Consider the following 71878-nt stretch of genomic DNA (forward strand, 5'->3'; position numbering starts at 1 on the left):
ACTATATTTTTTGACAGCCAAAAATTTCAAATTGGTACACTTGTTATAAATTTAGCTTAAACTATTTTTTCGATCACAAAAAATCTCAAACCGATATATCTGTGACAAGTTTACCTTAAATTATTTATTTTGACCACTAAAAATCCTAAACCGATACATATGTGATAAATTTACCATCTGTTAATTTTCGTTAAATTGAATCAATAACAAGAAAAACCTCAAATTGATACACCTGTGACAAATAGATGGTAAGAACCCTAAACATGTACATCCGGCAATTGTCACGTGTCATCTAACTCGGCAATTTGAAAATAAAATTTAACGAAAACCAATGAAGAATAAATTTATCACGGGTATACTAGTTTGGGGTACAGTTATCACAGGTGTACCAACTTGGGATTTTTTATGATAAAAAAATAATTTGGGATAAATTTGTCATATATGTAGCAGTTTGAAATTTTTCGTGATATTAACTCTTGTTTTAAAGAAGGGCAAAATCGAAGGGCATTTTCGTCTTTTACCATTTTATTTTATTTTTCTGATTTCCTTTTCTTTTTTTCTTTTTCTTTTTTCTTTTTCCCAACTTCCTGTCTATCTCCATCTGCCTGCGCGTGCATTGTACTTGTAGCCTTCAATCCTACCTGAGCTTCCCAAGACTCTCTCTCTTTCTCTCTCTCAGACTCGCCAGTTGCCACCTCCAATTTTTTTTTGGGCGGATCGTCACTTCCAATTACTCAGTCATGTCTTCGAGCAAGATCAATTCAGCTGTAATCTTCTCTCTCTCTCTCTCTCTCTCTCTAGTAAGCTGACATGTGTGCATGTTTGTTTCTCTCTGAGTTGAGATCTCCTCGATTTTAAATCTATCTGCAATAGGTTAGTGCTGGCTCGTAGGCCCGTTAAATTGGTGGATTGAATCAAAAATTCTCGAGCCTAAATTAACCTGTTTAATTCATTTTTATCAACATGATTTTGCATTTGAAAAATGAGCAACTCCGTAAATCAGCTTGCCCAGGTGGTGACCAAGGGTCGAGAGTAGGGAAATGAGCTAAGACCTCGCGCGGCGCATGAGCGACGTGGGATACTAGGGCAAGCACTGCGATAACGAGGACAACAACACCTGTGTTGAGGGGCTCGGAGGGTCGAGTTATGAACGGAGGCGCGAAGATTGTCGTGAGGCGAAGGGCGGTGGATCTTGTCTAGATGACAAGTAATGCCTTTGCTTTTGTGAATCGGTTTACTTCCGGCCCCATTCACGATGGCTGGAGTATGATTGTTAGCTTTTCATTTGCACTCCCCCCTTCTCTCTCTCTTTGAGACGAATGATTTTTTTGTTTGGTCAAATCTGAGACAAATGAATTGATCGAGTCGAGTTTGTCAAGCTAAAAATAAATAGATCTGTTTAGATTCATATAAACTTATTTATATTTATATTAGCCGATATTCAATCCGACTCATTAAAACCTACGCCCATTTCATCTCAACCCTTCACTAGAACCAATTAACATGTTTTTTTTTTTTTGTAAGACTAAATTTAATTAGGTTTTCTTAATTCATGAAATTGGCATTAGCCTTATTTTTTGGAAATAAAAAATGATTTTTCCGGGCATCGTAACGTTGGAAGAAAGAAATTTTCTACTTTTCACCACTATGTTGTCTTCTTCGTAATTTCAGAAAAATGGGTTTACCACTTCAAATATATTTAAGCAAGAAACTTAAAAATTTTCTTTTCTTTGACAAAAAAAAATCTCTCAAAATTATTTCCCCAGCAAAAAAAAAAAAGTGCTCTCAAAAATTAATTTTCCGACCAAGAAAAAGAAAAAAGACAAAAACTCCTCAAAACCAAGTTCACCCCGATGTTGTCTTCTTCCTTTGTTTTCTGTAGCCACCTTCACTTGTTGATGATCTAGAACAGTCGTGACTCGAGGAGTAAGGACGGGGAGTTCAGGTTCTGTTGTTTGTTCCAGCTCATTGTTGCTATTTCTTCCGTTCCTTTGGGATCGAGAAGAGTGCGACGAGGGATTGTTGATGATTGGATGGACCTGGCTGAGTGATTTGCATTGATGCATTCGAACTGCAGAGTGCTGATGGCCCTAGATTTCGTAGGATCACTGATAGCTATTCTAAAAATTGAAGCTAATACTCTCCCTCATGCTTAATTTAGTCTTTTAACTGGTACTAAGCGCGAAAATATTTTATTGGGGAGGCAAATAAGGGTCAGATCCAGAGTTTCAATGGATGGATAGTTGGGTGGTGGGCTGCTTTCTGCTTTCGGGGAGTGGAAATTGTCAAAGCACATTGAATTTTTTCAATGAGTAGTAATAGTGTAGAGAATACATCATATGAAAGTATGATGATTGTTTCTGTACTGAACCCATGGTTTAGTGTTCTGGACTGCTACTGTACTATAATGTGGAGCTTTCCAAATCAAGGATTGTCAGGAGGGCTTCTAGACATGCTTTGAGAGGAGGTGTGCATAAGTCATTTTAAGCCTATTTATGGAACAAATTGTGAAATGCAACCAGTTTAGGGTTCCCGTGGTCAATTTGTGTCTGAGGAGCTGTTGGTGTGCATTCTTATGCGGAAGCAATTTTGCCGATCCTCCATTTGAATAACTCCACTAGCAGGTGCTATTGCCAATGTAGTGTCTAATTACTGGTCTGTGACAACAGTTATTCTTGATATATGAGGTGACTACACCATCTGGTATAATTCCTGTTAACCAATTATTATGTAATAGCTCATGTGAAATGGATTTGGACAATAAGAAATGCCATGAATTAAATTGTCATTCCCGTGCTTAATGTTTAGTTAGCGCTTTGTTATGCATCGTCTGGCATTGCATGCCTTTTATTTTTGCAAGGACTGGGACCAAGCGTTATGCTTTTCACCTTTATTTATATGATGCTCATATGTAAATGAGCCATTTATGAACAAGATGATGCAAATCATTCTAGCTCACGCACAAATGATTCGGATTCTCTTGTAAATTCTGAGAAAGCAATCCAGGAGCCTCTGCAACAAAATCCTGCTCAGGATAACGATGACCGTCTCAGAGAATCGACAGATGCTTTGAGAAGTATGTTTGGACAGTTGCATTTATTTCTGTACCCTAGATGCAGTTCATGGATTAATGCTTATCTTTGACTCTTAGCTATTGCAGAGGCATCAAAGCAAGCTGCTGAAGAGAAAGATCCTCCTCAAGCTGATGCTGCAGAATGGAAGGGGAAGTTTGAACAACCAGGTTTTGTGAGATTACATAGCAAACGTGCCTAACCTATCTAACTCAAGTTTAATCTTTCTTCCTTTCCATAATTGTTGCCGTCCTTCAGCTTTTCATGAACGTGTTACCGGGCCATAATGGTGTCTTGTTTTGTACCTACTGTTCACGAATAGTTTGGTCCTCCTTTTGCTCATACGTTCTGATTGGCATGCTTAAGTTCATGTGTGTACCTAAATTAGAAATTTGTTTATGCATGTTGAAGATATAAGTGAGGAAATATATTTTTCCTTATCTTTCCAAAAGGTTACAGACTCCTTTTTATATGAGTTATATACAAGGTCATAAAAGGAAATATACAACGAAAAAGGAAATAGACGACTATTCTTCCTAATTAGGCTAATCTAGTATTCTCACAATCGCTGCGAATATAACATCTAACTAATAGGACTAATTGGACAACTATCAAATACAAGAAATCGATTAATAATACAAGAAATCAATTAAGGACTGATTAGACAGCTAGCTGATTTTGGGAATAAAATCTTAGCCGTTTGAACACTCCCCCTCAAGCGGGCTTGAAACTATCCTTCATTGCCAACCTGCTCATTAATCTTTCAAACTGCTTCTTATGTAGCCATTTCGTAAGAATATCAGCAACTTGCTCATTTATTGGAATATATGGCATGCGAACTTGTCCACTGTCAAGCTTCTCTTTAATAAAATGCTTATCCACCTCCACATGTTTTGTACGATCATGGAGGACTAGATTAAGTGCAATTGAAATTGCTGCTTTGTTGTCACGGTAGACCTTCATTGGTGTGGAATCCGAAAGCTTCAGTTCTTCTAGAATCTTTTTAATCCACATCACCTCACACATACCAAGAGCTACATGTCGATATTCGGCTTTAGCACTACTTCTTGCTACCACATTCTGCTTCTTGCTCCTCCAAGTAACAAGATTACCGCCAACGAAAGTGCAATAACTAGAAGTAGACCTCCTATCTAAAATACTCCCGGCCCAATCTGCATTAGTATATACTTCTACCCGTAGATGTCCCCGCTTTCTGAACATCAAACCTTTTCTGTGACATCCCTTCAAGTATCATAAGATCCTGTAAACAACTTCAAAATGCTTTGGACCTGGTGAATGCATGAACCGGCTTACCATGTTCACTGCAAAGGTTATATTCGGCCGTGTGTGGGACAAGTAAATCAGCCTCCCAACCAGTCTTTGATACCGGTCTTGATCCACTACTTCTTCGTTCTTTGCGGGTTCTAGCTTCAGGTTGGGTTCCACATGTGCATCTGTAGTTTTACACCCAAATAAACCCGTCTCCTTTAGCAAATTGAGCACATATGTGTGTCGATTAACAAATACACCCTCCTTAGACCTTGCAATTTCTATACCAAGAAAATACTTCATAGTACCCAAGTCCATAATTTCAAACTCAACGGCCAAACTCCTTTTTAGATTTTCTGGTTCATTGATATCACCTCCTGTTAATATTATGTCATCGACATAAACAATTAAGATAGCAATTTTACCATCCTTTGAGTGTTTATAGAACAGGGCATGATCTCCTTGACTTTGTCAAGAGCCGAGTCTCTTTATAACATGCCCAAATCGTGCAAATCATGCTCTGGGTGATTGCTTCAATCCATACAACGCTTTCTTTAGTCTATAGACCCTTTTTTTGCCGTCCTCTTCCTCAAAACCAGGTGGCACATCCATCAAGACTTCTTCTTCCAACTCACCATTCAAAAAAGCATTCTTGACGTCCAACCGATGTAAAAGCCAATCAAAATTAGCAGCCAAGGATAATAAAATTCGAATAGAGTTTACCTTGGCAACCGGAGCACATGTCTCATGGTAATCAACTCCATAAGTATGTGTGAATCCCTTTACCACAAGTCTGGCCTTGTACCTCTCAACACTTCCATTTGCTTTACACTTTACTGTAAACACCCACTTGCAACCAACTATCTTCTTCCCTTTTGGTAAATCAACTAACTCCCAAGTGCCATTTTTCTCAAGTAGTCTTATCTCTTACTCTACTACCACTTTCCACTTTGGATCATTCAAGGCTTCTTGAATGTTTCTAGGAATAGATATGTGAGATAGATTTGCAATAAATGCTCTATAATTGTGTGACAACTTTTGGTAGGACATATGATTTGCAATAGAGTGTTGAGTACAAGACTTTACCCATTTTCGAAGCGCTATAGGAATATCAAGGATAGAAGGATTCAAATCGGAAGAAGATACTGAAGGTAAAATGAGATCGGAATTATCGAAAGGATGAGAGGAGTCACCTTTTGGGGCTTCAAAGCGATGCAGATCGAATTACTTGGAAGGATGAGAGGAGTCATCTTTCGGGGCTTCGGATCGATGAGATTCCGGAATGGGATCGTCTCTTGCCGTTTGAAGTATCTTTCTTCTAGAATAAACCTAAAACTCGGAATCTAATACTTTTTCTCTTTATCTTTGAAACATCAACACTTTTTGGCAGAGAAGGTGTTTGGGCTGACACGGGAGATAGAATAGATTCGGTTGGAGTCAAAATTGGGACCGGATTAGGCAAAGATATAGGCAAAAAATTATCTTCACTATCCCGCTCCCCCTGAAGAAATTTTTTCGGAAAAAAAGGTTGTAGTTCAAGAAACGAGACATCAAGGCTAACGTGGGTTTTTTTTTTTTTTTTTTTGAGAATCAAAGCACTTATAGCCCTTTTGACTTGGAGAGTATCCAATGAAAACACATTTTACAGCTCTAGGATCGGGCTTAGATCGGAAGGGAGCAAGTAAATGAACAAAAATAGTACATCTAAAGATCTTTAAAGGCAAATCTGAATGAATACGGGGTTGTTGGAAATTCCTTTTTGAAACACTCTAAAGTTGTGATATATCGAAGAACCCGAGTAGGCATCCGATTAATTAAACATGATGCGATCAACACAGCTTCGCCCCATAAGTACTTAGGAACATTCGTAGAAACCATTAGAGTATGAGCTACTTCAAGAAGATGCTTGTTTTTTCTTTCAGCAATACTTTTTTGTTGGGATGTGTCACGACAAGAGGATTGGTGTTGTACACCTTTTTTCCCTCAAAAAACTCCCTAAACACCGATTGAAAAACTCTGTGCCATTGTTAGTACGCAAAATGCTGATTTGAGTTTGAAAGAGATTTGCGACCATGTGATAAAAATCCTTGGACAATTTTTCGACCTCGGACTTAGCACTCATCATATAGACCCAACTCAAGCGTGTGTGATCATCAATGAAAGCCACAAACCATCTTTTTCCGGTCATTGTAGTAATAGGCGAGGGATCCCAAACATCACTATGAATTAAGTAAAAAGATTTGGATGCACAATAGGGTTTCGTAGTATGAGAGATTTGAGTACTTTTAGAAAGAAGACAACTTTCACAATGAAGTGATGGCAAAACTACACCCTTAAACAAAGACAGAAACAAATGTCTTAAATATTCAAAACTAGGATGTCCTAGTCTATGATGTCATAGTAAAATCTGTTCTTAGACAGGAGATGAACTGGAAGTACTGCACGCCCGAGATTTTTTTTTATTGAAGATAGACTCACAAATTAATAGAGACCATTGACCATTCTAGCACTATCAATATTCTTCCCCAAAATATGCACCTGAAATTCACAATGGGAGTCAAAGAAAATGACACGATAGTTAGAATTTTTAGACAATTTGCTAACAGACAAAAGGTTACAAGCAAGTTTAGGAACATGTAGGACATTCATAAGGTCTACAGAATCCGAAATTTTTATAAAGCCTTTCCCTACAAGAGGTGAGAAACTACCATCGGCTATTCGGATTTTTTTATTACCTAATAAGGAGAATATGATTTGAATAAATACTGAAGACTTGTCATATGATCAGAGGCACCCGAATCAATAATCCAAGTGGTAGTAGTAGAGAAACCAGAAAGAGCACTTGCGTTACTACCTTTATGGGCAATAGATACTGTTGGTTTACCCTGGACTGAGTTAGACTTCAGTAGTTGCAAGAGATGATCAATCTGCTCCTTGCTTAATGGATTAGTTTCAGCTTCATTGGTCGAAGGATAGGTTCTGCTTTCCATCTTGCTGCCTCTCATAGACGATGCTGGCTTCCCATGGATTTTCTAGCATGTTTCCTGAGTATGTCGGGGCCTATTACAGTGATCACACCACACACGATGCTTCTCATCTATCCTGCGTGTAGTGGAACTCAACTTGCCAACATTTGCTTCGGAACCAACCAAAGCCGAGGCATCGGAATGCCCTCCAACAGAGGATTTTGCTTCGATATTGGGTTTACCAAGCATGACACTCCTCCGACTTTCTTCTCTTATAACTTCGGAAAAGACTTCACCAATAGGTAGGAAGGGCTATCTACCAAGTATCATTCCTCTAACTTCATCAAATTCATTACGAAGGCCTGCAAGAAACTTAAAAATACGATCAGCCTTAGTTACCTCCTTACAAGCTTGGAAATCTTCAACGGACCTCCACTCATAATTGTTGAAGAGATGAAGATCCTGCCACAGCCTTCTTAAGACATTGAAATAGTTAGTGACAGTATCTGTTTCCTTGCCGAATCCCACCGAGCTGCAACTTCAGCTCATAGGTTTGGGATTGGTTCCCCAAATCAGAATACATTTGATTTACGCTATCTCACAATTCCTTGGCAGTAGGAAAGCACATATAATTGGCTCCAATTTCTTCCTCCATACAATTCACTAGCCACGTCATCACCATTGAATTCTCAGCATCCTAAACAACCCAAGTCGGGTCTTTTTTTGCTGGTTTGGTTTTATCCCCAGTCAAATATCCCATCTTCCCTCTCCCTCGGATATACATCCGAACAAACCGTGACCATCAAAGAAAATTATCATCATTCAGCTTGATCGTAGTGATCTGAATTGGGTGAGATTCAGCATGTGTCGGAATTTTTTCTGAAGGTTGCATTTTGCTGGGAGTAGGAATACTCTCGGGGGTTTTATCGGACATGATAAATACAAGATAGAAACAAAGAGTGCAAGACTAACGAAGGTTTGCCAGAGTTTCAAGCTCTGATACCATGAAGATGTAAGTGAGAAAATATGTTTTTCCTTATCTTTCCAAAAGGTTACAGACTCCTTCTTATTGGAGTTATGTACAAGGTCATAAAAGGAAGTATACAACGAAAAAGGAAATAGACAACTATTAATACTAATTAGGCTAGTCTAATATTCTCACAATCGTTGCGAATATAACAACTAACTAGTAGGGCTAATTGGACAACTATCGAATACAAGAAATCAATTAGTGATACAAGAAATCAATTAAGGACTAATTAGACAGCTAGCTGATTTTGGGAATAAAGTCTCAGCCGTTTCAACACGTCTTTACTTGGATAGATTATAGGTATATATGGACATCTATTTACACAGCGTACAGAGACAGTACAAACAAGTAAACCACTTCATTTCATAGGATAGAATGTTCTGGAGTAATAACTGGTTAGGAGGCACAAAGCTTCTTTTTGGTGCATTCGTTCTGGTGTAAACATCATTTATGATTGAGCATCCACAATCTAGAATTGTTTATCGACACCTGCTGCTATGGTATTCTTTGACAGCATATCACCAATAAGGTGATTAGTAGTCACATATATTTTTTGGTATTCTCTGGTCATATTCTCAGTGATTGAATGATCATCTTCTCTCCTTTCTTGTTCTCCTTGAAGGCTCGATTCACTTTAATGAACTCCTATCAGCTAAATTGTTTCATCCGTTATGGATCATCAATGCATGTTGAATCTCCTTGGATATGCCTCGTCAGTCCTTCAGTTAATGCAAATGGTGATGTTAGTTGCAACTCACAAGTCTAGCGCAAAATGTCATTTAGTTGGTGTCAAGGCACTGAAATCATACCTGCTCTAGGTTTTGTTGGAGATGCCGGGCATGTTCAATGTGTTACATTGAATTTCTGGAAAGAATTTGAAACAAAGGGCAGATGAGAAATTTTACACTTAGAATAACATTTGGCAATAATTTTTTTTCCTGTGTTGCCCTTGTCTTTTAAGTGCTTTGAATAGCTCTTGTTGATATCCTCACAGACAAAATATCGGGAGGTAAACATGATGTTGTTCATTGCGAGAGTGCACAAAACTTGGATGACCAGAATGATTCGAATAACCAAACCAACGAGCATGGAATGGGCTCCAATGAGGTTCTCTCCAGAGGGGAAAGTGATTCTGCACACGGGGCAATTCAAAACCAGATGACGGAAAAGGTTGGATATCATACATTGTCCTCCCTATCCCATGGAGACATTTATCTCTTTCTCTCTCTCTCTCTCTCTCTCTCTCTCTCTCTCTCTCTCACACACACACACACACACACACACACACACACATTGTGCATCATGTCATTTTGAAGAATATAGGCAATTTTCTGGTTATGTTATTTGTACATACTATCATTTAGTGAAGACTTTTTGCTGTATAACTGCTTTGTAATTATACAAGCAACACCTGACTTGTTCAGAGTTTTAGGCATGTGAATATTTTGTTTCACGCATATCTTGTGTCTTGAGACAGGTATTGTTTGAACTTACGTGGAGTTCCAAAGGCAATGACATTGTGTCTTGTGAAATGGGAAATATAAAAACAGTTGGGCGCACTAGTGAACAGGTACGTCTTCTCCTGATGGTCGGTCAGTGTTTAAGAGTGGACTACAATTTATATTTCAACTTGAATGGATTGGTTTGAGTGACGGCGAGTGCATTTCCCACTAGAGGATACTCGCCGAAGAACACTCGGGAGACCAATTCCATCTCTCCTCCAAACGGGGAGTGGCTGCGGGGAATGATGGTAGCACATGTAGTGGGGATTGGGATTGCGGTTTTAATTTTGCTAGTTGTACCTTTCTGAAAACATTTTGCTGACTGATATAGGACAGTTTTTGTGGCAAACTTCTTAATATAGTACATGAGCGCACTTCACTGCAGTTATGATCAAAAGCTCATTATCTTACAGATTACTTTGACGTGGAAATCTGAGCCACAGACCGTGCTTATCATCACAAAACCAAATTCGACTCATGTTCGAGATCTATGTGAGGATATAGTCAGGTTTGAACTATGAAATCCTTAGCTTCATCATTTCAATTTCTTTGAAGCTGTTGTAGGCAGTTATTTTGGAGCAACGTCTGTGTGGATGATGTTCTGCAACTTCTGTTCTGCCAGAACTGCTGGCTAGGTCTCTCACACCGGTGGTGTTTCACTTTCCAGTCACTAAACTATGGCAGGACAAGTATGAATAAATGTGGTTTATGTGATGGGCATGCTGTTAGCACATTCAGAAGTACAGGGTTGATAGAAATTTCTCTCGCCAAACCAATGAAAACGGGACAAATTCACTTATGATGAGCTGATGATCTGACTTATGGTGTTTCAGAGTTTCCTTTGTAATTTTTTATATCAAGTTACAAATTCGGAGTTTTTCTATCAACTCATATCTTGAAGTATTGCTGGACTCGTGTTTAAATGAGGCTGTTGCTGCTTAGTGCTTATATTAGGGACGGCGTCTTTTTTATTTCCTCAATGATTGCAATTGATTATGGCCAACTCGGTGGCTTTTGTGGCCTATTGTCATATAATGTTGATTGTGGTGTCTGGATGTCCACATGGGGCTCCTAGTTTTGTCCAGCTTGATGGTACTTGGATACCTTCATTCCTCACAAATTTAGGTGTCTACGATGTGGTTCACAACAGGTTAAAAGTTACAAAAGTGATGTGGGCTTTTGGAGCATCACTAAATAAATTGACGACTTCAAATTTCCTGCAAAAAACAGTGGGACGTTCGGATGATTTTAGTATTTGTTTATACTCCTACATCTTGAAATACTGGTAAGGGAAAGAAATCGTGAACTCACTTGCATTCTTGTGAATATCACTATTGCTAGTTGGTTATACATGCACAAGAAGAAGATTTACGTGGAACCCCGCGTGCAAGAGGAGCTTCTCAATATATCGTCTTACTTTGAGTTTGTGAAAATATGGCAAGATGGTGAGTTTGGGAACATATCACTAGTAGTTGATGCAATTAACTCATGATCGCTTTTATTTTGGTCTTTATTTTCTACTTTTTGTGGGGATAAAAATCTCCAATTCTATCTTCTCTTGTGGAGAACTTTTCAGCTAGAACATCAGTCTCTTTCACAGCACCATGCCTTAATTATTGGATATGACAAAGTTTTTCTCTTTTTGGTATATGTTCCCAATTTGATCTCTCTCAAAATAAGCTGCTTCGCACGCGTAGCGGAATGGTGTTATATCATTTGAGACAATTATTCTAATGACTCTAGTGATGCTAAATAAAGATATTACGAGTATTCAACTTTTTTCAAATTGGGTTCTCATGTCAATTACAATCTTAATCATGCTGCCACTGTTGCTGACTTGTTCTGTTTGATTTTGTTTCAAAATGTGAGATTCCAGACTTGCAGGAGAAAGTTGACCTTCTGATCACTCTCGGTGGGGATGGAACTGTCCTTTGGGTAATGTATTCAAACATCATTTACAGTAGTATCAGTGATGAGTCCTTGTTTCTGCTATTTTTCCATGGTAGGTTACTGAGTGTAGCATCATAGCCAGGCCTGAGTTTGACAGCCCTTTTTTTTTCTAATATCAAGTAATTGCGAAGTCATTATTCTTGGATCATTCAAGTTCATTCCACGAACTATATGGACATGAATCGACTCTTTTTTTGCCGCCTTTTTTTTATCATGAAAGCAAAAGGGGAAAAGCATTCACTAACATGGAGTCTTTTTCTGCCCTTTGGAATGCAAAAGAAGAAAATGTTGGTGAACGGTATTCCTATACTACTAGAAAGTTTCTGAGGATTGTATAGAATCCAAAAAATGAAAATGCTGTTCATTTACATTGTAAAACGGTAATCATTCTGAATTTTCAAAAGCAATCTACTGCCAATTCCCCCTAAATTGGCACTTCGAGTGGTGCTGAACGTTTAACCCTGAGGAGAATTGAATGGAAACAAGAATGGGAAACCCTGAGGAGCCACGGATGTCATCCATTCAATTGTATGTTGTTGCTATTCGACGGAGGGATCTCAGGGTGTGATCACTTAGTTACTGAAACTCGAGACCATGAATATTCATCTATTAGTTCCTTTTTTCAATGGTCGATTGAATGAACGCATTCTTCTGTGGCGGAATCGTACTCGGTTGTACTTCTGATGTTCCTATTTGAATCTTCATTGGAATCTTGAGTAACAAATAGAGTATATATTTTGCAGGCAGCATCAATGTTCCAAGGACCAGTGCCTCCTCTTGTCTCCTTTTCTCTAGGGTCCTTGGGCTTTATGACCCCTTTCAGTATCCTTTGCTTTTTGAAAGTTGTATGATATCCTTTTGGCATGAGACGTACCAAGCATGGGGAATGCACAGATGCCATCAATTTAATCGAACACTCTCTGACTGGTTAATAACTTGGAAAAGTGATCCTCAACATACTTCAGGAAGGGATGGCTATAAAAAACAACTTGAATCGATTATTAAACGTCCCATCAGGATAACATTGCGGCATCGGTTGCAGTGCCAAATTGTCGGGGATTCGGCTGAAGAGGAAAATGCAACAGCAAAAGCGATATTCGTTTTAAATGAAGTTACAATTGATCGGGGGCAGTCACCCTACCTCACAAATTTGAAGTGTTATTGTGACGGCGAATATGTCACTTCGGTACAAGGGGATGGACTAATCTTGTCAACTACGTCTGGAAGCACTGCCTATTCAGTAGCGGCCGGAGGATCAATGGTCCATCCACAGGTATCATAATCCTCTCTTGGTATTTATTTATTTTTATATGTTTCAATAGCATTAGTCAAATTAATACTTTTTTCAGTGGAGGAATTTTACAAGTTCATGAAAACTATGAGAAGACAGATCAGTGTTTTCCATTGATGTTGCAATAGCAGGGTAATCCATTCACATACGAGTCTACTAAACGTTTCAGATTAAAAATAAATCTATGTCCGTGCTTTGCACATGCTTAAAACAGATATACAAGCTATTTATAGTATATCTTCATTTCATCTACTATAGAAATTAATCAGAAGATTGCCCTTTACTTTCTCATTTTCTTGGGATGTTGTCTCCCAAGCCTCGAGAGCTGTAGACTGTAGAAGCCGAATGCTCTCAGAAAAATGGAAAGCAATGTGATTCTAGATGCTCATGAGTTAATTGCATATTAGTTACGATCCATCCTCATATTAAGTACATGCATCATCAATCAAATAAACATTTTTTTTATTATTATCTGGGAAGTCCGGACTATTGACTTTGCTGTGTCAATTTGCAGGTTCCCGGCATACTATTGACGCCAATATGTCCTCATTCCTTATCCTTTAGGCCATTGATGTTACCCGAACACGTCACTATTGGGGTAGAAGTGCCTGCCAGCAGCCGAAGTTCCGCCTGGGTATCATTCGATGGCAAGGGCAGGAAAGAGTTGAAAACCGGGGACAAGCTCATCTGTAGCATGGCTCCATGGCCCGTCCCAACTGTTTGCCTGAACGGTTCCACCAGGGACTTCTTGTGCAGCATCCTGGAAGGCCTCAATTGGAATCAGAGAAAGACTCAGTCATCTGATGGTCCCCCACAACCACAACCGTGAGCATTGCTTCCCCCACCACTGTATTGTGTTTAGGTGTTGGCCAACCAGATCAAGCCATGTTAGTTGAATAAGAAAATGATTCCTGTGAAAAGGAACATCCACTGGTTCCCAGTTGTAGATTGTCTAAAGCTGTTGCAACACTCTTACTCGGAGTTGTCGCCTGAAGTGAGGGGGAGCGCCTTAACAGCGGCAAGATGTTTAAAATACTGAAGTAGTAAGCGTGCGTGCCTGATGTATTTCCTCACAACGTTTGAAAGCTGCTGGATCTGATAAAGTTTCAAGAATTTAAGCGTGCAATATGAGGCACGCCCTATTCGATAGAGACGGAAACTTAAGAGCGCCCCTTTTCCCAATTGTCTTGCTGGTTCATTACCTGCTTCTTCGGGGGATTATGGAAGAGAGAAAATTGCACCGTGCTATACTATGAGTTACAGATATAGTGGGCACTCTATAGTGTTACTGCCGAACAAAGTCTTAGTGAATGAAGTGTTTGAGAATCGCCAGATTGATTAAATAAAGGGATAAGTGCGCTGGAAGTTCTAAAACTTATTACGAAAGTGCAACGCAGTCTTAAGACTTTCAAAAAGTGCAATGAAGTCTTAAAACTTGTCATAAAAGTGCAATCGATTTCCAGAGCTTTCAAAATGTGCAACGAAGTCCAAAAATTTGTCACAAAAGTACAATCGAGCCCTAGAACTTTGAAAATGTGCAATCAAATCCTAAAACTTATCAATTTGGTTAAATCAAGCGCTTCCATTGATGGCATTTTTTAAAAATTTTAGGACTTAATGGCACTATCTGACAAATTTTAAAATTTGATTGCACTTTTTGAAAGTTTTAAAACTTGATTGCACTTTCACGACAAGTTTTAGGATTTCCAACGTACTTCTTCTTTGGATAATTGAGCACTCTTGACCTAGAAAATAGTAGAATTAGCTCATTAGGAATCGTCGTTCCTGTCGAGCGAGTTCACAACAAAAGCCTCGATTAATGAGAGCTAGTAGCCTTTTTATGAGCTGGTAACTTGAACATGCCGATAACATGTGCGCATAAATGTCAGCAAATTCGTAAAACAAAATGGCGAATGCTAAACGATTAACTAAATGTTGGGACTCGATTGAATGAGAGTTAGTAAAGCCAAAATTAGATGTTGGCTTAATCCCTTCAAGAGGTTGTAGATCATTGACATAAATGTTGGAAACTGTCGCGACCTAAAAATCGAGAGTTCACTTTTAATGAAATGTCAAATTAACTAATTAGATTAATTAACTTAGCTTGAACTCTTTCAAGTTCTACAAAATCGTGACTTATGGTTCATTGTGACTAACATGTTGCCACTAATCGTTTTTTGGTTGGCCGATTAGAAACTAAGTAAATTAGTGGGACAACTAAATTACTCCTACGAACCAGAAATTAAGGGCACGTATGGTAACCATTCTGGTTATCTGATTCTGTTCTCGGGAACAAAAAAAGGTGAGAATGCTGTTTGGTAACGTAAATGATTCTGGTTCCGATTTTGTTCCCGATAACAGTTTTGGATAAAAAACAAGAACAAAAAAAAATGGTTTTGGAGAAAAGAATCACTTTTGAAAATCAAAAAAGAGAATGAAGTCTCACATCCCTCACTTTTCCCTCGACCAAAAACAAAATGATATCTCATTTTCAAAGAAAAATATACAAGATAATAAAATTAAAATAAAAAATTCTAAAAATTTGGAAAAATTCTGAAAATTTAAAAATTTAAAAAATCTCTAAAAATATAAAAAGCTTAGATTAGGCTAGATTGTCCTTATTTTCATAAATTTGGGCCTATATTTCCTAGGTTTTGTTCTTTTTTAGGAAAATTATAAACACCTTTGAAATTAAACCCGAACCACATTTCTCTAAGTCCTTAGGGCTTCATTAGGGTTTTATGATTCAATTTATCAATGCCATGATTCCTTGATTGTGCACTCGATTTTATTGGTTGTAATTTGCCTAGATTTATTTACTTTAGACGTAGTCCAGTTTTAGAAAATTTTGGAAAAAGGACAAAAATAACTAGCGTGAACACTTAGCAAGCTCTCGTTCTTAAGTTTTGGATGAATTAAGACTGAGATTTGATTTCATAGAACCAAAAACGCACACCAATGCAGCGTAGTGCAGTGCATTTTCCTTGTAGAAATGAGGGTGTTGCTTGTATCGGTTGTCCGTTCGCTCAAAAGAGTTGAATGAAATCCCACAATAAATGGCGAAAATGACTTGTGAAGATTCTTGATATTTATTTTTATATTTCAATATGCAATATGTTGCATAAGAACAATTATTCTCGAGAAAAAAATTATATGCGAGTTACCAAACGCGTTCCTACTCCAGGAACAAAAATTTTATGCGATTACCAAACGCGTTCTAATTCTCTAAAACTCATCTAGGGAACAAAATCAGAAAAAGTCATTTTAATCATAATCATTTTTTGGAATCAGAATGGTTACCATACATGCCCTAAGAGTCCGATGACTTGATTATATTAATTTTTTCAATTAATGCCCTTCGGTACCATTTTTTTTCATGAAAATTTGTCAAGCAACTTTGATCAAATTTTAACCTAAGTCACGAATAAAAGTGATCACACGGGTGCACAATCAATTAACATAAATGGTTTGCAAAAAGCATGCACCAGGAAATTATTTTTGGGATTTTTATTTATGAAAAGGTAAAGAACTAAATTGTATGCAATACATGATATGAATGATTTTTATTTTATTTTCGGATTTAACTATAACCCTAAGTAAAACTTTGCCAAAATACTTTATTTCTCAAATATTTTAGGATTTAAATTGCCCTAAACCTAACTTAAAGATTAAGTATTTTTAACATGAATGACCATTTTAGAGATGTAATTTTAAAGAAAGATGCAATTTAACCTAAATATTTACATGATAGATTAAATGTGCAATTATTTACATGATTTAAATTTTAAAGATGCAATCTTTATCCCGACATGGCAATTGATAAATGCAAATCTTTTAGATTTTCGAAAATATTACACCATGTGACGAATATATTTCAAGATTAGATATGCAAAATCAATTCAAATCAAAACAAGAAGTGGATATATGCAAATCAATTTTTTGAAGATTTCGCAATAGCTGAACCCAACCTTTAATCCGTAATCTCATGGGCTAACTATTGAATTCAAATCTTTACCTAAATCGAATATTAGGTCAATAATCTTAAAAATGGACACATTGTGGGTTAGGAAAGATTCTTAATCAACTTGTATTTTTTTTTTTAAATTGACTTTTATGCAATATATGCCCAGTTATGCAAAATATTCCCATCCTCTCGGGAAAAACCCAGACTTTTTTTGTGAGGATATGCAAATATTTCGAATTAGGCAATCAAATATTCAATTTCAAGACCTAATCTTGCAAAAATTGCACTTTCCTAATTTGAACTTCGCCAAAACTTGACGATTAAGCTTGGACCCAAAGTGTTAAAATATGTCTCGAGTTTGAGCCCGAAGCGAAAATCCGAATTTCGAATATAAATATATTTTGATCATGAAAGATAACAGATTATTTCTACGTTGAAGAAGCAATCAAGATTTGAACAAAATCTGTTTTGTTATCCACAGATGTTTATCCCTTTGAGCTATGAGAGTCGTCCAAAAAAAAAAAAAAAAGAGATTCTGAATGATATCCAGTGAACCAAAAGGTGTGAATATCCGTGTATGGGTTTGAGTTGACTTCAACGTTTCCTAGTTCAAGTCAGGTTGGTTTCCTTCATGCATATATATAAAGTATATATTAGTGGATGTTTCTTACAGAGACTTGGACTAGTGTTGCCGTGAAGTCTTGAAGCGCTGTTTTTCGGACAAGTGCTTGGCATTGAGACTTTGTTCTGTTTGCGAAATTACATCAATAATTCAAGTGTCAAAGCCGATTAAATCTTGAGGTGAAATTTGGGTAATTCTTTTGCGAGATTGAGAGATTATTTCATTAGGAATTAGAGGCTAAACACTGTGTGCGTTATTAGATGTAATTGGGGTTTGGGAAACACTAAGAGTGTTTGAGTTACTCGAGTTTGGTCTATAATCTCCGTGTATCGCTTGATCTATAGTGTAATTCGTTGCTGCTCTCCCCGCGGACGTAGGTCTTTACGATCGAACCTCGTACATCCGGTGTCCGATTTGTTTTCTTGTTCTATCTATTTATCATTTGATCACCTGTTTCACGCAACAATTGGTATCAGAGATAGGCTTATCGAGTTGAAGCGAATCAATGGCGACAAAAGAAGTAAAAGTGAAAATTGACAAATTTGAGGGGAAAGACTTTGGTTTTCGAAGATGCAGATTGAAGACTATTTATATCGGATGAAGCTGCACTTATCCTTGTATGGGGAAATACCAAAGACGATGAAGCAAGCTGATTGGGAATTGCTGGATAGACGAGCGCTGGGTGTTATTCGACTGAACATAACATCATTTAATCGTTAACCGTAAGATTACGGATTAAAGATTGGATTCAGATATTTGCGAATGTTTTCAAAAATTGGTTGAGATATCCACTTTCTTGATTGATTTGATTGGCATAATATCTTTAGAATGAATATGCTCTTGCGTGATATTTAAAATTCTAAAAGATATTGCATTGCATTTTAGATAAAAATTGCATTAAAATCATGTAGATATTTGCACGTTAATTTAATTTTAGAATAGGTTAATGTAGATTCACATTCTAGGATAGAACATGCATATTTGCATTGACTTTCATGTCTAAAATAATTTATCTTTAATATGTTAGGGGTTAGGCAAACCTGAACCTTAAAATATGAAAGATAATTATCTTTAGGCATATTTTTATTTAGGGTCATTCATTAATCCGAAAATATAAAAAAATAAAACAAGCTTGCTATGTCATTTGCATGCTAGGTTTGGAATACATAGAATCTGCATGTTGCATGTTTCGGTCTTTACGTCATGTGATCCATTTAATTAGATCATAACATCATTTGTACATTAGTTTCATTTAATTGCACGTCATCTAGGTTAATCATGTAGTTAGATTAATTTCATATGCATGCTTAGGATTTCCTTGCATTAAATTTAATTCATTTGCATCTTAGATTAAATTCATGCATTGCATATAGGTTAGTCTTTATCCCATTAAAAAGCAAAAATTCAAAAGTGAGAACAATTTGTCTTGGCGTATGCTTCCTGCAATTACCTTGACTTCTGGATGTTCAATTAATTGATTGTGCAATCGCATGATAACCTTTGTTAGTGACTTAGGTTAAAATCAATTAATGTTGCCCGACAAAAATTTTTCATGAAATAAAATGGTACCGAAAGGGCGTTAGAGTAATCTAGCGTAATCAAGTCCCCGGACTTAGAATCTCTGGTTCGTAGAAGTAATTTAGTTCTCCCGCTAATTTACTTAGGTTTCTAATCGACCTACCAAAAAACGATTAGTGGCGACTCCAATTCAAATATTTGCATGTTAAGTTGCGATTTGGTATGGACTTGGGAGAGTCCGAGTTAGGTTAATTGAATAATTGACCTAATAATCCATTAGCCTAGAAACCTGATTTTTTAGGTCGCGACAGCTTGGCGATTCCGCTGGGGACTTTACCTTGATTTTTTCGAAAAAATTTGATTAATTAATCACTTTAATTTTTGGAAGAATTAAAAGGAACCGTAGTGGACTTAGGCCAATAATTTCATGGGAAAAATTGCATTTTTGTCCGGCAATTGGATTCCAGGTAAGTCTTTAACTTAAGTGTTAAATGGTTTTGCAGATGGGAGATATAAGGGGTGGAGTATATGGCTAACCCCTTGTTTTGCAGGATTGGAGTTTGGAATTTCTGTGATTTATTTTCTGCAATTTTGAAGCGGTGTTTGCATATTATTTGTTGTGCATGATTAATTGCTTTAGCACTACACCACACAATAACCCGTGGCTGGACCTGGGCCACTAGTTTTAGGATGGTATCGAGATTGGTTCTAGCGTTCACCGTGGGATCATGGTCGAAAGTTAGTCCAAATTCAATCCCGAATCTTTTTCCAAAAATGAGTTTCAAAAATTAGAACTCATGCCCGGTAGGATTACCGAAGCAAGAGTTATAATTTTTAACTCGAGAAGCCGAAGTGAAATGACCCGGCTAATCCTGGTTATATCGTAGGATTACGATTAATCTTGATTATGTGCGCGAGATTGTCGCCTTGCCGCAAGTCTTTTGCTTCAATTTGTCAGCCTCTAGGATAGATAGAATAAGGTTAACTCACGAATCATGTGCATGTCCATGTGATTGTTTATCTTCCTATCCTACGGTAACGTATGCTCCTGAACTTTATCTTGTCTTATGTTATTTTTTTGGGTCGGTCCATGATACTTAGGTTTGTGGCACGTGATCTATAGACAATGGGGCATTCGGATCTCCGTGTCGTGTACGTTCCGAAGGCCGAGTTGAAGCAGATGTGGGGCCATTTGAACGCCGATGCACGGAATTACGTCCTTAGTCGTATGGGTAACATGTTACCACTTTTGGACATTGGATTACAGACCGGGGTTATGCAGGCACTTGCATATTTTTGGTGCCCGGATACTACTACCTTTATTTTAGGTAAGCACGAGCTCACTCCGACTTTGGAAGAATATAGCATTGCCATTGGAAAACCTTTAGACAGTGATTTAATTCATCCTTGTGTGGGAATTGATCCAATTCTCTTTTTAGCTGAATTTTTGAAAGTTAGCGAGAATAAAATGAGAAAAATTTTGAAAGAAAAATGTCAAATGTGTCCTTTCTCATTTCTCATGGAGCGTTTTTATGAAAGCAATTCATACTTGCGAGGTAGGATTTTCATTCTAGCTTTCTTTGGGCTTGTGATTTTTTCCACTTCAAAAGAATTTCATCAATCCATCCATGGCTTGGATAGTTAGGCAAATTTGTAGTGGAATGAATTTCATTAATGCTATCCTAGCTGAAACTTTCATATCCCTAACACGTTTCATAAAAAAGGAAGATAAGACATTCCATGCTTCACCTGAACTTTTGCAAATGTGGTTTTTCTCTCATTATGCTGAGTTTGGTTCTAAGATGATTATACCTCGAATAAGTGAAAATGAAAATCCAATTGCAAAATTTCAAGAACCGCAAAGAGATTTTAAAGGATTGTCTTATTCTCAATAGATTGATTTACTTAAAGATCCGAGTCCTAAGGTTTTCTTATGGCAAGCTATATGGTTCCGAGTCTACGAGGCCCGTTTGTATCACGGTGAGCGGAAGCCCATACCCTTGTTGGGTGTTACGGGTGTGACGCGATATCATCCTCTTCGCGTGGTACGACAATTTGGGGTTTTGCGGGACATTCCACCACCACTGGGGCCCGATGCTTTTCAAGTTCAATTCGTTGCAGCCGAAAAATATGCAACCGAGCTTAGACATATCGATCAAGTTTGGCTTGAGTCCGAAACACGCCAACTATTGCTACCCGAAGCGGAGCCCGAGGGAAAGGAAAGGCTTTATCATGCTAGAGCCCAGTATTATATCCAGCATCATTTCATACCGGCCCATATGCTCCCGAAGTTCCCATTGATGCCCGTGAAGCCGAGATCGAGGCCTATGAGAAGAATGCACAAAAGGCTAAGAAGCAAATGGAGACCTTGGCTAAGGAAAATGCACGACTTCGGAAGGAATTGGAGGCCCGTTCGTCTATAGATCGAGTCCTCACAAAGAAGAGAAAAGCGACTTGATTGCCATGTTTAGGAGTCATTGTTTCGTTCTTGGTTAGTTTCACCTTAGTTGTAATTATGTTTCATGATTTTATGGGTTTTTCTTGTAATAAAGGTTACCATTCGGACTAACCTTCTGATCCTCCGTAAATGTTTTTGATTTATTTCATCATTAATTTGACTTTAAGTTCGTAAATGTGATCTTTTTCAATCATTTTTCGAGTTGACATGAATTTTCTCATGAGGATTGACGAAGTTGGAAATTTCCCGATTTCGTTTTGGGGTCTAGAGGATGTCATGGACCGACTCGCTATTTTTACTTGTTATATTCATTTCGATCAATTTTTTTTTTTCCAGGTAATTTACTACGCATCCTCCACATTCTTATAACACTCGGTCGGTGACAAAGAGAAGGATGGCCAATCAGGCTGAGATTGCGGCCATGATCGATGAAAAGCTGAAGAAACACATGAATGCAATGAATGAACATGTTGCGGCTACCATGTCCAAGATGATGAATGATTTCATGGCCAAGCAGCAGCAAGTCAATGTTGGCTCTCGATCGGAGATTCCACCTCCGGCTCGCCAAGGTCGTCGCGCCGACAAGGCTCATGCAGTGGATACTGACCCAACTTTTCACTTGGATGATGTCATTTTGATCGATACTAGTATATCTCCGGCAGCCCATGTTCATCATCCACACTTAAATGATGAGAATGTCAAGTTCTTTGGCAAAGCTCGACCAGAGGTTGCGAGAAGTAGAGGGAACTCAAAGTGTTCCGCCTGTTGATATGTCCATTTTTGCCCGGGTTCAAGTGCCCGAAAAATTCAAGATGCCGACCTTTGATAAGTATGATGGCACCTCAAACCCAATTCAACACATCGAGATGTACCAGGGGCACATGAGCAGATATATGTCTAATGAACCTCTAATGATCCAAACTTTCCAAGCAAGTTTGAAGGATGCTGCGATGAGGTGGTACACTAACCATCAAATTAACCGAAAGGACTCATGGGAAGAGGTGGCGAACCTTTTCATCAAGCATTTTAAGTTCAATCTTGATGTCACCATTACACGGGAAGATCCCCGGAGAGAGCTGAGCGAGAAAAAGGCGAAACTCTAAAGGAGTATGCTACTCGTTGGAGGAACATGGCGGGACAAATTATGCCCGAACCTTCATAGCGAGATTTGATGAAGATATTTGTATCGACTCTTCCGCACGCAGTCCGTTCACGCATGCCGATTACGGTGGTCCGAACGTTTAGTGAGCTCATTTCCATGGGAGAGGAAATTGAGTCCGGGCTCAAGAAGGGGTGGTACGGTGAGTCGGGTGCATCTAACAAGAGATTTTCCGGTAAGAAGGAGAAGGAATCCGTCCCCGAAGTCAACATGACTTATGCACAGAAGGCACCAGCTCAAGGCTCGAAGTTACAATTCACCGCCCAACAGTCGACCGCTTATGGGTAGCAAAGCCAGCAGAACCTACGCCGGCAGCGCAAACCTCGCCGGTTTACTCCACTCCCCGGGTCACTTTCCCAAGTCCTAGTTGCTTTACGAAAGAAGGGTCTATTGTCCTCTGAGCCGCAACGTCCCAATCCCCCGGAGTATCCTAGGTATGATCCCACGAAAAAGTGTGATTATCATTCCGGCGAAATGGGTCATTCGGTCGATGATTGTCTTGTACTCAAGCATCGCATCCAGGATCTACTTGAAACCGGGGCATTTGCATTTCAACCGGCTGGTAAACCCAATGTGCAGAGCAACCCACTACCGGATCATTCGATCGACATTTGAAGAGTCATTGATGGAGACGGCGGCGGCCCTCAATAGCAATCATTTTTTAGTCTTTTCATTTCCCCTACGTGGAAACCTTTACTGCTTTCTAGGATTTCCCTTTTTATTTCATATTGCACTTTAGGATTTCCATTTCAATAAGATGTAATTCGTTGATTTGATATCAATAAAATTACAGAAGTTTTTCATTAAATTTTGAAATCTTGACGAAGTATCCCAAACTAACCCGATGACGATAACCAACGATTGAAAATTTTGTCATTTATGGTAAGCACCGAGGGTTGGGCTTCTCAAGAATTTTCGTCCCAAGGTGTTCGGAAAAAAAAAATGTGTTTTTTGAAAAAAATTTTCTGGCATGCGGTCTAACCTTGTTTGTTTTCTTGATCCATCTACTATATGTTCAGGGGAAAAGGGAATATTTTAACTCTAACTACGCACAAGCCTGATCATCCCGGGACAGCCCACGAGATGAATGTCGAGCATTAAAGCAAGCTAGAAATCCCGGGCTAGTCCCAGTCCATTGGCCGATTGTGGCAATCCATGATTTGTCCTCAACCAATCTTTCGATCATGCTATATTAGGCGACGGAAGGCGGGGCAAAACCAAGGCCACCCGACCTCAAAGGGAGTATCTCTACGTAGTTCGACAAATTCTGAAAATGACATTTTGTTTTCTTCTTGCGGGATCGAGAACAGAAGTGAAGTCTTCGCTAAAAGCTAGAAGTCAAACTTTCAATGTGGGGCATAACTGGGGGGCAATTCCAGATTATGGGTACTTGACAGAGCCCGCCCCAACGAAAAAGGGGCAAATTGACGGTGAACCCCGGTCTTAAAAAGGGAGTATATTTCTCCTCTACCTACTTGGCTCTGAAAGTGACACTTTACTTTTTTCTTACAAGGGCATATGACTAACCATGATGGTCGTTGCTATTAAACAAGCCGGGGCATCTCAAAGTCTTCACTTGACTTGTTTCGTGCATGTTTCTCTTTATCTTGGGGCGGATTCGGGAACAAGCCACTTCTCGACTCAAGGAACAAACTCACCGACTTGTTTGATTCTTTTAGAAATTCAAGGGCAATCCATGATCTCCCAGTCCAAGAGGATTTTCTTACAAATTTGAATATATTTGCATAATTTGTTCAAATTAAGAAAATGCACAAGTTTTTCATGAAACATGACAAGTCGATTCAAATTGCTACATTTTGCATACTTAAAAGATGCTCATATATTGCAAAAATCCATGCATGGTTTATTAAGGAAGCCTTTTGATCGGGCAGTTTTTTTCTGTCCTAATGAAACGATCATATTAAGTGAGAGACATCGGGATGACGAAAGGCAAGCCATTTCCATACACATCCGGATTATTAATCCCCGGTGCGAGTTGAGTGAAAATTTCCGTGCTTACAAGGTAAAGGGTTATCTTGAGAAAAGTATGACGACCAAAGTGATGAGGGGCATTCATTTTCGCTATCTAAACACTACGGGTTATCCTTTGCTTAACCTCTTTGAGCGGAGATTCATTTCTTATCCCTGTCGAGAACAACCCCACATTGGGGCAATATGTCAGAAATTCAAAAATGGTTAGAATTTTTCTTGCTTTCACTTGCATCAATCTTCAAGCATATTTACTGCATACAAATTCTGTGTTAGCTTGAGTGCCTTAGATATGACGAAGAGCATTTCTTTCTATCTCCCTACACACTATACCCTTTGCATACCCAATTTGATCGATGGATTCATTTCAACCAGATTGGTGATCATTCCCATGGTGAACAAATGAAAGTAGCTCAAAGTAAGCTCAAAATGATTTGGGGCAAGTGGAAGAAGCTTAGAAGAAGTCGAAGAAAGGATGCAAAAGGACTCCATCAAGCAAAGTTCTCTCTCAAAGAAGATCTCTCTCTAAAAAATGAATGAGAGAAGAGAAACTGAATTCTCTTGAAAAAGAAAAGAGAGAAAGTAAAAAAAAAAAATCTCTCTCTCAAAAAAAAAAAAAAAAGAGGGGGGAAGGGGGAAGGAAAAGAGAGAAAATCCCTCTCCAAAAAAAAAATCAATCGAGAGAGAGATCTTATAAAAAAAAAATTGATGTGCAAAATTGCTTCTCGGAAAGAAATCGGGTGAAAGGATCCCAAAAGGAGTTCACAAATTGCCAGAGCAAAAGTCCGTGATGGAGGCCTAATAAATGATCACCGATCTCCAGTTTCATCCAATGATACCCTCTTGAAAAAATAAGCCATTCATTTCAAGCCTACCCAAACCTACGTTACAACCCCTACCGAAGTCTCTTCAGATTAGGGCACTTATGTTAACGTAGAGTTTTAAATGCTTATAAATGTTGCTCGAAGAAGTGCGAGCAAGATTTTTCTATCTCATTTTGCGGGGTTCCCGACTTGTAAACCCGGAGCAATGTATGATATCAATTCTTTCAAAGCCATGACTCTCATGAGTCCCCATTATTAAACCCTTGAACAAAATTGCATTTCAGTCCTTCAAAAGACCTCTCGGATTGGTAAGATCATACTGATTTCGAGAATATCCAGACCCTCGTCAAGCACGATGAAGAGAGTCTGAGTGATTTTTATACCCGCATCAAGGGTCGGGTCAAAAGCCTTTCATTGAGAGCGAGTGCAAAGTCCTTTCTGATTGAAGGTCCCTCACTTAATGTGATCAAATTGTCAAAAGGATGAAACTGTTTTCCTCATTGATAAATTCCCCGGTGAAGCTTGGTAATGCAGACAGATTCATGAATTCTATTCTCTTTGCCCGTGCGCATGTGTTGTTTTAACCCTGTCTCGGGTAAAAACAAGTGCAAGGCAATTAGCTCTGTCATTTTTTATAGCAGAAGAAGAATTCAGGTACGTCTCCTAAATTATTCTTCATTATTTCTCTTTTTGTGTCTACCCAGTGGAACAGGTAGCACAATTCATTTCGTGTTCGCCCGGTGGATTAGGCAACATGATTTCTCCCGTATGTTCACCCGGTGGAATAGGTGACATACTTTTTTGTGTCTACTCGAGTGGAATAGGTAGCACAATTCATTTCGTATTCTCCCTTATGTTCACCTAGTGGAATAGGTGACATACTTTTTGTGTTACCCGTGTAGCACAATTTATTTTCGCCCGGTGGATTAGGCAACATGATTTCTCCCGTATGTTCACCCAGAGGAATAGGTGACGTACTTTTTTGTGTCTACCCAGTGGAATAGGTAGCACAATCCATTTCGTGTTCGCCCAGTGGGTTAGGCAACATGATTTCTCCCGTATGTTCACCCAGTGGAATAGGTGACATACTTTTTTGTGTCTACCCAGTGGAATAGGTAGCACAATTCATTTCGTGTTCACCTAGTGGAATAGGCAATACGATCCCTCTTATATGTTCACCCAGTGGAATAGGTGACATATTTCTTTGCGTCCGCCAAGTGGAATAGGCAGCACAACCAACCTCATGTTCACCTAGTGGAATAGGTGGCATGGTTCCTTTCGTGATTGCCCAGTGGTATAGACAACACGTTTCTCATTTCTTCAAATGATTTTTTAAATCACATCATGCGATGTTTCGCATCCGTAGGAAATTACAGGTAACGGACAGGCAACCATGTACCTTGAGAACCTACTTCCAGTAGAATAGAAGTTCGAAGATCAAGGGAATTCAAGCATTATAAAACTTCCCCTCACTTGGGCGCTTTTTGTATGCGATCCATATGTAAGACTCTTTTACCGCTCCGCATGAAGTAAGAAGCCTTAGCATACGTTCCTTATTGCTTGCATTTTGCATATCATGCATCACTGCATTTGAAAATTGGGACAAAAATCCAGCAAAAAAAAAAAAAAAATCATTCATCATTTGCATTGTCAAAATTTAGGCTCAATTTTGTCTTTGAGCGAAACCTCTACGAGATTCCACTCAAAGAGGGGCAGCTGTTGACACCTAAATTTTGGTCATCCTTTTTAGTCATTAACCTTTGCATAAAAATTAGGGATTAACTTTAGTCCTTACAAAAAAATAATTAAATCATCTTGCATATAGTTTGCACTTAGTTCATTTTATTTTATTTTATTCTTATAGCAAGCATGTAGTTGCATTCGATCGATGATGAACGAGATAAAACATATTGGACTAAGTGGGCGGAGAAAGAGGAAGTGGGCGGAGAAGTTGTTACACAAGGAGATTTGATCGGATTTGTCGGTTTGCAAAGAGATCACGCGAAAATCAGAATTGATTTTTTGGAACAAAAATATTTGAACAGATCTATTCGGTTAGGTCAGAATATTTTGCGAAACCGAAAAGATACGATCGTTACAACGATTATTTTTAGGTTTCCTGTGCCTATAAATTACACAACTTAGCGCACGTTCGGGGGGGCTTCGTTGAAAAAGTTGAGGGGACTTCATGGTATTATAGTGCAGAGAGAGGGAGTCGTCCGGGGAGGTACATGAGAGAAAACTAGAAAGAGAGAGTGCAAAAGTGGGGATCCACATTCAGTTCTGAAAAATAAGAATTTCTAGAGAGCACACACAGATTGAGAGAGTAGGACACACGGGTGAATACCCGAAGAGAATGGAAGGAGAGAATTCAACTCTTCTCGCACGTTCATCCGTCGTCGCTACCTCGCGTTCCAGCACTTCCCCCCTTGTCGGACCTTGATACCGCGTCTTTACTATTGATGCCATTGACCCGACTTGGCATTTCCTACGATCCGTTGCTGAATCGGGGACGCTCGACTGTCCAACAACGACTCTCGACACTACATTGAGCGTCCTAAGGTCCCTTGCCTCGCAATCTTTCATCGATCTACGACGGAGCATGAACTGGAGCCACGATGATCTATCTTTGGAGAAAGCTGCGAAGCTGCGGAACCTCGAGAACCACAGCCATCGCTATCGCTGAATTCTGAATTGTACGTGAGTCTCGCCACCGTGCGGTCTTCCACGGGAGCTCGTGCCAACGAAGTTCAGCCGTTGTTCAGGGGGAGGCTTCAATCCTTCGTAAGTTCTGGTGACACTTAATAGAGTCATTTGTTTGCCCAGTGTTGGATGACCAACGAATCCCATAAAGTGCTAATTTTTTGGTCAAAATTTCATTCCGCATCATAGCCTTTATTATTATTAAAGAATTCAGAAATAGTTGAAGTTGATCCCACCATGCGGAGCTTTTTCTAATGGCAATTTGGTGAGTCTCATCAAAAGGAGATCTGCAAAAAGCATTCAACGTTGCCACACCACCGAAGGTCCGGTCATGTGTTCATCCGAGCCCTATAGCTGTTGATGAGCTCTAGTCATCCGCAAGCCTCCCATTGACTCAAATTCGAATTCGAAAAAGAAGGTTTTTGCGGATAAGGTAAGATTTCTTATTCTAAAAGATCATAATATTTGCTTGCCTTTCTTTGAAATCATTGCCTATCACTCGTTATATACCTCTAATATTGCAGATTTGATTAGTGATTTCTAATCCGCAACTTGCCACAAGCAAGGATTTGAATTTAATCGTTAACCGTAAGATTACGGATTAAAGATTGGATTCAGATATTTGCGAATGTTTTCAAAAATTGGTTGAGATATCCACTTTCTTGATTGATTTGATTGGCATAATATCTTTAGAATGAATATGCTCTTGCGTGATATTTAAAATTCTAAAAGATATTGCATTGCATTTTAGATAAAAATTGCATTAAAATCATGTAGATATTTGCACGTTAATTTAATTTTAGAATAGGTTAATGTAGATTCACATTCTAGGATAGAACATGCATATTTGCATTGACTTTCATGTCTAAAATAATTTATCTTTAATATGTTAGGGGTTAGGCAAACCTGAACCTTAAAATATGAAAGATAATTATCTTTAGGCATATTTTTATTTAGGGTCATTCATTAATCCGAAAATATAAAAAAATAAAACAAGCTTGCTATGTCATTTGCATGCTAGGTTTGGAATACATAGAATCTCGCATGTTGCATGTTTCGGTCTTTACGTCATGTGATCCATTTAATTAGATCATAATATCATTTGTACATTAGTTTCATTTAATTGCACGTCATCTAGGTTAATCATGTAGTTAGATTAATTTCATATGCATGCTTAGGATTTCCTTGCATTAAATTTAATTCATTTGCATCTTAGATTAAATTCATGCATTGCATATAGGTTAGTCTTTATCCCATTAAAAAGAAAAAATTCAAAAGTGAGAACAATTTGTCTTGGTGTATGCTTCCTGCAATTACCTTGACTTCTGGATGTTCAATTAATTGATTGTGCAATCGCATGATAACCTTTGTTAGTGACTTAGGTTAAAATCAATTAATGTTGCTCGACAAAAATTTTTCATGAAATAAAATGGTACCGAAAAGGGCGTTAGAGTAATCTAGCGTAATCAAGTCCCCGGACTTAGAATCTCCGGTTCGTAGAAGTAATTTAGTTCTCCCGCTAATTTACTTAGGTTTCTAATCGACCTACCAAAAAACGATTAGTGGCGACTCCAATTCAAATATTTGCATGTTAAGTTGCGATTTGGTATGGACTTGGGAGAGTCCGAGTTAGGTTAATTGAATAATTGACCTAATAATCCATTAGCCTAGAAACCTGATTTTTTAGGTCGCGACAGTAATGTCGCGTTTAATATCGTCAAAGAGAAGACCACTGCGGGTTTAATGAAAGCCCTGTCGGATATGTACGAGAAGCCCTCTACGATCAACAAGGTCTATTGATCCGACGTCCGTTTAATTTGAAGATGAGCGAAGGTGCGTTTGTTGGTAATCATATCAATGAATTCAATGTGATCGTTAGTCAATTGAGTTCGATCGATATTGACTTTGAAGATGAGGTATGTGCTTTGATTCTATTATCCTCATTGCTCGATAGTTGGAATACCACTGTTACTACCGTTAGTAATTTCTCCGGGTCAACTTGTTTGACGTTTAATGGTATTCGAGAATATTCGCCTTCCTTGAAGCATTCGGAGAAAGAGAATGCGAATACGGGGTTCTAGTTACATTGGTTCATGACTTAGTCTTAGTAGCGGGACTATGGTTGACTTGATCATTTCCACCGTAATTCCACTATCCATTCAAGAGAAGTATCAACAAATGATCCCGGTGCATTTAACTTTTGAATCTGTCTTTGCTTTTTCGGGCATTCCGCTTTTGTTTTGATCTTTATCTCAGGCAAGTAGGGCATGAAAGTCATGGTATTCGAGATTTAATTTTAAGTGAGGACATCCGCAAAAGAGAATCTGGTAAATATGTATCTACTACTTTAGTAGGTGAAAATAGAGGAAGAACCGATACTCGTGATAGTAGAAGTAGTATGAACTCAAATAAACGCAGTCAATCTAGAACTGGTGGTGTTGTCTGTTGGAATTGTGGCAGGAGAAGGCATCTTAGAAGGAATTGTTTTAAGCTGAAAAACGAAACGGGCAAGGGAATTAGAGTTGAATCTGCAGATGATGTTGCAGGTGTAGCCGATAATTCTGATGGTGTCAATAGGGTCTTATCTGTCACTAAGAATTCGTCATTTGATGGATGTATTATGAATTTCGGTTGTTCTTTTCATACTATACCAAACAAGAACTGGTTTGCTACTTATCGGTGCACGGATAGTAGTAAAGTGCGGTTGGGGAACAATGATGAATGCGATGTTATGGGTGTTGGTGATGTTAAAATCAGGATACATTATGGTATTGTGAGGACATTGGTTGGAGTAAGACACGTTCCAGAATTTAAAAAGAACTTGATTTCCTTGTGTGCCCTAGATTCAGCTGGATGTAGGTATTCTTCACAAGGTGGAGTTTTGAAGGTTATTTGAGGTGCTCTGGTGATAATGAAAGGAATCAAGCATGGTGCCTATATGAACTTTGATGTGAGACATTGACGGGTTTCGCTCTGAAGACGTCAACATCTGTTCGAGAGTCTAATGACTACTCGAGGAAGCCCTAGGTGTACGTGACGAGGCACAAGTTTGATGTTGTTGTCGGGAATACGCAATCGAGAGCTTTGATCGAAACGGAGGCTGGTAAGTTGATCAAGCATGTGCAAACCGACAGTAGCATTGAGTCCTACTCGAAGCTGGTAAATAAATTCTCATGACAAAGGGCATAGTGAAACACCGCACTAGCGCTAGTAGACCACAACAATTTGCAGAATTAATGAGCAGAACATTACTAGAGATGGCCCATAAAATGATCTCTAGTGCTGGTATGTCTAAGAGAACTCTAGAGGATGCCCGGTAAACAGATCTTCATCGATTGCGATTGGATATCGGACTCCCGAATAAGTGTGGTCGAGTAACGTTGTTGATTATTCTACTTTTAGAATATTTGGTTGCCCGTATTATTATCGAGTAAGTGATGGTAAGCTCGATTTAAGGGCAATGTGCATTTTCCATGGTTATGTACAAGGTGAGTGGGGTTATCGGTTATGGTGTCCGAATATAAATTCACCCATTTGTAGCAGAGAAGTTATATTTGACAAGTCTCCAAAACTTCGGGGTAGCAGTGTTTGTGGCGGTATAAATACGGATCTAGACGGTGTTCAGCTTGAGATGGAGTTGCAACTAAAAACTCCCGAGGTAGTGGATATTAGCGCATGAATCGACACAGATAGTGCTTATAGCGAGGTGGAGCCTGTAGAGCCAACAGTTGTTGTAACTGCTGATATTGACAAGGTAAGTATTCGATCTTCTGACGGATATAAATGCAATGAAGGTTTTGCTTTATCGTTGATTAAGAAGCTTGTATCAGAAAGTACTTGTGGAGCAGTTAAAGGTGTATGTGCAGTTGGTGTTCTGTAACGGTTGAGCCCATTGGGGCTGTTGGAAGTAGTAGCGGTGGAGTTTAGATATTAGCATAACGTTTGTGACTTGGCTCAAATGTCGAGCCAAGGTGGAGATTGTTAAAATATGTCTCGAGTTTGAGCCCGAAATGAAAATCAGAATTTTGAATATAAATATATCTTGATTATGAAGATAACAAATTATTTTTACATTGAAGAAGGGATCAAGATTTGAACAAAATCTGTTTTGTTATCCACAGATATTTATCCCTTTGAGCTATTAGAGTCGTCCAAAGAAATAAAAAAGGAGATTCTGAATGATATCCAGTGAACCAAAAGGCGTGAATATCCGTGTATGGGTTTGAGTTGACTTCAACATTTCCTAGTTCAAGGCAGGTTGGTTTCCTTGATGCATATATATAGAGTATATATCAGTGGACGTTTCTGACATAGACTTGGACTAGTGATGCCGTGAAATCTTGAAGTGCCGTTTTTCAAACGAGCACTTGGCATTGAGACTTTGTTTTGTTCGCGAAATTACATCAAGAATTTAAGTGTTGAAGCCGATTAAATCTTAAGGTTAGATTTGTGCAATTTCTTTGCGAGATTATTTCGTTAGAAATTGGGGGCTAAACACTGTGTGCGTTATTGAATGTAATTGGGATTTAGGAAATACTGACAGTGTTTGAGTTACTCGAGTTTGGTTTGTAATCTCCGTGTATCGCTTGATTTATAGTAAAATTCGTTACTGCTCTCCCCGTGGACGTAGGTCTCTACGACCGAATCACGTACATTTGGTATCCGATTTATTTTCTTGTTCTGTCTATTTATCATTCGATTGCTTGTTCCGCGCAACACAAAGGACCAGTGGCTAAGGGACTCCTCGGGGATGGCTTACGAGCGTGCGGCAACAGCGGAGCTACAGCCGATCATGGGAAGGACTTGGTTCCTTTGCTCAAAGATGTGTTTTGACGAAACCTGATAGCCAGAGAAACCTGCACTAAACAGAATTTCGGACGCCGGGGAGGATCCCCTTCACTACGAAGGCTGGAACAAATAAAAGGTACGAATGTTCCACGACTCGAAGCGGCACAGGGAACGCACAGTGGACTTGGCATCGTCTCGGGACAATAAGAGGCGACAAGCAATATAGGCTTAGGCTGGACTTCGTTGAGCAGCTCAGGAAGGAACGTGTTGCTCGTTATAGTGAGTGGTCTCCCTATTCAACGTGAACGATGCCTTCTATCTATCTATAATAATAATAATAATCTAGCGTTTCTTGTTTGCTAATTATGGGCTATGTTCTTTGAGACTTACGGGTTTTTAACAATTAACAAGCTTAACCCTTCAAGGTTATTTCAATTAAGTTCAAGGCCTTTTGATTTTAATGAACTAAGCCCAATTAGAACTCAAAACTCATCCCTTCATGTGAAAATTTCGGCAATCTAGTCCCATAATTTGACCGGACTCTGCTTCAGTGCTGGCTTGGTCCACGTGTCAATTTTAGGTCCGTTTTCGTCGCTGGTCAAATTGGAATGCAATATGCAAAAAAAAAAAAAAATTGTAATGCATGCTAAAATAAACGTGAAAAATGATTTAATTATTTTTTTATATAAATTAAAATTAATTCCTGATTTTTACGAAAAAAGGGTATTCAAAATTTAAGTGTCAACAGTAACTAGCAATCGAAGTGAGTAATTTAATATGATGGTAACACTAGCATATAAGATGTTAGTGAGTTGTAGGAACAATGGGTAACTTAAAAAATGGTGATTGGACTCAAATAAGAGTCGGTAATTTTCTATATGTAAGAGTTACTAACTTCAAAAAATGGTAAGCTACGCAAATGAAAACTTGTAGAAATAGTTGGTAATATAAAACAGTAAAAAAAATAAAATAAAACCCTCTTGGCACTTCAACAGATAGGTTTATAATTTACTAACACGTTACATAATTTCTAGAAAATTGTTCGTAACTAATAACTTGCTCCAGACTAAAATATTATGATAGAGAGAACTATCAAAAAAGTCCTAAACCTATCCGTAACTAAAATATTATGGTAGAAAAAATTATTAACTTGCCGACGTGCCGCGATCGACGCTGGCGTTAAAATTTTTTAATAATATTTTATTTTATTTCAAAATTTTAATTATTCTTTATTTCCTTTTTCTTTTTCTTTTTATTTCCCATCTTCTTCCTCTAGCAAAAAAGATGGAAAAAAGAAAAAGAAAGAACATAAGAAATAAAAAATAATTAAAAAACTCGAAAGTATTATAAAATTATTTAAAATTGACATGTTAGTATTGGCTGGCCAAAGTTGCCCCAATGGACCTTATGACTGAATACCATAATTACAATAGGTTCATGACTTTTTTAATAATTTCTTCTATTATGGTATTTTCATCCACGTAACGCTAGATATTTGCATAATCGGGTAATTGACAAGCTAGGACCACCCCATTAAATCAAGAAATCGAAAAACTTCGATTTGCTTTTTTATGCTTAACCATTCTTTCACACGACGGAGCGTCAAAAACCTACTCACTCGGGGAAATTGTCCAACATAAACTAGGGGTGAGCATAAGAATAAGATAGAGCTAGGCGGGTGAGCAAAAACAAGGGATTATTCTTACCGGTTGACGAGGTGGTTGTCCTTGGCCAAATAAATATAACATCGACATCCAACCCAACTATTGACATGTAATTAAACACCTGCCCCATAACAAAAGACTAAGACGCATAACCGAGGATTCCGTCCTCGGACTAAGACAAATAATGAGCGATTAGTGATGTAGACTTACACGTTTTTTTTTTTCACTTTTCTTTTCTCGATCAGATCAAGACTGGTCGGTTATCCTCGGCATCGCCGATATAAAATGATAGCCCGACAAAAGAAGAAAAGAAACCCTGCCGCCCTTCCATATTTATTAACGAGATAATTTGGTTGGCTACAATAACTCTTCCCGCGACTAAGTCAGCGATTGTTACCAATACAGCATATTCTGAGTGCAATACCTAATTATTCTTCTTGTTTGCCCTTCGGTCGCAATCTCATGGCTATTTAGAAATCCCTATGCAATTTTTTTTGTTTTTGTTTTTCGAGTAATCAGTTAGGATTCGGCGTACAATAACAATAAAATAAAGCCTAAAAGCGAGAAAGAGAAATCGACACAAGGTTTATCTTAGTTCCACCCTTAAGCTAGAGTTACGTTTAGTATATGATTCCACTATAATTAGCACATCGCATCTCTTGTTGTATCACTCAATTACAATTAAAAGGAGTATATATAGCAGTAGCTATTTATAAACCTAAACCCAAATTATCAATGAGAAAATATAGGCTCAAACTATAAAAAAAAAAAATTATTATCAATGAGAAAAAACAGGTATTTAGGAAGAAAACGGATCATGTTCGAACACTGTTGACACCTAATTTTGACGAGGTCGCGACAAACACTCGATAATAAGTTCTCTTATTTCATTTAGTCTAAATCAATTTGATAAGTTACTAATTCATTAATATGGAACCTTTTAGTTGTTTGATCTGTCAATTAATGTGAACACTTCTTGATTTGTCGCTATGCAGGCGTGCCAAAAGTTTTTTTATTTTGGTAAAAGCCCAAAAGTTAAATATGGAACCTTTTAGCTGTTTGATCCGTCGACCAATGTGAATGCTTCTTGATTTGTCGCCACGCAGGCGTGCCGAAAAGTTTTTTTTTTTTTTGTCAGCGCCAAAAGTTAAATATGGAAATTTTTAGCGGTTTGATCTGTCAACCAATGTGATTGCAGGCATGCCCAAAAGTTTTTTTTTTTTTTTTTGGTTAGAGCTCAAAAGTTAAATATGGAACCTTTTAGCGGTTTCATCGGTCGATCAATGTGAACGCTTCTTAAGATGTCGCCACATAGCGGATTATTCTAGTGGTGTTTTTTTTTTTTTTTCGCTCTTGTTGCAATTTCAGTGGGATTCAAGGAATTCTACACCTCAGATCGAGACATCCTTTTGTTCTTCCCTAAAAAAATTCTGACCAAACAAAGTGCAAAAGAGAGAAAAAAGGGTTCTTGGAATCGGTAACGAGCTAAAAGGTTCCATATTTAACACATGCACTTGTGTTGGCGAATTCGAATTTGAATCTCTTGACGGGATCAATGTTAGTGCCAATTTGGCAATCGCTCCGATTTCATTGAGCTAGACCACCATGACAATGAAGGTGGAGCTGGTGGTCGCTTGAGATTCCCTCACCCCATCTTTCTATCGTGGTCTTAGATCTATGGTGAGTCACAGTCCTCCAGCGACGGCTCAATCTCTCCCGTCACCATCACCACCACCACCACGACTCCTCAACTCGAGTGTTTTCGTTACAAGCCGGGTGCGCTCTTGTGAAAGATTTGTTTGGAGTTCCTGAAGTGTTTTATTATCGAACCCACAAAATCTCTTCCTTTCAATTTTCCTCCAACCCCAAGCATCGACCCAAGAAAAAATCGTTAAAAAAAAAAAATTGCTCCTTTTGTCATCTCTTTCAGAATCAAAGGAAACCACAAAAGATTGAAAAAAAAAAAATACTCCGAAAGAGAATAGGAAGATAACGGAGGAGGCAGCCACCCACCCCAAACCCCCTAAAAAAAAAAAAAACCCAGAAGATCGACGAAAAAATTGCTCCTTTTGTTCGCAAAGACGATGGAGGACGTGGTGACTGACTGGACGCAGCTTGCACCGATACGGGCGACAGCGAGGGAACGGTGGTGAGCTGGTTGTGGACGAAGGAGTGAGAGAGAAACGTAAGGGTTTTTAAATCTTACTCCACGTCAGTTTTCTGCTGTGGCACTTTATACACGTGTCAAGTTTTTAGAGGTTGTGAGAAAGAATGCTTACCTAAATCAGTTGATAACGTAGTAGTAATCGCAAACCACCGAAAATATTCTCACCTATCAGTGAAAATTCAGTAACTGGAGCTTCGAAAACTCCATAGGAAAAATTTCAAATAAAGACTAGAAATAAACTTTGTTTCAAAGAAAGGCCTGAAGTGCCATCTTTGTTTTAAGGATTAATGTCACGAAAAATTTTAAATCGATACACCCGTAATAAATTTATCCCAAACTATATTTTTTGACAACCAAAAATTCCAAACTGGTACACTTGTTATAAATTTAGCTTAAACTATTTTTTCGACCATAAAAAATCTCAAACCGGTATATCCGTGACAAGTTTACCTTAAATTATTTATTTTGACCACTAAAAATCCTAAACTGATACATGTGTGATAAATTTATCATCCGTTACTTTTCGTTAAATTGAATCAATAACAAGAAAAACCTCAAATTGATACTCCTGTGACAAATAGATAGTAAAAACCCCAAACATGTACATTCGGTAATCGTCACGTATCATCTAACTTAGCAATTTGAAAATAAAATTTAACGAAAACTAATAAAGAATAAATTTATCATGGGTATACTAGTTTTGGGTAAAGTTATCACGGGTGTACCAACTTGGGATTTTTTGTGATAAAAAAAATAATTTGGGATAAATTTGTCACACGTATACCAGTTTGAAATTTTTCGTGGTATTAACTCTTGTTTTAAATAAGGGTAAAATCGAAGGGCATTTTCATCTTTTACCATTTTATTTTATTTTTCTGATTTCCTTTTCTTTTTCTTTTTCTTTTTCTTTTTCCCAACTTCCTGTCTATCTCCATCCTCCAGGGCGTGCGTTGTACTTGTAGCCCTCAATCCTACCTGAGCTTCCCAAGACTCTCTCTCTCTCTATAAGACTCGCCCCCTCCAATTTTTTTTTGGGCAGATCGTCACTTCCAATTACTCAGTCATGTCTTCGAGCACGATCAATTCAGCTGTAATCTTCTCTCTCTCTCTCTCTCTCTCTCTCTCTCTCTCTCTAGTAAGCTGACATGCGTGCATGTTTGTTTCTCTCCGAGTTGAGATCTCCTCGATTTTAAATCTATCCGCAACAAGTTAGTGCTAGCTTGTAGGCCCGTTAAATTGGTGGATTGAATCGAAAATTCTCGAGCCTAAATTAGCCTATTTAATTCATTTTTATCGACATGATTTTGCATCTGAAAAATGAGCGACTCCGTAAATTAGCTCGCCAAGCTGGTGACCAAGGGTCGAGAGTAGGGAAATGGGCTAAGACCTCGCACGACGCATGAGCGATGTGGGATACGAGGGCAAGCACTGCGATAACGGGGACAAAAGCACCTGCGTTGAGGGGCTTAGAGGGTCGGGTTATGAATGGAGGCGCGAAGATTGTCGTGAGGCAAAGGGCGATGGATCTTGTCTAGATGACAAGTAATGCCTTCGCTCTTGTGAATCGATTTACTTCCAGCCCCATTCACGATGGCTGGAGTATAATTGTTAGCTTTTCATTTGCACTCCTCCCCCCTTCTCTCTCCGAGACGAATGATTTTTTTTGTTTGGTCGAATATGAGACAAATGAATTGATCCAGTCGAGTTTATCAAGCTAAAAATAAATAGATCCGTTTAGACTCATATAAACTTATTTATATTTATATTAGCCGATATTCAATCCGACTCATTAAAACCTACACCCATTTCATCTCAACCCTTCACTAGAACCAATTAACATGTTTTTTTTTGTAAGACTAAATTTAATTAGCTTTCTTAATTCATGAAATTGGCATTAGCCTTATTTTTTGGAAATAAAAAATGATTTTTTCCGGGCATCGTTAACGTTGGAAGAAAGAAATTGTCTACTTTTCACCACGATGTTGTCTTCTTCGTAATTTCAGAAAAAAGGGTTTACCGCTTCAAATATATTTAAGCAAGAAACTTAAAATTTTTCTTTTCCCTGACCAAAAAAAAAAAAAAACCTCTCAAAATTATTTCCCCGGCAAAAAAAAAAGGCTCTCAAAAATTAATTTTCCGACCAAGAAAGAAAAAAAAAGACAAAAACCTCTCAAAACTAAGTTCGCCCCGATGTTGTCTTCTTCCTTTGTTTTCGGTAGCCACCTTCACTTGCTGATGATCTAGAACAGTTGTGACTCGAGGAGTAAGGACGGGGAGCTCAGGTTCTGCTGTTTGTTCCCGCTCGTTGTTGCTATTTCTTCCGTTCCTTCTCAGGTTTTTATTCGACCTTACGCAGCACCATCTACCTTTGGGATCGAGAAGAGTGCGACGAGGGATTGTTGATGATTGGATGGACCTAGCTGAGTGATTTCCATTGATGCATTCGAACCGTAGAGCGCTGATGGCCTTAGATTTCATGGGATCACTCTCAACTATTCTTAAAATTGAAGCTTAACACTCTCCCTCGTACTTAATTTAGTCTTTTACGTGATACTAAGCGCAGAAATATTTTATTGGGGAGGCAAATAAGGGTCAAATCCAGAGTTTCAATAGATGGATAGTTGGGTGGCGGGCTGCTTTCCGGGAGTGGAAATTGTCGAAGCACATTGAATTTTTTCAATGAATAGTAATACTGCAGAGAATACATCATATGAAAGTATGATGATTGTTTCTGTACTGAACCCATGGTTTAGTGTTCTGGACTGCTACTGTACTATAATGTGGAGCTTTCCAAATCAAGGATTGTCAGGAGGGCTTCTAGACATGCTTTGAGAGGAGGTATGCATAAGTCATTTTAAGCCTATTTATGGAACAAATTGTGAAATGCAACCAGTTTAGGGTTCCCGTGGTCAATTTGTGTCTGAGGAGCTGTCGGTGTGCATTCTTATGCGGAAACAATTTTGCCGATCCTCCATTTGAATAACTCCACTAGCAGGTGCCATTGCCAATGTAGTGTTTAATTACTGGTCTGTGACAACAGTTATTCTTGATATATGAGGTGACTACAACATCTGGTATAATGTCATTTTGAAGAATATAGGCAATATATTTTCTGGTTATGTTTTTTGTACATACTATCATTTAGGGAAGACTTTTTTCTGTATAAGTACTTTGTAATTATACAAGCAATATCTGACTTGTTCAGAGTTTTAAGCATGTGAATATTTTGTTTCACGCATATCTTGGGTCTTGAGACAGGTATTGTTTGACCTTACGTGGAGTTCCAAAGGCCATGACATTGTGTCTTGTGAAATGGGAAATATAAAAACAGTTGGGCGCACTGGTGAACAGGTACGTCTTCTCCTGATGGTCAGTCAGTGTTTAAGAGTGGGCTACAATTTATATTTCGTCTTGAATGGATTGGTTTGAGTACCTTTCTGAAAACATTTTGCTGACTGATATAGGATAGTTGTTGTGGCAAACTTCTTGATACAGTACATGAGCGCACTTCACTGCAGTTATAATCAAAAGCTCATTATCTTTGCAGATTACTTTGACGTGGAAATCTGAGCCACAGACAGTGCTTATCATCACAAAACCAAATTCGACTCTTGTTCAAGATCTATGTGTGGATATAGTCAGGTTTGAACTATGAAATCCTTAGCTTCATCATTTCAATTTCTTTGAAGCTGTTGTAGGCAGTTATTTTTGGAGCAACGTCTGTGTGGATGATGTTCTGCAACTTCTGTTCTGCCAGAACTGCTGGCTAGGTCTCTCACACCGGTGGTGTTTCACTTTCCAGTCACTAAACTATGGCAGGACAAGTATGACTAAATGTGGTTTATGTGATGGGCATGCTGTTAGCACGTTCAGAAGTACAGGGTTGATAGAAATTTCTCTCGCCAAACTAATGAAAACGGGACAAATTCACTTATGATGAACTGATGTTCTGACTTATGGTGTTTCAGAGTTTCCTTTGTAATTTTTTATATCAAGTTACAAATTCAGAGTTTTTCTATCAACTCATATCTTGAAGTATTGCTGGACTTGTGTTAAAATGAGGCTCTTGTTGCTTAGTGCTTATATTAGGGACGACGTCTTTTTTGTTTCCTCAATGATTGCAATTGATTATGGCCAACTCAGTGGCTTTTGTGGCCTATTGTCAGATAATGTTGATTGTGGTGTCTGGATGTCCACATGGGGCTCCTAGTTTTGTCCAGCTTGATGGTACTTGGATACCTTCATTCCTCACAAATTTAGGTGTCTACGATGTGGTTCACAACAGGTTAAAGTTACAAAAGTGATGTTGGCTTTTTGTGCATCACTAAATAAATTGACGACTTCAAATTTCCTGCAAAAAACAGTGGAACGTTCGGATGATTTTAGTATTTGTTTATACCCCTACATCTTTAAATACTGGTAAGGAAAAGAAATCGTGAACTCACGTGTATTCTTGTGCGTATCACTATTGCTAGTTGGTTTTACATGCTCAAGAAGAAAATTTACGTGGAACCACGCGTGCGAGAGGAGCTTCTCAGTATATCGTCTTCCTTCGAGTTTGTGAAAATATGGCAAGATGGTGAGTTTGGGAACATATCACTAGTAGTTGATGCAATTAACTCATGATCGCTTATAAATTGGTCTTTCTTTTCTATTCTTTGTGGGGATAAATATCTCCAATTCTATCTTCTCTTGTGGAGAACTTTTCAGCTAGAACATCAGTCTCTTTCACAGTACCATGCCTTAATTATTGTATATGACAAAGTTTTTCTCTTTTTGGTATATGTTCCCAATTTGATCTCTCTCAAAATAAGCTGCTTCGCGCGTGTAGCGGAATGGTGTTATATCATTTGAGACAATTATTCTAATAACTCTAGTGATGCTAAATAAAGATATTACAAGTATGCAACTTTTTTCAAGTTGGGTTCTCATGTCAATTACAACCTTAATCATGCTGCCACTGTTGCTGACTTGTTCTGCTTGATTTTGTTTCAAAATGTGAGATTCCAGACTTGCAGGAGAAAGTTGACCTTCTGATCACTCTTGGTGGGGATGGAACTGTCCTTTGGGTAATGTATTCATACATCATTTACAGTAGTATCAGTGATGAGTCCTTATTTCTGCTATTTTTCCATAGTAGGTTGCTGAGTGTAGCATCATAGCCAGGCCAGAGTGTGATAGCCCTTATTTTTCTAATATCAAGTAATTGCGTAGTCATTATTCTTGGATCATTCAAGTTCATTCGACGAACTATATGGACATGAATCGACTCTTTTTTTCCCCCTTTTTTATCATGAAAGCGAAAGGGGAAAAGCATTCACTAACATGGAGTCTTTTTCTGCCCTTTGGAATGCAAAAGAAGAAAATGTTGGTGAACGGCATTCCTATACTACTAGAAAGTTTCTGAGGATTTTATAGAATCCAAAAAATGAAAATGCTGTTCATTTACATTGTAAAACGGTAATCATTCTCAATTTTCAAAAGCAATCTACTGCCAATTCCCCCTAAATTGGCACTTCGAGTGGTGCTGAACGTTTAACCCTGAGGAGAATTGAATGGAAACAAGAATGGGAAACCCTGAAGAGCCGCGAATGTCATCGATTCAATTGTATGTTGTTGTTGCTATTCGACGGAGGGATCTCAAGGTGTGATCACTTAGTTACTGAAACTCGAGACCATGAATATTCATCTAGTAGTTCCATTTTTCGATGGTCCATTGAATGAACGCATGCTTCCATGGCGGAATCGTACTTGGTTGTACTTCTGATATTCCTATTTTGAATCTTCATTGGAATCTTGAGTAACAAATAGAGTACATATTTTGCAGGCAGCATCACTGTTCCAAGGACCAGTGCCTCCTCTTGTCTCCTTTGCTCTAGGGTCCTTGGGCTTTATGACCCCTTTCAGTATCCTTTGCTTTTTGAAAGTTGTATGATATCCTTTTGGCATGAGACGTACCAAGCATGGGGAATGCACAGATGCTATCAATTTAATCGAACACTCTCTGACTGGTTAATAACTTGAAAAAGTGATCCTCAACATACTTCAGGCAGGGATGGCTATAAAAAACAACTTGAATCGATTATTAAATGTCCCATCAGGATAACATTGCGGCATCGGTTGCAGTGTCAAATTGTCGGGGATTCGGCTGAAGAGGAAAATGCAGCAGAAAAACCGATATTAGTTTTAAATGAAGTTACAATTGATCGGGGGCAGTCACCCTACCTCACAAATTTGGAGTGTTATTTGGACGGCGAACATGTCACTTCCGTACAAGGGGATGGACTAATCTTGTCAACTACATCTGGAAGCACTGCCTATTCAGTAGCAGCCGGAGGATCAATGGTCCATCCACAGGTATCATAATCCTCTCTTGGTAATTTTTTTTTTTATATATATGTTTCAATATCATTAGTCAAATTAATACTTTTTTCAGTGGAGGAATTTTACAATTTCATGAAAACTTTGAGAAGACAGATCAGTGTTAAAATGGAAAGCAATGTGATTCTAGATGCTCATGAGTTAATTGCATATTAGTTACAATCCATCTACATATTAAGTACAAGCATCATCAATCAAATAAACATTTTTTTTATTATTATCTGGGAAGTCCGGCCTAATGACTTTGCTGTGTCAATTTGCAGGTTCCCGGCATACTATTGACGCCAATATGTCCTCATTCCTTATCCTTTAGGCCATTGATGTTACCCGAACATGTCACTATATGGGTAGAAGTGCCTGCCAGCAGCCGAAGTTCCGCCTGGGTATCATTCGACGGCAAGAACAGGAAAGAGTTTAAAACCGGGGACAAGCTCATCTGTAGCATGGCTCCATGGCCCGTCCCTACTGTTTGCCTGAAGGGTTCCACCAGGGACTTCTTGTGCAGCATCCTGGAAGGCCTCAATTGGAATCAGAGAAAGACTCAGTCATCTGATGGTCCCCCACAACCACAACCGTGAGCATTGCTTCCCCCACCACTGTATTGTGTTTAGGTGTTGGCCAACCAGATCAAGCCATGTTAGTTGAATAAGAAAATGATTCCTGTGAAAAGGAACATCTACTGGTTCCCAGTTGTAGATTGTCTAAAGCTGTTGCAACACTCTTACTCGGGGTTGTCGCCTGAAGTGAGGGGGAGCGCCTTAACAGCGGCAAGATGTTTAAAATAGTGAAGTAGTAAGCGTGCGTGCCTGATGTATTTCCTCACAACGTTTGAAAGCTGCTGGATCTGACAAAGTTTCCAAGAATTTAAGCGTGCAATATGAGGCACGCCCTATTCGATAGAGTCGGAAACTTATGAGCACCCCTTTTCCCAATTGTCTTGCTGGTTCATTGCCTGCTTCTTCGGGGGGATTATGGAAGAGAGAAAATTGCACCATGCTATGCTATGAGTTACAGATATAGCGGGCACGCTATAGTGTTACTGCCAAACAAAGTCTTAGTGAATGAAGTGTTTGAGAACCGCCAGATTGATTAAATAAAGGGATAAGTGCGCTGAAAGTTTTATAACTTATTACGAAAGTGCAATGGAGTCTTAAGATTTTCAAAAAGTGTAATGAAGTCCTAAACTTTGTCACGAAAGTGCAATCGATTTCTAGAGCTTTCAAAATGTGCAATCAAGTCCTAAAAGTTGTCACAAAAGTGCAATTGAGTCCTAGAACTTTTAAAATGTGCAATCAAATCCTAAACTCTATCAATTTGGTGAAATCAAGCCCTTCCATTGATGGAATTTTTTAAAAGTTTTAGGACTTAATAGCACTATCTGACAAATTTTAAAATTTGATTGCACTTTTTGAAAGTTTTAAGACTCGATTGCACTTTCATGACAAGTTTTAGAATTTCTAACGTACTTATTCTTTGGATAATTGAGCACTCTTTACCTGGAAAATAGTAATATTAGCTCATTCGAAATCGTCATTCCCGCTGAGCGAGTTCATAACAAAAGCCTTAGTCAATGAGAGCTAGCAGCCTTTTTATGAGCCGGTAACTTGAACATGCCGATAACATGTGCACATAAATGTTAGCAAATTCCTAAAACAAAATGGCGAATACCGAACTATTTAACTAAATGTTGGGACTCGATCGAATGAGAGTTAGTAAAGTCAAAATTAGATGTTCGCTTAATCTCTTCAAGAGATTGTAGATCATTGAAATATATGTTGGTAACTGTCGCAACCTAAAAATCGAGAGTTCACTTTTAGGTTAATGAATTGTCAAATTAATTAATTAGATTAGTTAGCTTATGAACTCTTTCAAGTTCTATCAAATCGTGACTTATGGTTCAATTTGACTAACATACAATATACTTTAAATTGAAGCCGCCACTAATCATTTTTTGGCAGGCTGATTAGAAAATAAGTAAATTAGTAGGACAACTAAATTCCTCCTACGAATCGGAGATTAAGGGCCCGTATGGTAACTATTCTAGTTCTCTAATTATGTTCTCAAGAACAAAAAAAGATGAGAATGTTGTTTGATAACGTAAATGATTCTGGTTCTAATTTTGTTCCGGGAACAGGTTTTGGACCAAAAATAAGAACAAAAAAAAAAGTTGATTCGGGAGAAAAGAATTACTTTTGAGAATCACAAAACAAAATGAAGTCTCACATCTCTCGCTTTTTCCTCGACCTAAAACAAAATGAGATCTCATTTTCAAAGAAAAATATACAAGATAATAAAATAAAAATGAAAATAAAAAATTCTAAAAAAAAAAAAATTCAAAAAATCCCTAAAAATAGAAAAAGCTTAAATTATGCTAGATTGACCTTATTTTCATAAATTTGGGCCTAGATTTTCTAGTTTTTATCCTTTTTTAGGAAAATCATAAACACCTTTAAAATTAAACCCGAACCACATTTCTCTAAATCCCTAGGGCTTCATTAGGGTTTTATGATTCAATTTATCAATGTCATGATTCATTGATTGTGCTCTTGATTTTATTGGTTGTGATTTGTCTAGATTTATTTACTTTAGACGTAATCCAGTTTTAGAAAGTTTTGGAAAAGGGCAAAAATAACTAGCATGAACACTTAGCAAGCTCTCGATCTTAAGTTTTGGATGAATTAAAACTGAGATTTGATTTCTTAGAACCAAAAATGCACACCAATGCAAAGCAGTGCAGTGCATTTTCCTTGTAGAAATGAGGATGTTGTTCGTATCGGTTGTCCGTTGGCTCAAAAGAGTTGGATAAAACCCTACAATAAATGGCGAAAATGAATAGTGAGAATTCTTTGATATTTATTTTTATATTTCAATATGCAATATGTTATATAAGAAAATCAATATGAATTAATCTTGGGTTAATTTGCAATGTATTATTTGACTTAAATGACAAAAATTGGGAAGAGCAATTATTCTCGGGAACAAAAATTATATCCAGTTACCAAACACGTTCCTGTTCCAAGAACAGAAATTTTATGCGATTACCAAACACGTTCTGATTCTCCAAAACTCATCCAGGGAACAAAATAAAAAAAATCATTTTAATCGGGATCACTTTTTGGAATCATAATGGTTACTATACATGCCTTAAGAGTCTAGGGACTTGATTATATTAATTTTTTCAATTAATACCCTTTCGGTACCATTTTATTTCATGAAAAATTTGTCAAGCAACTTTGATTAAATTTTAACCTAAGTCACTAATAAAAGTAATCACACAAGTGCACAATTAATTAACATAAATGGTTTGCAAAAAGCATACATCAGAAAATTATTTTTGGGATTTTTATTTATGAAAATGTAAAGAACTAAACTGTATGCAATACATGACATGAACGATTTTTTATTTTCGGATTTAATTATAACCCTAAGTAAAACTATGCCAAAATACTTTATTTCTCAAATATTTTAGGATTTAGATTGCCCTAAACCCTAACTTAAAGATTAAGTATTTTTAACATGAATTATCATTTTAGAGATGTAATTTTAAAGAAAGATGCAGTCTAACCTAAATCTTTACAAGATAGATTAAATGTGCAATTATTTACATGATTTAAAGATGCAATCTTTATCCTGGCATGGCAATTGATAAATGCAAATCTTTTAGATTTTCGAAAATATTTCATCATGCGACGAATATATTTCAAGATTAGATATGCAAAATCAATTCAAATCAAAACAAGAAGTGGATATATACAAATCAATTTTTTGAAGATTTCGCAATATCTGAACTCAACCTTTAATCCATAATCTCATGGGCTAACGATTGAATTCAAATCTTTACCTAAATCGAATATTAGGTCAATAATCTTAAAAATGGACAAGTTGTGGATTAGGAAAGATTCTTAATCAACTTGTATTTTTTTTTAAAAGAATATTCACTTTTATGCAATATATGCCGGGTTATGCAAAATATTCCCATCCTCTTGGGAAAAACCCAGACTTGTTTGTGAGGATATGCAAATATTTCGAATTAGGCAATCAAATATTCAATTTCAAGACCTTATCTTGCAAAAATTACACTTTCCTAATTTGAACTTCACCAAAACTTGATGATTAAGCTTGGACCCGAAGGACCAGTGGCTAGGGACTCCTCGGGGATGGCTTACAAGCGTGCGGCAACGGCGGAGCTACGGCCGATCACAGGAAGGACTTGGTTCCTTTGCTCAAAGATGTGTTTTGACGAAACCTGATAGCCAGAGAAACCTGCACTAAACAGAATTTCGGACGCCAAGGAGGATCCCCTTCACTGTTTTGACGAAGGCTAGAAATAGTTGGTAAAATAAAACAGTAAAAAAAAAAAAAAACCCCCTCTTGGCACTTCAACAGATGGGTTTATAATTTATTAACATGTTACATAATTTCTAGAAAATTGTCCGTAGCTACTAACTTGCTCCAGACTAAAATATTATGATAGAGAGAACTATCAAAAAAGTTCTAAACCTATATGTAACTAAAATATTATGGTAGAGAGAATTATCAACTTGCTCACGTGGCGCGATTGACGTTGGCGTTAACATTTTTTTATAATATTTTATTATTTTTCAAATTTTTAATTATTCTTCCTTTCCTTTTTATTTTTCTTTTTATTTTCCATCTTCTTCCTCCAACAAAAAGGATGGAAAAAGGAAAAAGAAAGCACATATGAAATAAAAAAATAATTAAAAAACTCGAAAGTCTTATAAAATCATTTAAAATTGACAAGTTAGTGTTGGCTGGCTAAAGTTGGCCCAATGGACCTTATGACTAAATAGTATAATTACAATAAACTCATGACTTTTTTATTTTTTCTTCTATTATGATTTTTTCATCCACAAAATGCTAGATATTTGCATAATCAAGTAATTGACAAGCCCAGACCACCCCATTAAATCAAGAAATTGAAAAACTTCAATTTGTTTTTGCCTGGTTAACCATTCTTTCACCTAACGGAGCGTCAAAAACCTACTCACTCGGGGAAATTGTCTAACATAAACTAGGGCTGAGCATAAGAATTAGATAGAACTAGCCGGTTATGGGGGGCTCCAGATTTCTAGAGTTTAGAACCGATGAACATCGATCCAGTGTTCCTTACCAAAAAAAAAAAAAAACATCGATCCAGTGTTTGATTCTAGGTGTGAACCCTCCCACCCACATCATCCGAACCGGTATACCCTAATTTGTTTTTTCTGCTCTTCTTTCTAAAACTGAAAGAGAAATCCAGAAACCCTAGCCTACTTCTCCCTTGTACTATTGCACGATCCTCTTCCTCTCGATCTCTGCTCTCTCTAGGTTGCCCATCGTAGTTGCTCGTGGCCTCGCCAGTCGTAGTCTCACCCCTAGCCCTCACTCGCAATTGTAGTATCGCCTCCAGCCCTCCATCTCGACATCACTATCACGGCCCTCTCGATCGTCTCTATGTCTGCTCTTCCTCCGGCCCTCCCTTGTTGTTGCTCGCAGCCTCGCCTCTAGCCCCCCCTTGTAGTCAGTGGCCTTGCTTCGACCCTCCCTCACAATCACGGCCTCGACTTTAGCCATCAATTCCGTGGTAAGGAAACTGGGAATCTCATCAGTATGTATCACTTTTGCGACCTCGGCCATCACTCTCAGTTCTAGTAATTAGTTTCTATCTCCTCTTTGTGCAGCTGTTCAACGCAAGTTCTAGGAACCGAACCGGATCAATTGGTCCAATCCAATTCAAGGGTCATGTGAGCCCATTCGCAATTCTAAAAACTAGAAACCAACCCATTTGATCCAGTCCCGATTCCAGGGTGAGAACCAACTCACTCCGGAACCGATCACCCCTAACCAAAGACTACCCCAATAGACCTATGAATTGCAATCCGTAAATTCATAGTCGCCAATTTTAGTTGTTTCTTTTACATCCATGGTCAAGATTTACCCGAGGACGTAATGCAATTGCAATCTGGAAATTCTTCTAGGAATTGTGGCAGATAAAAACAGTCTAAAGGAAGAATCGAACCACCGTGACTTGAGGATCGACAGGCATTCGATGAGACAAGATTCCTCATAATAGACAGCGCGCACAATCAAACTCCCTCCTACGGATCATCTGTTGACTATACCACTTACAACTACGGTAACACCGAAATCGTAAATTTTAGTCCTTCGTGACGTTATCAACCGGCACAGGCCCACAACCAAATAACCAGAGCGACAGGGAGCAGCAACCTTTTGTGCTCAAGGGGATTCTGTTCAATTCAGGATTGGAATAGATTCCAATAAATCAGTTCATATATATACTGAAAACCAGAATCTCAGGAACCAACAACCACCAGCTCCAGAGGAAACAATCAATATAAGTACCAATCAAAGAGGCAATCGGTTATTGTGACTACTGGAACAACATAATCAAAGACACCCTGTCCATTTTCTTGACTTTGTGGCTACTGGATGCCAATCCACCTAGCATAATCTACCCACCTGTCAAAACATAACAATGTTATTGTTAGACTGGGCGATAGAGAAGTGCATGTAAAGTATAGACAGTTAGGAGCTATGGCAGCATTAGATCTCACAATAATGATCCCAAGTATGTGTTGCCAGTCCGGACTGCAAAGCAGAGTGCACTCAACATAACCTTGTGCTGGTGTAACAAGGGCTCCAAAATCCGCTGTTCAATAACTCCAGCCAGCACTTGGTACCTGCATGTGGACAATGCACGGTGAACAAACAAATAACTATCTCAATTTACTCAAGAAAGGATGGGTTAAGATTTCGTTTCACAGCGGATTCGTGGAAGGAAGAATAACTAAAAGCTCGTGTACTTTTTTAATTAATTACTTGATTCAAGAAAACCTCAACCAAATACATCCGAAATGCACGAACTCTTCCACTGAGAGCCGCCATACGCTCCCTAAAAGGTACAAATCACTAGAAAGTCCAGAGAAAGGTGCTTTTGGCCCTCAAGAAAATTAAATGCAACGAGACATTAAAGATAAAAAGCACTATCATTAATATTGGACCTCTCACTATTATCAAATGTGCAAGCACTGTGCATACACTGTCAGAAATTTCTCCATTTTATTCGTGTATGCATACTATTCGCCGCAACTATCATGCAGAATAAGCATTTTTAAAGAGGTTGAAGTCACGCTACTGAGGCCCAACTTGTGTCAGTTGCAATGCACTAAGAATAAAAGAGTTGGCGAGAACTAGTCATTCCTATCCCAGAACAGAACTGTGCATGCACGATAGCATCCAGCTATTATTCACAGACAAGGTGTGGTCAAAGTATGAAAAGCATGTACAGCCATGATGCAGAAAGGACAACTTAATATCAAATAACCTGTGGCTATATTTCTTTGTCTAAGGACCAAGAACACAGCAGAGAGCCACACTTGCCAAGGAATTAATACTAAATGCAGGACCATACCTGAGGTTACTAGAAACAGCCATGTATACTCCATACGCAGCACTTGTCGACAGTATAGGCACATTTGCTATTTCATCTGCTGCAGACTTATCAACAGCCTTCCTGGCATTAATTAATGCATTTGTCACCGCGGTGCCAACCTAGAGAAGAAATTGATATCAGGCATTTTAGGTATGTCTTTTTTTTTTTAAATCGATAATCAAGTAAGCAAGCCCTTGTAGTCAGTGACTACAGAATCCCCCATTTTAGAGATGACAAAATATTTGGCAACATAGAGCAATTTCAGGACATAACACAAAGGTAGTACGTATCGGTACTTTCAACTCGTGAAAAGATGCAGAAATTCCTTGACATTGACAATATGAGTCATTTTACACCATAGCACTTGATTTAAGCAGAATCAAACAATTGGGATTGTCTTAGAAAAGAGTCAGTGAGACATCACTTGATCATGCAAACTCACAATCCCACTCATGACTGCGTATAATTTATCTGTAATTGTCACAGAGAACTCCTCACCCTCTCAGAATCAAATGCATCATTTGTAGCCTACTCTTGCCTACATATAATTTATCTGTAATTGTCACAAGAAACTCCTCGCTCTCTCATAATCAAATGCATCAATTGTATTCTGCTCGGAGCAAATGAAGGACTTCAGGAGGGGGTTTGTGTATTGCCAAGGAAGAATTAACATCAATAAATAAAATAACCTTGAGCATAAGATTAGCAATTCATACAACTTAAATCTCCTCATACATAAAGGGACTTTGAGAAAAGTACTATACAATGAAGATTACAGAGCAGCTAGATATATGCAACTAGGACTCCACAAATAAATGTGGTAAGATATAAAAAAGAAAGAAAACTCACTAGCGAAGAAGTAGTGCCAACAGCAAAAAGCTTCGCGCCATTACGCTACAAGACACAACCAAATAGTTTTAAGGATCTATAATTATTTGATTGCTCAAAAATCATAAAATACATAGTATCTGATAACTCACCACTATAGCACCAATTCTCTGCAGCACAGAATATGATGTTCCAGAGAGAGCAACCTGCACCACAGATGGAAAATTAAGTACCAGTATGACAATTATGTTTTTAGGAATGTTTAAGACTATACTAAAAACAGAACGCTAGAGGTTGAAAAGAAACCTGAAACGCATTGTCAGGACAATTATGGAAGAATTTAGCAATGGACCCTGCACCGGTTGCAAGTGCTGGTCTCAGAGGCACAGTTGGAGCTGGGAGATAAACAAGCATAAAGTCTGCAATAATAGCCATAACCTAAGAGAAAACACAACAAACAGATAAACACAAGACCCTCCTTAAAATAGTCAAATACAATAACTGATTTGAGCTTAGCACCTAAATGCCAATCTAATAACTCAACTTGTCCTCAAGTGGTAGTACACCACTCTTTTTTTTTTTTTAATCAATAATACACCACTCTTTTCACGTGCATTTGATGTAAAGTTTGAAACCATAGACATTACTACTAGAGTCTAGACAAACTCTGGTGGTAAAATACCAGCTTCGATGTTGGCCAAAGGCCCTTCTCCAATTATTGGGGTATAGTTATACAACATCCGATTCACGTGGTCAAAACTTCATAAGCAACTGATACCATGCAGATGAATCTGTTAATTCAATAGAAATGCCAACCATGATCCAGCTACTTATGCAAGCAACCTTTTGTGAAGAATTTTCGTGTACCCTTTGTTAATCTGCAAACTTGAATTTTAATTGTCTCCATGTCAGATAAACCTGATTGCGTATTTTCAGCAATATGTCAGCAGACAATGAGTACTGAAAAATGCTGGATGCTACAATATCATCTAGACTAGATTAGATCATTCTTGCAAACAGAAAATGAGATTGCAAAGACTGCAAAAGTAATCTATTGTCCAGGTGATAGTTCTCAATTTTGAAAGCCGCACATACCACATCTGCAAAAACAATTTCCAGCTCGTTGAAAAAATTCTCTCTGCGTCTATCGTACTCAGCAGCAGTCTACAGGATAAAAACTTCAAAAGTCATTGTCTGATCCAGTATGTGACTAAATTTATTGAACATCAGATTTGAAAAACACAATGTAAGAGGAGAGCAGAACGATAACAAGACTCTAGAAAGTCAAGCGAAAGAGAAGCCAAGAAAATGAATAGGAATTAGTCGCAACATCAAAATCATCAGTCAGCTGTCATGCTGATCCAGCATTGTGAGGACTGTGATTGAACTGTAGAATATTACTTATTGAGGTAACAAACTAAAACAAAACAAAGTGAACACATTAAGGTTAGCGAAGTCTTCTCAATTTCAACAAATGATACTTACAAACTAACATTCCGCACCTTCTCCGATTCTCAATGAATTCGTAATAGGGTCACGCAGGCATATTCTAAGAAACATGGCCAGATCCACAAATCCCATTCAACAAGTCCAACAACCTAATGTGCTAACTAATACAGCTTGAAAAAGACGAACCTAGTTTCCAATTTTTTTTTACCACAACCTACTACCAGACACTAGGGGTCAAAAAACCTAAAGTGGGTGTTGAATTTCAGGACTGCATTGGGATTTCAGAGTTGTTTACAAGTATACCCCGACAAATAGCACAAAACAAGATAAAAGTACTCGGGAATAAGCTCAAAATCATGTGAGTCACACAAGCAATGATAATGGAGGGATTTTTTAAGGACTCAAACCAATTTATTATTTAAACGTTGATTGGAATGTCATTTTTAAGATGGGAATCTTGGGTGTGTCCAAAGTCTTCCCATACACTTTCTCAGTTTTCCCATTGGTAGCCAAATAAAGACAATCAAACACTGGGGACGGAAGACCCGTTTCACAATCAAGAACACAATTGCCGACCAGAATCTAGAATGCATTCCTTCTTCAAGTTATTTCACATTCTTAGGATATTTATTCTGATATCACACGCAACAAATTCATTAGCTTTAACTCTTGCTAGGCCAAGGCAATTGTTCCATTTCTTGTGACCAGCCCATTAGGTGGCCTCACTTGAAAGACCACCAAGTCTTTCTTCCTTTATCACACATCCTCCATATCCACCACCTTAAATTTAAATATAACATTTCTCCTACCCACTGTTGATCCAATTCCACTGCAGCATTGTCACGATTAATCCACTTTTAAATGGTAAGGCTAGGCCCTTCCAAAAGTAAGATCATCCAACATATGAGACAACAATTTTTGTCAAGTACCTTACCCGACATGAAGATGATAACAGCAAAGATCAATTTGATCCAAGTTGGAGTCCTGATTGTTCACTCCATGCCTGTTGATAACGGAAAGTATTGTTACAACTAAAGTTCAAATTTCTAGAGTCTAGAACCTCCCAAAATTGTTCTCACGACAAATTCCCACCATCACGAGCAAAATATCCTAGGGAGATCTGATGGACAATCCAATCATCCAAACTTTCACCACATTGAGTGATAACAATAATTTCAGGCCAGTGAAATACGACCTATTGGCAGTTTAGAGATCTCAAAGCTAAATCACCCATTCGCTGTATTAGAGTCGCACTGAGGTCAACAGAAGAACCAAATATTACTGCTTAGCTGATCTCTGTCACAAAAAATGTTATGCCACCTGAATAATATAGATCAATCCACTTCTCCCACTGATAACCACAGCGTAATCTGTACCCAAACTCCCCCAGACCACTATGAGTTCCCGTACACCTAATTTTAGACGACATGTTGACTTCAAAATCAACAATTCTCTTCTACAGGCGTAATCCAGCTCTCAGAAGGACTGCCCTGAACATTTCTTGGCATACATTTGACAGCAAAGGCAGTAACATAATGCAGATCCACGAATGAAACGTCAAAAATACAAAATAATCTCCAGCAACAACCAAAGCAGCAGAAAACGAAACACAATCAGTTCTGCATGCAGCAACCAGATCGGCATAAACGAACCACAATCAAAACAAAATGCAGCAACCATTCAAACGAAGAACCGAGAGATCAACGATATACCTTGGTGAAGATCCCCACTCCGCACTCCATGGCGACCTTCGCGAGGAAGAGATCGTCCGCGAGAAGCCTTTCCTTGAAACCTCCAAACTGCATCAACCAACGGAAGAACGGCGACCTCTCGAGCTCGAAGAACCTCGACACGACTAAACCTGGGATCCTCCCGGCCTCGATCGCAGCCGCCAGATCCTTCGGCAAGCTCTCCAACTGCCGCCCGGCCTCCGCCAGGACCACGAGCGCCTCCTTCCTGTTCCTGTCCCCGGCGCTGTCGGCGCCGCCGTCGTCCCCACCGCCTCCGCCACCGGAGTTCCCATTGCCGTTGATGAAGTCGCCTCCGCCGCCGGGAATGGAGAAGGCGATGGAGAGGAGGTGGTGGCGGCGGCCGTGGAGGGTGCGGCGGGGGAGAGGGGGAGAGGAGCGGAGGACGGGAGCGGCCTTGGCGGGGGAGAGGCGGAGGTGGAGGCGAGGTGGCAGAGGGGAGGCGCGGAGGCGGCGGAGGTGGAGGGAGTGCGTGGATTCGGCGAGGGACAGGGAGGGGTCGAAGCAGGCGGCGATCGCCATTTTCCTCCTTTTGGGTGCACTGATTGCGTTTGCACCCGGTGACTTTTGAAGAACCTCTCTCTCTCTCTCTCTCTCTCTCTCGGGTTTGGTGACGTCGATTAGTGTGGTCAACCTAACTTAACGAAGGGTGGGTTTGGTGAAGAGGAGGTTCGCCCACGTTGGGATGGTTAATTCACCGTCTCGTCGATGACGTGCTCCTAATTCAAACATATTATTTACTATTGCAAAAAAACCAATTCAACTATAGGTGAAATCTGTAATACTTCAAACTCGAGCTCGACTCGAATATGAAAGACTCTACATTTGACTCAAGCTTGGACTCTCGAGTTCCAATTTGATTCGATTAGGTCGTTAAATGCTTATGAAATTGCTCAGATTCATTTCGATGGATCATGTGGTATCATTTATGCTCGAATTAAGCTTGAATTTGAACATTGAAAGTCATTAAGACTCTGATCTATTTGTGTCACGAAAGATGAATAAAAAATGTTCGTATTATGAGTAATAATTTATGTCTAAATATTTAGAAGTTTGATTTTTTTTTTTTTTTATAGAATTAGCCCTATCTTCTATCGCTGGTGTGTTTACCCCCTATGTCAAGCAATGAACTTATTTTGATGCAGTGATTCTTTTGGCAGTAAATCAAGTAGCAAAGCTATTGATTCCTTCGAGGCAGCTCACGTGTCTTTTGCTAGAGTAAGAATGGGTAAACCGCATTTGGTCTCTAATCTGCGTAAATCAAATGGGCTTGATTTAGAGCTTTTAATCGTCACGTATCATTTTATGATAATGACCGTAGATCACGATTTCTAGCATCGGATTTAGATTCGGGTTAGATTAAACTAAACTCATGGAAAGAATGAGTAGTTGAACTTATTTTCGAAATAAATTAATTTTTGCAAGATGAGGAAGGTATGATCTAAGGTTGCGTTTTGATCGTCCGGATTCCTAACCAAGATAAGACTGGATAGTATATGATAAGAAATTCATTTGTCATATCCTATATATTATTTGGTGAACCACGGATGTAAAGTCGGATAAGTAGAGGTAAGGCGCAGTTGAGATCGACTATATTTTACTAAAACATCATAATGCTTTATATATTATTCAGTGATGATTTTGATGAGCGTGTAATTATTGCTGAGACATTCATGCCATCTAAATTTAGGTACGACATCGATTGAGTAGACCCAAGAGAACCAAAGTCTTGATTTGAAATCGAATCATTTGAGAATGACTCACTAACCTCACTTTTTGCCTTGTTGAGTTAGTGAACAAGTACTGAATAACAAAATTATTCAGTCTTGTTTCACAAGTTAAAGATGCACTCATGTAGGTCATGTAAGAGAGCTACCTTGAAAGTCGGATGATCAATTCTCGAGTTCTTGATGACATATCAAGATCACATTTGAATGTTGGAAAGGTTCAAACAATTAAAGAATAGGGGACATGATCCCATATCATGCCAAATTTTTATTGAGGAATGAGGTCGTGGGAATACTTGGCTTTACTACCGGAATCCCCAACCTGGTGCCACCAAGAGGCAGCCCGACACACAAGAGAGGCTATGATTATGGAAAAAACCTAATTCTCCTCATATCTACTTTTTTCAGAAATCTTATTCAAATCTATCTCATCTCCTCCGCTAAGATATGTATCCTATAAATCTATCGAACGCAACCTAAAAGCACACATCTATGGAAGATTTCTATGCGATGTTATGTGAGCCCTTTTTTGGGGGTGAAGTTGCGTCGATTGCTAAATTCATTCCCTTTGGGCAGAGGACTAACGAGCAAAAAGCCAGCGGACATGACTCGGAGAGATTCATGTTGGAATCTGTTGACCTTGCTTTCCACTTCAAACGGTCGGGAATTCAAAAAGTCAAACCGAGAGTACGTGGGCCGTGGGCCCCAAGTTGGTTGGGGGAGGTGGGACGAGAAAGAGTGCGATTTTCACTGTCTCGTTTGGTCTTCACTTTTCACGTCGTTGTCGTGCCTTGTTATTGAACAGTGGATTTGGAAAATGAAGGTTAGGAATTGGAGCTTTGTGATGCGGGGCCAGGTAATTTCCAAACTCAATATTTTGCTTTACTTTTCGTACTTTTAGTTGAATTCAATTATTTTGGCTGATTTTAATTCTAGATAAAAGCATTTTTACGAAGCTTTTAAACGGTAAATGATGGCATTTAATAAATGTATAAACCTCGACTTTGCCTACTATCGAAAAATAGCACACAGGAGTGTAGAATGACATATCGATTTTTGATAATATTAATGGGACGCATGGCAAAACGATGCTAAGTGCCATACCGGATGTCAAAAGCATAGCTAAAGAGAAGTGCTATTTGGCGAACACAAGAACGAACATTCTCTCTGCTGATATAGAATAGATTCCGAGGGATTTTATGAACTTTATTCTGGACTATATGAATTTCATCTTATACCTTTTGGTAAAAAGCCTACTTCTTTTGATGAATGAATGGATGAACATAATTTTCTCTCCTGGTGAACAGGTTTGTGCTTCTACGGTTTGCGATTCAGGTTTGACGTGTTTAGTGTTTTTCTAGATTTACGCTATCACCCGTTCGTGCCGTGTCAAGATCTCGAGTTTAAGTGCGGGAGAGGTTGGAGGGAAAATTTATGCGAAAAATCATTGAGCAAGGTATGATAATACGCCTTACATACCAAAGGCTTATATGTGAAAAACTACCAAAAAAATCCTAAACCTATTGTAAGTATGCCAATTCGGTCCTTTTTTTTTTATTGATTTAATCATAAACCTTGTAACTGTACTAATTCAGTCCATTCGACAAATTTTGGCGTCCGAAGACCTAATAGTTTAATATTTTATTACTTTTTTCAAATTATTTTTAATATTTTTGGAATTATTTTTTCTTTTTCCTTTTTTTCTTTTCTTTTCTTTTTCTTCTTCCCCTCCCCTCTTCTTCCTCCCTCCCATCTTCTAGCTAGCTCCGGCGACCAGCCAGATGACAGCCAGCAAGAGTCTCACCAACCCAAGCCTCGCTCGACCATAAGCAATGACGAAAATGGAACTCCATATGGTCATCAATATACAAACCCTTGATTTCTTGAGAGGTGACTCGCCAAATATGGTCGTAGTTTTTGGCAGAGTAGCAAAACATAGATTTTCAGCTCCAAAGGGTTGGATACCCATAGCTTAATTTGTTCCTAGAGCTCTGGCAACCTCGCCATGGCTAGGCGAGGCTCGACCTCACCCAAATCTGGGCTAGTGAGGCGAGCCTCACTCGGCCAAGGCTCTCGTCGGCCATCCTCTGGCTGGTCGTTGGAGCTAGCTGGAGGAAGAAGATGGAATGGAGGAAGGGAAGGGGAAGAAAAGAAAAGAAAAGAAATAGAAAAAAAGGAAAACAAAAAATAATTTTAAAAAAAATTAAAATATTAAGTTGCCGACCGGTAAGCGTCCACGTTAGCGCCGACCCGTCAAAATTCGCCAGATGGACTAAATTAGCACAATTGCAAAATGTTTAAGACTGAATTGATAATATAAAATTAGGATTTAATTGGCATAATTGCAATAAGTTTAGGAATTTTTTGGTAATGTTTCCGCTTATTATGATAGTTATCGTCTAAACTCGTCTTAGTAGATCAAACTAGGCAGAGGAGCAATGAGATCCACATAGGACCTCCGAAGGAATTGATTGAGCGCTCTCGAGCTCAAAAAACCAAATGCTTATCTAGAACCAAACACATCTCAAGAAAAAAAACCAGGCGACTAACAACTTCAAACCTTGGGTTGCCGGAGCTAGCTGAGTTGGCATAATTGCCTACCGACCGGACAGTCACGTTGCGAAGCCATCGACGCATTCCAATATGAAAAACCGCGATTCCGGCCTGAATGTTGTGGAGGAATTGTCTGAGGGATGTGGAGCAAATAAGAACAATCTCATTTGCTATAAACATGGTAAAAAAAGAGAGAGAAAAAAAGCTTCATGGAGTTGGAAGAAAGCATATGGTCGTGGACGGCCCATCAAAATCCTTAAAATTTTGCACGAGGATGGACCTCAGCATCCACCTGCACAACTCATGGGTCGGGCCTCCACGCTTCATCCAATGTTCTTTAGACGCTGTTTCGAGAATGCGTGGTCGGTCATTCTAATGCACATTCTGTTGCGGTCACATTTGATGCGAGACATTGCATTTTGCTAGAGTCAACGCTGAAGTTTTACGTCAACAAGCATTATGGATGGTGCACATAATCTTGCAATTACGATACAAATTATGATATCGTTTTCCATGCTCAAACATGGGGATTGCAAATTTATTCTCACACAATTTTTCTTCTGGAGTCTGGAAAATCGACTATGCTTCATTACTTCAAATAAATTCATCCTTACAAAAAACTCGGGCCTCGGAACAAATGAGGTCCCTTGACATACTAGAGGGATTAGTATGCCAGTCATTGAGAATGTAGTTGCATCTATGAGCATTAGCCACTCAATCTACAACTTGATTTGATTCTCTAATGCAGTGGGCTAGACTCGAGTTTTCGAAACGAGCCATCTCTAATTTGCAAGCCTTGATAAGAGACTCCTCTTCACAAGAAGCTAGTTCTCGATCTATCACATCCTATTTATTCATGTTTCAATAATTTTGTGGAAATAACCCACAAACCGATTAAGTTCATAACTTTGACTTGTGCATGTAGCCTTGACTAAAAGTGATTCGAACGCAATTGACGTGACACGGATGCGTGACCTCCAACTATCGAACCGGAAATACCTCGACAACACAGTGTTCTAGCATGCTCACGCTGGTTCCCGATCTATCACGCTCATGCTATCGGCGTTTAGGGACGAAAAGTCGTCATGAAGGTCCACACCGATTCTTTTCCACCTCATATAGGCCATCATGAAACTTATGATCCAACATGTATATATGTCCGAAAGGACGTGCGACGAGAGATCGTATAATACATAATGGAACATGTGAATCCTAAGATATCCAATAAGTGAAACTCCCAGCTAAAGATGGTTTGATTCTTCGATAAAGCTCAAATAACCGTCTCATAAGCAAAGGGCGAGCGTGGACGTGTTTGTCGTACTAGTTATGAAACTAATTAAGCTTAGAGATGAATTGATGTGAGGTCGCATCAACAATACTAGCGATCACGAGTGGGATTACTGGCAAAGCCGTCGATCGAATTATGAAATCTTGCGGTGCTCTAAATCATGCATCATTGAACATCGAAATTGCAGCACTTCAAAGCTTATTATTACAACTCATAAGCTGTTTAATGATGAGGACAAGTTGATAGGACCAAAGGGTGGGGCATAATACCAATAAAGACCCCACAATCTCATTTATGGTTGCAATAAGATAGGCTTAACTAGACATCGAATCGTCGAGACGCGCGTGGCTCGACGACGACGGCACATCTCTCTGTCCGTTTCTTTGTTCTTGTGGCTATTCTAGTATGCATAGATCGTCAAGTGCATCACTGGCAGAGATCATCAGGTACATCACTAGATTTTTTCTTGGTTGGTCGATGATGCTGATGCTGATGCGCCCTCGTTCACCTTTGGTCTCATCTTATGTAGGGAAAAAGTAGTGGGTTATACCCTAAATCGAATGATAACAACCACACCGAAAATAAAAAAAGGATGTCACACGAATTTTATTCAAGTTCACTTTAGAATAGAATTACGTCCTATAAAAAGATTTCACTATGACTTTAGATTTACAACCATAACTACTTGTTACAATGATATCTTATACGAGTATAATATACATAACTTAAAATGGGCCCAAAGCCCAGGCCTATTCGAATCCCTTTGATCCCACAACAAACCGATCAACTTAAAACACAAGTCTAAAACCTGATGTTATTTCGGCGGCGTTGCCCCCGAGTCCCCCCCTAGTTCATCGGCGAGCGCAGCCGCCATCCTCTCACTAGGAAGCGGGAATCCCCGGCCGCTGTCCAGGCAGCGGGGCCTCCGATATTCCGTGCATAGGAATCACATGTCGTCTATTCATATTTTGATTTAACTACGCTCACGTGGACATGCCCAGTATGATCAACTCCAATAAAAAGGGCCTTGTTCAAGTGAGGACATGGGACATGTGACCTTGGTCCTAGGAGTCTGTCCTGTAATGGCAGCTGAGTACAAAAGACGAACCCAGCAGGCTCGGACTCGCACGGGAACTAGCTAGAAACCAAAGATGGGATAGTCATGCACGAGTTCCTTCATGATTTCCAGTTATCAACTGAGAAATTAGATAAGTGTAGATTCTTTTTTTTTCTTTTTTTCTTTTTGAATTGTAGGTGGTTCTTGATTCCACTTATGATGTTCTCTTTGCGTGTGTGGAGCTGGACTTTCCCAACTTCATTCAATCAACTTTCGGATGGACAAGTGTCAAAAAAGTCTTAAATCTATTACATTAATGACAATTCAGTCCTAAATCTATTACATTAATACTAATTCAGTCCTAAACCTTTTATTAGTGTCAATTCAATCTTGAATTTTTTATTGGTGCTAATTCAGTCCTAAACTTTTTGCATTGATGTCGATCGAGTTTTAAAATTTTTGCATTCGTACTAATTGAGCCAATCCGGCCAAAATTGACGGAAAATCAATAACGTGGACATCGATGGTCCTATGTGGCATGGCCGGCGCTCATAAAGATATATTTTAAATAATTTTTATTTTTATTTTTTTCCTTCTTTTTTCTTGTATTTCTTTTTTTTTTATTGGGATCGGTAAAGGGTGGCCGACCGACCCTGCCTGCACCCGCTTATTTGTTTGACGTGATTACATCCACGTTCCGTAACATTTGACAAGTAAAGCCCCGACTTGAATGCAAAGGGAACTAGAAACGACATATGCGGGCCATAATTTTGTCATCCTCGATTGGTTGAACGATCCAACTAGGGTTTTGATTGATATGCTACAAACACAAAACATCCCAAAGTCAAAACTGGATGAGGTTCCGCCTTCGCAACCATCAATCAGGGCCTAGGACGGAGGAAAACACTGCCCCCGTCGTCGGTTGGTGGGAATTCCCCGACTTATAATCGGTCCGGGTTGAAAACACGGGACATCGTTCACGTGCAAATTTAACCACAAACAAATGCAGCCGTTTGAGAGAAAATCTGCTGAAACTAGTGAGCAAAGGACCTTATCGCGGGAGCTAGAAAGCAAGAAAGGGGTAATGGGAACGTTGCCCCACTCTTGTTTAGGACCATCACTATAAGAAAGTATCTCGATATCTCCAATTTACCAATTAGACGGTCGAAATCCAAGTGAAGAAGAAAAATACGGGCCCGTTTTCATGGAACGAATAACCAAAGGACACTTTTCTTGAAATTAGAGCAGCTGAGGAGGACCGCATCCTATCTTGAACTTAATGACAGAAAGAGAGAACCATTATTGCATCTCTGCATGTGATTTATCTCTTCATATTATAAATTAATAAACATAAAAATTACAAAAAAAAAAAATCAACCATATTCTTATGCCTAGTAAAATGAATAATAACACTATTATTAGCAAGCAATAACAAAATAGCAATTTAAACAGTCATTATCACAACTGTCTTGTCTCATCAATCACATAAGTTTTTCAAAGGGAAAAGTGTAAGAAAAATTATAAATCTATTGCATTGATGCTAATTTAGTCCCAAACTTTTTAATGATGTTAATTTAATCTTAAATCGTTTGACCTAGAGCCAATTCAGTCTTTCCGGCTAATTTTGGTCGGATATTGCCGATGTGGACGCCGACCGACGTGGCATGACCGATGCAAACGTAGATAGTGTTAATTAATATTATAATAATGTTTGAAATTTTTTATTTCTTTTTATCTCTTGTTTTCCTTTATTTTTGATTTTGTCTTTTTTTTTTCTCTCTTTCACAGTAGCCAACAAGGCTGCTCTCGCCATATTTGGCGAGGCCATGCATCACCTCGTCGAGGGCAACCTCGGCTTGGCCCAAGCAAGACGTCACCAAGGCCAAGGTGACAAATCTAGCGAAGGCAAGCTCGTCGGCCACCGAAAAAGAGGAGATAGGAGAAAAAAAAGGTACAAACAAAAGGAAGCAAAAAAAAGAAAGAACAAATATTTTTTTAAAATTATTAAAGTGTTAATAAATATTATCCACGTCAATCCCGGCAGTGTCACGTAAGCTGGTCGGCATTCACGTCGGCAATATCCGGTCAAAATTAGTCGAAATGACTGAATTGACTCTAGGTCAAAAAGTTTATGACTAAATTGACACAAATATTATAAGATTTATGACTTCTCTAACACTTTTCCCTTTGAAAATCCATTTGGGCACATATTTAATGCTACTTCTTTTCTAGGCTGATAGAGATGAATCGTGCTATGGTAATCAATCAATCAATCAAACAGATGGTGGGCAAGAAAATACAGTGGAGATGGGATTGAGATAGCTACAATCAACAAAATTAAAAGCTTCTTAACGTTTCATAGTTATCTTTACAAGAACTATTCATCGTCTTTCAATCACCCTTCTAACTGATGGGTTATAACCGATGGACATCACATTACGAATAACTGAGTATAAATACGAGCGATATCCACAATCGTGACCCGTCAATCGAGAGGGCGGTCGGAGGAAAACACGCCCTTAGCCCCACAGTTCGACACAGTATGTTCCGGGAGTGTGATCCTAGCCCTAAGTTGCTTTGGTCTTTTCTTGCTCGGGGCTCTTTACGACACAATGGTGCATCGTACGGTATCGGAGAACGAGATATTTTCTTTTCCTATGACTTGGTTTCGCCAAAGCCAATTTATTAAAGTGATGAAAACGAAAAGGGAACCGTACAATAGCAATGACTAGGAGAGATAGGGAATATAAGGTTGTGATATGATCACAAATAAAGCAGTCAAACGAGAAAGATGCTTTGCTTCAAAGGAAGTGAATCTTGGGTCCCCTCACTAAACCGGAAAAAAGGGGTTGAAGTTCCCTTGACATGACAATTCAATGGAGCGAAAGACAAAGGTTACCGCCCAGCAATTGAGCAATGTGACACTTCTATTCTTTTTTTTTTTTTAGAGGGGGTCCAAATTTTCAATTCAGGACAATCGATTTCGATTACGGGGAAATTAAATCATCAATTATCGACTGCTCAGTATTCATAATCACATAAAAAAAGAAAGTAGTAAATCTCAAGGGATCGGCCTAGATTCGCTAGAACAGCATTAAAAATTTTCAAGCTCTCAGAGATGAACGGATGATTTCCGTTCGCGTTATCTCGAAATCGTGAGAAAAGTGATACGGTTTCTTCGTAAATCCATAAAATCGACGTGAATACCCATCATTGATAGGATGCTGGAGGTAAGTTTTGAGGAACGATACGAGGTGCTATCCTCGATATCTTAGGACTTGCGGATCGATCAAAACAACATGGATTTGGATTGGGACAAGTCTTAGTGAGGTGGAAACACAAGGTGGTCCATAATCACAAGCCGGAAGGACAGTGCAGATTTTCTAGCTTATAGCACTTAAAAAAACTTTCAATCCAGCGTGAATAGGCAAATTACAGAACTGGTCCTCGGAGTTTCTCTTAATTGCAATAGGCTTTCTTCAATTTCAAAATCGATGCTTTGCCGTCCTTCAAAATGATACGAAAGACCCACGATGCAAAGGCTAGGTTTTTTTTTTTTTTTTTTTGAAATTTTAGGGATTGCAAGTATTGGGTTTACGAGAAGTTATGCTCAATTTTACATGGCCAGAGATCTCTCGAGTTTGATTTGTCACGACCCTCCCTCCATCTATTTATGGAATGAATACGCGGGTGTGGGTGCGCGAAAACGATTGAAATCATTTGAGCAAATAAAAATGTTGTATAGAATTAGAAAGATTTACATTAAAAAGGTTTTTTTTGGCCGAAACGAAAATATCTTCATTTCATATGAAAAGAGGATACATAATTGCAACATTAAGATAACAACTAATTTTAGTTGCCTTTTGAAATTTGCTTGGATAATGATCGAACGATTTAAATAATATTTTGATGTGAAGTAAACCGTTATCATACATTTTATTGGTAGTCATGGGTTTTCATGGGCTTTCTGACTTTGATAAAGATTTGATATTAAAATCCATCTTCCAAGACGGTTCAGATTACGAAACTCTACTCTCTCCTCACGCATCCCCACCCCACTCCTTCCGAAGGTGGGAATTCGTATCCTCCACCTCCCTCTTCCCAAATGAAAAGAATGGATACATCCCCACCCCACTCCTCCCGAAGGTGGGAATTCGTATCCTCCACCTCCCTCTTCCCAAATGAAAAGAATGGATGCTGGGGCAATCCCCCAGTGATTAGTGCTCTCATGTTCAATAGTTAAAAAAGAACCATCAACTTTGTTCTTTATGGGGAGGAGCCGCCGACTCTAGCGACTCCTCTTGACATTATTGTAAAGTTGATCCCACCCGGTAATGGAATATGCGTATTAAGTCATAATTATCCCGCTCCAATCAGCGATCCAAAGACTCGACATCGATAAGCCCTCCGCCATAGACTTTTCCTGACATGAATCGTACCATTAACATCGCAATAATAGACAGATTTTTTGTTCCCAGTGAGCCAATCGCAATCGCAGCAATATCGACCTTCATCCATTTCGAAATCTCATGGCGTAAAAGTCTGATTGCTGGCTAAACGGTGACGAGACTGCGCTTAGCTTTCTCGCGACACAGCTTGATGCTCTCCTCGACTTATTGGGGAAAGGCAGGAAAGCTTTGATGCATCTTTCTTTCCAAATGTCTCTCGCCTAGCAAATGTCTTGGGATAGACATGTTAATTCTTTCCCTAGTTAGAAAGAAAATGTCTCGCCATGGACGTCACAAACGTCAACCAAAATGTCCACCCAAACTAGAAAATTCACCTCCAAAGTCGGATGATTAAGAGGCGTCACGACATAGAAAGCGTGCATCGTGTCGATTTGAAAAATTTGAAGTGACTCGGTCGCACATTCAATCTCAAACTCGATACCATGTTTGCCATAGAATATTCTAGTTGATGATGGAACGTTCATTCATTTTTCCTTGCCGGCGTCAAAACCATCTGAAAAGAAACGGGGCTCAATAATTTGCCACTTCCATCATGTGCATGGTGGTCCTGAAAATTTTACCAAATGTAGACTTTTCAGCGCTCTTGCATGCCTGTACACGAACACCACATGACGTCGACACGATCCCTCTTGATCCGTTAGCAGTCGCCACCGAACCACGGGGGCCGAACCGTGCATCGTCACGCGGCTTCCAACGGCAGGTTCGCGACCCCCAGCACCTGCGCGAGGTGGCGCGCGGTGTCGGGAGGGTGGGCGTCCACCGGCCGCTCCGGCACCACCCACCGGCCGTCGCCGGTCCGCACCATCCCTTTGTTCTCGTCCTGCCGCCAGCACGGGGGGACCCCGTATTCGCCCTTCAGGAAGTCGCAGCACTTGTTCACTAGGGCGATGTCCCTCTTGGTGACCAGCCTGAACCGACGCTCCTTGCCGTGATAGCCGTCCACCAAGTGGAGGTGAGCCTCGAGGTTGTGCGAGCAACTGGGGTCGTTGGTCGGCTTCAAGAACGGCGAGTGCGCGTGATCCAACGCGAGCTCGACCCCGACGTGCGCGTAACTCCATGGGAAAGATAGGTTCTCCTCCAAGTACTTCTGGAATTGCATCTTCTCGTTCGCAAATATCCCGGGCACAGTCGGCACCATGTCGTGCACGTTCGTAACCCTAAGGACCTTGACCCCAAGCTCGTCGCACCGCTCTTTGAACTTGAGATTCCCGACCCGAGGCCCGGCGAAGGAATACACCGTGATCGGCACTTTCTTCATCTCGCCGCCGTCATCGACCACATTGACCCCCATCTCGGCGATGTCATAGGCGCTTATTATGGCCAGGGCGGCCCCGAGGCTATGGCCGGTGATGGTGATGCTGATCTCCTCGTCTCGGTAGTAATCTAGGAGCCTCTTGACTTCCGCTAGGATCTGTTCGCGAGCGGAGAAGGAGCAGAAATGACAGCTCTTCTCTTTCTTGGTGTACAAGTCATAGAACCCGGCCTCGATCTTGATTGCCGGGTCGTCTTTGAAGTGGGCCGGGTGGAGGATGTCCTTGAGGTCGTAGATCCACTCGAGATAGGTCACCGTGCCCCGCCACGCGATGACGATGTCGCGCCTCCCAAGACGCCGGATCTCCTCCTCGTCAGTGGAGACGGCGATGTACCCCATCCAGTTGGCGTACGTGCTCCACACCTTGCTCAGCCTGGAGTGCTGGAAGAAGTTGGGGAGGTTGATGTTGGAGGTGGCGTACAAGTAGCGGCTAATCTGATAGCCGAACTGGCTCATGTCGAGCTTGTCGAAGAACTCAGACCCTCGATACTTGCACGTCCCGCAGTACTTGGAGTTGGGGTCGAAGTCGAAGGAGTCGTAGCACGCCTGCGCGAACTCGCCGTACCGGATGATCTCCCGCCGCACGTGGGAGTTCATGGGGTCCAGAAGCCCTTCCCAGTCGCCACAACCCTGCACTTCTCGCCAAACTTGGCTCAGTGGCCGGTCGTCCTCGTGGTGAGCGTCCAGGTTCTCTTGGGTCTCGTCGAGCTCGTGTATGCTTATGGCGGTCGAAGAAGGAGAAGAGGAGCGTCTGGAGAGCGTTCTCGAGTTTTCCGCTGAAGTCCTTCCCGGCGAAAAGGGTTGGTTCTTTAGAGGCATACGGCGGGTTTTGAAGCCGAGGTTGCCGCGGTGACGAGTGCGTTTGAGCGGCAGGGTTTCATCTATGGAGGAGTGAGTGCACTTAGGGTTGTGGAAGGAAAACACCAGAGAAGCCATGAAAGATTTGTGGGTGTATCCTGCAATCGTTTCTTGAAGTAAGGAGGGTATTTAAGGGGACTTCTGAAGGGGAGAGATCGGTAGAGAGAAGTTGAAGTTTTTGTCGCTTGCAAGACGAAGTGACGGGCAAAGGAGACTACTTGGTGCCTCTGTTCCAAAGTACTCTTAAGTGATAAATACATGCTGTGGGGAGTGGCTCTCTCTCTCTTAAGTGGCACGCGCAGGATTCGCAGGACGATTTGCTTATGGAGTGAGTTATGGTGTGGTCCATAAGTTTTTGCAAGGTGCGTAATCGAAGCATGTGCATAGTACCGACCAGTCTAGGCCCGCCGAACCGAGACACCTCTCGATCGCACATCAAGAAATGGTGACCGATCTCGCGTGGCCGAGATTTTTTCGGATACTAACCCGAAACTAGGGCGTCAGGGTATGATCCTATCTCTCGAGCCGGTTTGTCAATCATCAAGGATTATCGGTCATGGAGCGATGGGATCGGATCGTTGAGTAGGCTTGGCTTTCGAAATTCACGATCAAGAAATTGGTAAAAGAAGCTCTTAGACCGACAATTTGATAATCTTGTCGGTTATTTTCGATCACACGATCTCTCAATTGAGTCTTTTATGCAAAACATACGACAATAGCGTGTGAATTTGTTGTTGAAATTGTATTGCCCTTGACAGTACTGTCAGGGTAGCCTTTTCCATACGTGAATGTTCAATCCTCCAATGGTTCGAGATTAACCTAGGTAAATTTCGAAATGTGTGGCGGGAAGCGTTTTGGTGGGTGCAGGGAAAAGAAGGCATCAATCGTGGCGGGTCCGACATGTATGGAGAGGGAGGGGAGGTTTTTTTCTTTTGTGGTCTTGCCTTATGCAAAAAGTCCCAAGAATGGATGTGCTTGTCTCCCCATTGTGGTCTCCACTAAGAAAAGTTAGATCTCAATGTTGTCTCCGAGGTGATGGTGGTGATGATGAAGGAGAGCATTCAATTGTTAGCGACTCTGACGTCAGCAGCTGACGTGGAGCATGTGTTTTCTAGAGTTCCGGCCACTCACAATTTGACACATGTTCATGTAGCCACAACGCGGGAGTTAACAAAGATCTAAACTTTTTTCTAATCTCTCTTTCCTTCTCCTCCATCCAGCCACTTCTCGAAGGATGAATGTCCCCGACCGGCGGTGGAAGCCTCTTTGCTTCGGCGGTATAGCAGAACCTCCCCTTGCCGTAGCCACCAGCGGAGTCATCGGTGCCGCATCCAAGCTGAGCCACCTCGCGAGCTGTGGACAAGCAAACCTTGTGGCCATAGATGATGAAGTAGGAGGATGACAGAAAACTCAAGACTGGAAGCTTGCCGCTTTTGGCCAAGGACAAGCCGCGGATTTATTCGGTCATAAATGTAATATTTTTCATGAAAATCATTTTTTAAAAAAATAATTAACTATCATGTAATTAATGGTTTAGAAAAAGTAATTTCCTTCTTATTAGAAAAGGAAGTCGTTTTTACCAATCTAATCATATAAGGAAAATGATTAGCTGACGATCACAATGTGCATGACAGTGTGACCGTGCTATACTTATCATCAAAAGTTGTAGATTTTTTTTTTTTTTTTGCTATCATGCACCAACCACAAAACAATTTGTAGCTGGCATTGGACCATCCACTATCAAAGCATAGCAAGACCCATCATACAAACACTGAAAAGTCGAAACTCGAAAAACGTTTCTTTCAAAACTGCTCTTCATTAAACAAACCGACACAAATTTGGTTTTCACTTTCTTTTCTCTTGATTTAACCGGAAAACGAAAAGTTCGATTTTTGACTTTCTTGGGAGCAAAGGGTCAAGACAAATAAAAGCACTATGTGTGTAGAAAATCCATGTTACGAAAATGGAGGATAGAAGACGAATGTAGACACTTAACACTACAAAAAAACACGAATTTAGCCATGAAAAATTTGCGAAGAAAAAAATTTGTCCCTAATTTCCGACGAAAATAGCGAAAAAATGAAGATTCGTTGCTATTTGCGACGAAATTAGTGACGAAAAAAGTTGTCGCTAATTAGCGACTAATATAGCGACAAAAAAAAAATTTCGTTGCTAATTTGCGACGAAAATGCCCATGAAAAAGATTTCGTCGCTAATTTGCAATGAAAATAGCCACAAAAAATATTTTGTCGCTAATTTTCCAACGAAAATGGCCACAAAAAAAATTCATCGTAAATTAGCGACAAAAACGGCCATGAAAAGATTATTCGTTGCTATAGCCTTTGCAACGAAAATAGGCTTGGTTGCCAATTAGCGATGAAAAGGCCACATTTCGTCGCTAATTAGCGACAAACTTTTATTTTCGTAGCAAAATTAGAACTATGAATAAAAATACAAAGAAAATATTAAAATTAGCGCCAAATAATTATTTTCGTCGCTAATGTAGTGACGAAATGTATTATTCGTCGCTAATATGATAGAAATAAAAATAAAAAGAAAATATTCAATTTAGCTACGAATTACCTTTTTCATTGCTAATACGATATAAATATAAATATAAATAAAAAAATAATTAGCCACGAGCAATGTTTTTTGTCGCTAATTAGCGACGGAAACCATATTTCGTTGCAAGTTTGTTGCTGTCATTTCACAACGAAAACCTATTTCGTCACCAATTAGCGATGAACCACGTTTTTAGTCGCAAATTCTCTTCTTAAAACTTAGTGACAAAAATTGTCATTCGTTGCTAATTAGCGACGAACGTTGATTTCGTCACAAAATTAGCACTATGAATAAAAATAAGAGAGAAAATATTAAAATTAGTGACGAATCACATTTTTCATCGCTAATTTTATAGAAATATAAATAAAAAAGAAAATATTCAATTTAGCGACGAATTATCTTTGTCGTCGCTAATTTAGCGACGAAATTCGTTTTTCATCGCCAATATGATATAAATAAAAATAAAAATAAAAAAATATTAAAATTAGCGACTAATTAGAATTTTTCATCGCTAATTTAGCGACGAACAATTTTGTTCGTCGCAAAATTAGCACAATGAATAAAAATAAAAAAGAAAATATTTCAATTTAGCGACGAACTAATTTTTTCGTCACTAATTTAGCGACGAACCACGTTTTTCGTCGCTAATATCACATAAATAAAAAGAAAAAAGAAAAAAGAAAATATTAATATTAGTGAGGAATTAGTTTTTGCATCGCTGATTTAGCGATGAATTAGTTTTTTTGTCGCTAATTTAGCGGTGAATTATTTTTTTCGTCGCTAATTTAGCGATGAAAAAATACTTTTCCTCGCTAATTGAATTTAGCGCTTCGTTCATCAAAACCCCCAACCCCAAAAAGAAAGCCCCGCATGGATTGCTAGCGTGTCACCACCATTGAAACGTCACCATCTTATCTGCCGCTCTTATAAATGCTCCTATCACCGTCGCTTTCACACATCTCCACTCAACGAGAAACCCAGAAAGCTTCGTCGTGGTTGTCTTCAGATTGTGCCATCTTGGGTACTAGGAATGGAGGCCAGGGGCGATGGAGGAAGGAGGAGAGAGAGGAAGAAGGCGGTTTCCAAGTCCATCAAGGCCGGCCTCCAGTTCCCCGTCGGCCTCATCGCCCGTTTCCTCAAGAAGGGCCGCTACACCCAGCGCACCCGTACCGGAGCTCCGATATACCTTGCCACCGTCCTTGAGTACTTGGCCGCCATTCGAAGCTCTGAAGAAACCATGGGGCCGAAGGATTCGAGT

The 71878-nt window shown here is 39.2% G+C and overlaps 4 protein-coding genes across 5 annotated transcripts; 2 read left to right on the forward strand and 2 right to left on the reverse strand.

The window, feature by feature from the left end:
- Positions 1-723: 723 nt before the first annotated feature.
- LOC115732438 (NAD(H) kinase 1-like) lies at positions 724-14205 on the forward strand. Of its 2 annotated transcripts, none has more exons than XM_048283329.1 (11): positions 724-767; positions 2995-3076; positions 3152-3241; positions 9331-9506; positions 9814-9906; positions 10252-10346; positions 11180-11283; positions 11715-11773; positions 12532-12610; positions 12754-13061; positions 13594-14205. In XM_048283329.1, the coding sequence occupies exons 1-11, from the start codon at positions 741-743 to the stop codon at positions 13906-13908; spliced, it is 1428 nt and encodes a 475-aa protein (XP_048139286.1). In that variant the 5' UTR covers positions 724-740; the 3' UTR covers positions 13909-14205. The 2 variants fall into 2 exon arrangements, with proteins under 2 accessions (XP_048139286.1, XP_048139287.1); XM_048283330.1 differs by having other exon boundaries at positions 3007-3076.
- Positions 14206-39548: 25343 nt separating this feature from the next.
- On the forward strand, positions 39549-44160 carry LOC125316326 (NAD(H) kinase 1-like). Its single transcript, XM_048284354.1, has 8 exons — positions 39549-39560; positions 39689-39773; positions 40454-40577; positions 41411-41514; positions 41946-42004; positions 42763-42841; positions 42985-43292; positions 43580-44160. Exons 1-8 carry the CDS (start codon positions 39549-39551, stop codon positions 43892-43894), a joined length of 1086 nt encoding a protein of 361 aa, XP_048140311.1. The 3' UTR covers positions 43895-44160.
- A 5135-nt stretch (positions 44161-49295) lies between these two features.
- LOC115735328 (protein RETICULATA-RELATED 4, chloroplastic-like) lies at positions 49296-55435 on the reverse strand. The gene is made up of 8 exons (XM_030666528.2): positions 54759-55435; positions 52693-52761; positions 51904-52035; positions 51750-51803; positions 51619-51663; positions 50749-50888; positions 49892-50017; positions 49296-49796 (listed from the first exon to the last, which is right to left on the reverse strand). The coding sequence occupies exons 1-8, from the start codon at positions 55314-55316 to the stop codon at positions 49760-49762; spliced, it is 1161 nt and encodes a 386-aa protein (XP_030522388.2). The 5' UTR covers positions 55317-55435; the 3' UTR covers positions 49296-49759.
- A 10895-nt stretch (positions 55436-66330) lies between these two features.
- On the reverse strand, positions 66331-68239 carry LOC115735521 (phospholipase A1-Igamma3, chloroplastic). Its single transcript, XM_048284688.1, has 2 exons — positions 66540-68239; positions 66331-66507 (listed from the first exon to the last, which is right to left on the reverse strand). Exon 1 carries the CDS (start codon positions 68134-68136, stop codon positions 66568-66570), a length of 1569 nt encoding a protein of 522 aa, XP_048140645.1. The 5' UTR covers positions 68137-68239; the 3' UTR covers positions 66331-66507; positions 66540-66567.
- Between the last annotated feature and the right edge of the window lie 3639 nt (positions 68240-71878).

This window comes from Rhodamnia argentea, chromosome 8 (assembly GCF_020921035.1).
Source record: "Rhodamnia argentea isolate NSW1041297 chromosome 8, ASM2092103v1, whole genome shotgun sequence".
Taxonomy (NCBI): Eukaryota; Viridiplantae; Streptophyta; class Magnoliopsida; order Myrtales; family Myrtaceae; genus Rhodamnia; species Rhodamnia argentea.

What these genes read in the sequence shown, in the direction of transcription:
- LOC115735328 (XM_030666528.2), bottom strand. Translation starts at nt 55,316, where the DNA reads ATGGCGATCGCCGCCTGCTTCGACCCCTCCCTGTCCCTCGCCGAATCC. An exon ending in AAATTGTTTTTGCAGATGTG is followed by an intron (nt 52,036 to 52,692) that starts GTATGTGCGGCT and finishes GTTTTCTCTTAG; the next exon opens with GTTATGGCTATTATTGCAGA. An exon ending in TTGGCACTACTTCTTCGCTA is followed by an intron (nt 50,889 to 51,618) that starts GTGAGTTTTCTT and finishes TTTCTTCTCTAG; the next exon opens with GTTGGCACCGCGGTGACAAA.
- LOC115735521 (XM_048284688.1), bottom strand. Translation starts at nt 68,136, where the DNA reads ATGGCTTCTCTGGTGTTTTCCTTCCACAACCCTAAGTGCACTCACTCC.
- LOC115732438 (XM_048283329.1), top strand. Translation starts at nt 741, where the DNA reads ATGTCTTCGAGCAAGATCAATTCAGCT. An exon ending in ATCGACAGATGCTTTGAGAA is followed by an intron (nt 3,077 to 3,151) that starts GTATGTTTGGAC and finishes TTTGACTCTTAG; the next exon opens with CTATTGCAGAGGCATCAAAG. An exon ending in GATCAATGGTCCATCCACAG is followed by an intron (nt 13,062 to 13,593) that starts GTATCATAATCC and finishes GTCAATTTGCAG; the next exon opens with GTTCCCGGCATACTATTGAC.
- LOC125316326 (XM_048284354.1), top strand. An exon ending in CTATGTGTGGATATAGTCAG is followed by an intron (nt 40,578 to 41,410) that starts GTTTGAACTATG and finishes CACTATTGCTAG; the next exon opens with TTGGTTTTACATGCTCAAGA. An exon ending in TGTGAAAATATGGCAAGATG is followed by an intron (nt 41,515 to 41,945) that starts GTGAGTTTGGGA and finishes GTGAGATTCCAG; the next exon opens with ACTTGCAGGAGAAAGTTGAC.